A 71,889-nucleotide genomic window follows, 5' to 3' on the forward strand; every position below is an offset into this window, starting at 1 on the left:
CCCATATTGCATCCAGCATCGCCTGGGAGAGGTGATCTCCTGCTGTGGCCTCTGTTCAGAGGAAGGGACTGAAAGGCCAGAGGAAATAATAACTTGTGACTACATTAAGGAGTTGCTTGGTTAAAATATAGATTGTAGCCATATGTTGCTTTGCCTTGACCTGCCGTCAGAGTTAGATTTTCCCAGAGAAATGATCCCGTTCAATTTTAGGCAATTTGTGCTACAGTAGAAGAGATTAAAAAACACAGATCATTGACAGTCACTAAAACATCTCTGGGATGTTTTAGACTCACTACTACCCTCAGCCCCCTTCCCCAGTTGTAAGGCGGAGTGGTTGCAGCTGGTCTCCTGTAAGGGTAACACTTTTCCAGTGCACAGTTTTCCCCTCACTTCTTGTCCCAAATATCCTTCCATGGTGATAGGAACCATGTTTGCCTTGCAAAGAGGTAATACATCAGAAATTAATGGAAAATTCCCTTCAACAGGGCTGGGAAAACTTTTAGGCTCAACTATTCTCCTAGGCATTACCGTGCTTTCAACACCTTGAACAAAACTACTTTGCATTTTGCTGGCATCTCTCATCGGTATTATCTGGCAGTAGTGTCCAAAGACATCCTTTTTTTTTTTTCCCAGAATGGAGGAGGTTGTAATTTGGGTTCTAGAAATACAGCCCCAGGTTTGCCCAAATTTTCCTGATGTCTAAGATGAGCTGAGCATGATGACGTTTAGTAAGAGCTGGGAGCTAAGGTAGCTTGGACCACGTTTCTTGCACTCTTTTGAAGGTCAGTTTGAAGTTTGATTGAATTGAAGGGCAGAGCTTTGGCAGCATTTTTTATGTGTTTCAGAATTTAACTAAGTCTCAAAATGTGTTTGGTTCATTTGCTGAAAGATAAGCATGATAAGTAAATACTAATACTTGACACTTTATATTGTTTCTTCTGTTGGGAGTAATCAAATTGCACAAGAACAGTAGCAAAGTGAAATAGTTCTTCGTGGCCTTCCAGCATGAGAAGGCTTTTCTGCTTACTTGGTCCTTTAGTGTCCCAGTGTGTTTATTGTACAGAGCCAGATATTGTCTGACAAGACTTTATATTGTTCGCACAGTCCAAAGCACAAAAACAGAGCATGAGGCTCGGCCATTGTGTCTAATGTTACAGCACAACGTGTAAATCACCACAAGTAAATAATTCCAAACTGTATCAACAGCGTGTCTGCGTTGTTTACTCTAGTGTAAGACCCCTCTGCTTGCAGCTCATGTCAGGGGTACAAAGTACTGGGGTGAGTCAACAGAAGGTCCTCTGAAGGGTGTCATCAAGGGATGGGTGTACGATGAGAAGGGGAGCAGTCAGCAATGGAGTCCTATCCTGGCCAAGCATAGGAAATCTATTGGCTTTTTCAGCAAGGTGAAAGCTAAACAAAGCTGTAAAGGCTTTCCTGCAGCTGCGAGGAGGTTAGGGAATAGGATTTGGGAATCAGGTTCCTCCCAGATACTGGCTCCATCTCCAAAACAAAACTAAGAAGTGAATTTGGATTCAGCCTTTTTGCCAGCCTCAGTACTTTCAAGGCGGTGCTGATGATACTCTGTAAACCATGCATCTGTAAGGAGGAATACCTACTTAGTTGACCTAATACCATCACTGGTATTAGCTGGTTCCTAACAAGACACAGAGATCAAAAACTGCACATAAAAGTAAGAGAAAACAGATTTTTGGGGCAGGGGTGGGAAGTATTTACCACGTTGACAGTTTGGGGGCACTCTCACCCATCACAGTCAGTGTTAAAGCACAAGGAGAAACAACAAAGTGAGTCTACAGGAGCCCCAGGCTGCTGCTGGCTTCGCAATGAGGGTTGCAACCAATCTGTCAGCTGCACAGTGAGGCTGATGCTACTGAAGCATTTGCTGTAGAGGTGGAGGGAAAGGAGCTGTATTTTTGCCGCACAGGGAGTTGAACACCGGTGGCGCATTTGCCAAGGATAATCCTTCCCGCCTTGGGGATTAGCATGGGGTTACTCAGTAATTCCCAGCCCAGCGTATTGAAAAGCAGCAACAGCCACCACAGAACCATTCTTCTCTTAACCCTGCTGTTCATTGTCACTTCGAATTTATTAGAAGCTTTTATTCCCCCCACTGTATTTAAAAATTAAGATGGGACTGGCCTGTAATCCTCTGTCTACCAGGAGAGTGTGGCACCTAATCCCGCAGCTGTGTTGCAGCCATTACCAGTGCTACCCCTGGAGATTTGCAGCTGGTTCCTCCACTTCCCTGAACTTTTAGTGACCGCTGAACGTGGAATAAACCCAGCAAGGAAGGGGCTCCAAGATGCCCCTGAGAAGACAGCTCAGACTTGAAACCTGCCAGCTACCCAGTTTTCCAGGACAGCTCTCCCAAGCATCATGGGGTGCGGCAGCAGCCCGGAGTGCAGCTCTGCAAACCCATCCCCGCGCCACACATGGCTCCCCGTCCCGGCCCCAGCAGCTCCATGCTGCTCTCCCACCACTGCGTGCCTCTGGAGGCACCACCAGTCTCCCCAGAAATAGGGTGGCTGAACAGCAGCACAGACAGCACACTTATTTTTCCCCTTGGATCAAAACAACTTCAAACAGGGGACTTCAGAGAGCTGAAAAGTCTAGTTAGCACATACACTGTTCTGCAGGAGCCTTTGATTATCCTTCAGATATTTTTAGAGCCCCTTGTAAGTGAGCTGTGGCTCGGTTTGTCTGGCAACAGCTGTGCAAGAAGCAGCCTCTGGTCCCCTGTGCCTACTTCTCCATGCCACCGCAGGGTCGCACCCGGCATCACCCCAACGCCTGCCCCGGCCCCCCAATTTAAACACCTTGGGGGGGCACCTGCTTAAACCCACTGATGTCCTCAGCTGCCCACATTTTCCCTCCTGCCTCAGGAGAGGCAGAGAGGGAAGCCAGCCCCCAGGAAGCACTACACACCTCCTCTGGTTATGCCTGCAAGCCCTCAGCATCGCAGGCACCGCAGTCCTCCTGTCTCCAGGAAGAAACAACACATTGGGGTTTTTTGCTAAATCAGGTTTTAAGTGCCAGCTGCAAACAACAGCCACCTCCGTGGAGCATGTCCAGGACACCAGCAGAGCTGGGGAAAAGCACGCCAGGCTTTAATGCTAAGACAATCATCACGGAGGAATTTTTCAATTTCCTTTTCACTCATATCGACATGAGAATCAGTGGTCCTAAAAATGAAGGGCACCTTTAGCCCTAGATCAGATAGATAAATTTGTGCAAGCTTCCCTTCCTGACACCGGCTCAGATCATGCATTTTGCTTGAAGGGATCTTGCTTTTAAGTCCCTGGTTTGAAGTTATCAGCAAGGAGGCTGATCACTGCCAACAGCGGTGGTTAAGTGTCCACAGCACAAAACCACTTCTAGAAAATTAATTACAAATCAGCAATGCATTTCACATGCCGCTCTTACTCTTTACACATGGTTAAGCTGCTGAAAGTGAAGCATTGTCCTGCTTTATGTGCTGCTAATCGACTAGCAAAGGCAAAACTCCAGAGATGAGGTTTCCACTGCTGGCTGCCAGGGTGCCCAACAAACCCGGAGCCCATTAAGTTGGAGCTAGGCCCTGACAACCACCAGGATTTTGCTGGGCTTGCTTACTGCTCAAAAATAAGCGATTTTAAATCACTACAGTGAAAGTTGCCAGAAAATGGCAAATTGTTTGTAATACTTGGACTGCTCGATGACTTCAAAGAAGTAACTAAAAGCAACCTTTTCTATTGGATCACTAATTTTGGGCTATTTTCACTTCTGAGTCTGGAAACTGCCTCTCACTTCCAGCCCTGGTGGCTACTGTCCCTGGTTAGAATTGTGGGGTATTCGCTCTGAAACCAAAGCTTCTGCACAGCCCATGGGGACTGACCCATCTGCACACACGCCTTCCCCGGGCCCAGAGCCCTCTAAGCCCAAACCTCCCTCAAGGCCAGAATTTCCACCGAAATTTCCTTTCCTTCAGGAGGACCAGCAAGCTGCATAGCACTGCCACCCTGCAACCAGAACAGCCACCAGTGGGACACAGCTGGGCATCAGGTTAAAGTCCAAGGCTATGAGCATCCATATGACAGTGAAGCCTCAAAGAGGCAGCAAAAACCTTTTTATACCATATGCATCCATTGCATTAAACATTTGCTAGAGAGCTAAACTACTTGCCCACTTCCTGTAACACCGGCTTATCCGCTGGTATCCATTCACAGGTATCCATACCCAGGATCAATTGGAAAACTGAGATCCCTTCAGACCCGGCTAAATTACAAAGCCAGCCCTGTTTATGAGAGCTTTCACCTATACATACCGAAGCTCAGCAATACTATCAGCATCAACATTCGCAGTACGCAGTGCCACATATAAGATCCATACAGTCGGCTGCACAGCTTCATCCTGTGTTTTCTGGTTCCCCCAACTGACACACAGGCACATTTACATCTGAGCTAGCAACTGTGTGAGCTGGAAGGGGCTTTATTCTGCCTGTGTTCCTCTCTAGCTGCAGCTGGCACCCTGTAGCAGGGTTGGCCTAAACCTTTGCAACATCTGACCTGCTTGCACTGCTGTGCAAACCTGAACTGCAGCGAAGGAGGGACGGCCCGTAATCCCTGCTGCACCTTTGCTGTGGGACGTTTCTCCAGCAGCAGCGAGGCTGAGCCCGAGGAGGCAATGTTTGCACATTTGAAAGCTGTATGGTCAGAAAACACATCTCACAGCCCAGTGCTAATCCATGGACACTCGTACCTGTTTCAGAGGTTGGCTCTCTCACCCATGCTGATTTAGCAGATGTAAGAATCTCCGCGTACAAAATAATTACTCTTATTTCATTGAACTGTTTTAAAAGTTGCACCTTTAGTTAATCCACCGTGGACCCAGCCTCAACCAAAACTTTCATGTCAAAGAAGAAGAATCCAAAGTTAAACCAGCCCTTTCATTTAAGGGTAGAAAAAGTCCAGCTTCCCCTGGCTTTGGAGCATGTAGAGCTCAGGAAAAGACTCTCCATCCTTCAAACCAAACCAGGCACACACGCAAGGTTTTGTCAACGTGCGTTACAAGCACAGCTCACCGCAGAGAAGCCAATGACACTGCCGCTGTACCCGACTAGAAAGGGAGCGCAGAGGCTGCAAGGGCACCCACCCCGCACCCCTACCCGACCGCAGCACGTGCCGACATTCCTGCGCCGCTGCTGACGCAGGGCAGGCGCGGGCTGCTGGGAGGCGGCAGCTCCTGCTTGGCACCGCTGCAGCGTTGGCGCAGCACCGGTATAACCCAGCCCATGGTGAAATGATGCAGCTCCATCACAGATCATGCCGGATCTGCGCACTGAGGTGAGGACACTGAGAGGCTGCAGTTACACCCAGCACATGAGGGAGCAAGTCACCCAGGAGGGAGAGCTACCAGCACCTCAGGGGGCTGAAACTGACCCTTCCGGATAAATTAGCACTGGACCAGCTCCTTACAGTCATGGGCTGGGGAAGAGGGAGCGCATCAGCTTGATGCCCTTGCTCTGGGAAAATGACATTAACCTCCAAGAACGATGTAAAGAATTAGCAACCCCAACTTGGTAAATTTAAATGTTTTTTTATTAACAATCATTTTACATTACAAGGATAATATGACAAAAGGAAGGTTCTCGTGTACATACTATGATATATCAACATAGCTCTATTCGTATCCAGTGTCCTAGGTCCTTTCACACAGGTACTATAAAGCATAGTCTGTAAAGTAATAACATTTTAATGTTCTCCAAAAGAGTGATATTAACATATTAATACATATGTAGTAATAGACGTCTAGATATTTTTCTCTCATTTTATGTGTGTGTGTGTGGTGGGTGGGTGGGTGAGAGATCGCTTGAAACAGTTCAGCAGGGCTGTGCTTGGATGTGAACACGGAAAGGTTTGAGACAAAACCTCGTTTTCTGGAAGTAGAAATGCATTTTTGCCAACAGTCGGGTGAGTCTATGAGGATGCCATGACTGGCAGAAAACTCTGTAGCCCTCCTATAGCATTCCGGACATTACAGCATATGAGACATGGTTCCCCCGCGTAGCCCAGCGAGCTTATTTGACATGAGGTGCAGTGCATGGGAGCCCCTCGCCGGGCGGCAGCACCGCCGGCACGGGCGGGCGGGCGGCGAGGCCGCGGGCTGAGCCTACGCGAGTGTCAGTGGCATCCGAAGGAGGGGGCTGGGAGCGAGGAAACCGTCTCTGAGGTTTGTGAGAAACATGTGCCGGGGAGCTCCCCGCCGGCGCTGCGCGGCCAAGGGGCTGCAGCGGAGTGGGGAGCCGCCGGCGGCGGGTTGCGGCTGAGGTGGATTACCAGTTGTGTGGAGGAGAGAGGCCTGGGAGAGGGCACTGAGGTGTGTGACAGGGCTTGGGGGAAGCTTGCACAGCATCTGCTCATGCAATACCAGTGTAACGAGTCATTCGGACGTCGGAATTACAACTCACCCTCCTCCCAACCAAAGCCAACAATTAAAAGAAACGGCGAGGAGTGCAGTGGTTGCCAGGCCCGGCATGGAGCTGCAAAGCCAAACCTCCATTCCTCCCCTTCGACCCTTGTGGGGAAGCAGCATGGTGACCCACCACCCACTGCCAGCCCAGCCAGAGGTGCCTCTCGGGTCCCCCCCAGGTGCCAGCCAAGGGCTTCACCCTGCAGCGGGGTCAGTGTCCTACGAGTGGCTGTGTGAAGGGAGGAATGGAGGGATGAGGCAGCTGTCCATCCCGCAGGCATCGGCAGACACTCAGGGAAGGCTGATCCATTGCCCGGATCCACCCCCAGTTCCGGCACAGAAATGCCTGTCAGGCGAAAACAGGTGTCTTCTCCACGGGCAGGGTAAGAGGGTTGCACCCTTCGGTGCTTCAGTCTGGCAAGGTCAGCATGCCATGTGTTGGGGCTCAAAGGCACACATGTGCCACCAACCACATCTTCCATGCAATCACATCATTCCCTTTCCTCCAGAAAAACCACCCGAGCCCCCGGTCAGGCAGGCTGCTCACCAGCTAAGGAGTAGCTGCAAGACCTGACGGAGTGAAGCGTCTCCTGCAGCAGAGCAGCAGCCAGCCTGACCGAACAGAGCTGCACGTGCCTCCCCAATGGGGCTTGCACGCTCCCATCCTTATCACTCCGAATTCGTGGTCCCTTCTCATTCGTGCTGCTCCAGCTCCGTACGCCATCCCTGCCACCTCCGACCGTGTGGCAGCGACCCTCCCTCCATTCAGTAATGCCTTTGCTCTCTTGCTGTCTTTATCCCAGCGCCATGGCTGTGTCACTGACTGATGCCCGCGAGCAAACCCACGCTCTCGCTGGGGGCTGCGCAAGCGCCTGCTGGTGCAGGGTCTCCCTGGCAGCGTGCCGGTGACTGCCAAGGAACACCGGGCGGAACAGCAGAAAGCCATGTTTTCATGGCACCGGTACCCGCAGTTGCTAGCTGCATCCATGCAGAGAGAGAAAAGTACATATGAGGGCGGGATATGTATCTGTCCAAGTGTGAACACACAGGACCTCAGCCAGAGGCTTACTCGGGAGAAGACAAGGACACTCGAGCATTTTTCCCCACCAAGACATTCCCCTATTACACAAACCTTATTTAGCACTTGGTTAACATGCCAGCAAGGAAACCCCTTGCCCTAACCACAGCAAAGCCCCTCTCCATAGAGTGCTATACACGTAAATGTAGGCCTCAGTGTATAGCTAAAACTATCCCAAAGTCTTCAGTGTTACATGCCTTGTGCCAGAACACAGGGCCAGCCTTACACAAGGGTGGTTGAGTCTATCTCTGTATTATATCTTTATATCTATCGAAAACATAGAAATATATAAATATATAGGATTTTATTTATAGATATATAAGCATGTGATTTTAATCTTTTGTACTGTGTGTATATGTACTGGGATGTGCGTATATACAATATATAGACCATATGCATATGTACTGTATACATACACTAGCTTACATGCACACACATCATACGTGTCTCCAAGGGAGACAGGAATTGCATAGGCATTACTGCATTGAATACAATGGCTGGGGGAGCAACGTACCATTTCTCTGCTTTTAAGACCTCTTTCGACAGGGCTGAGAGGGGAATCTGCAAAAGCAGAGGCTGTTGCTGCTTATTTGCAAGCCGGCTGTCTAGGTTGTCTTACCCACTGGTCAAACAAACAGCAATCCTCATGAGATAAGAAAGAAAGGGGACTCCGAAGACCCCACGGGCCACCTGGTTGAGTTTGTGCTGTGAGAAAGAGATGGACCGAGCCTGAATCACGTCTGAGGAGTAGTATCAGCAAAAGCGCAACCAGCACGGGGGACATCGCCGCAGTCAGCTTGAGACCCAAGGCAGATGACACACCGGGACCCTGCCCACCGCATCCCCTCGCAAGCCCCCCGTGGCTCCCGAGTGCTTTTGCTGGTATGGGAAGAGCTTTGGTCTCTTGTGAGGATTATCCCTGCTGAGTTCAGTCTTGTGGCTGGAGGGCCCAGACCCCTGCAGCCACTGGCGAGCCCTGCAGAAGGACATGTCTGCATGTGCTTCACGGATTTCTGCTTCACAGCAGGGTAAAAGAGGCAAGGAGCCTGAGCAAAAAGTGGGGAGGGGAAACTGGCAACCAAAAAGCCCGCAGGCTAGAAATACAAACCCGAGAGTCTGGAGAAGTGTGCATTATTCACAGTCAGGTGCTATAGCTAAGACGCGGGGAGAAGGAGAGAATAAAGAGCTCACTTGAGAAAAACTAAACCCTTCTCTCTTTGCAGCTGAAGCAGTTCAAGATGCTGTGAGCAACACGTTCAAAACAACCTCCTCTCACTCACTCACTGCAGCAGGAAAGGCATCGATTAAGCCCGACGCACGGCGAACTCCGAGCCAAGGAAGCCTCCCTCTGTGCCACGCTGAGCCCTCCCCATGCCTGCCGCTGCCTCGCTGCCGCCCAGCCGGGCCCTGGGGTTTGCAAACTGGGCCCAGAAACGCACTTGCTCCCAGGAAAGGCTGGGCAGGCGGGGCACTGGGAAGCCAGGGCACTTTGCATTGGTATTCTTCCCTCCTCCCTATCTTGCTCATGCCGGCAGTCACGTTTCCATCCACAGACTATCCATGGGAGTAACAGCTACAGATCTGAGATAGGCAGGTAAACCTAGAGGGAAAGCTTGCAAAGCACCTGTGTTTGTCTAGGACAAAGGCTGGGTTTATTTTCTGATGTGGGGGCGATGGGGAATTGTTTGTGTTGGGGGAGCTGGGCTGGGCCAGGCCGGCTGCTCCACCAAGCACTCGTTTCCCCCCATCACCAATGCAAGGGGTCTCTGACATTTCCCATCGCAGGTATCCGCAACATCCCATGGCAGGGAATCACGCTTCCTACCGACACTGCTCACAGGTGCATGTGAAGGTATTTGCAAAAGAAAGAAGCGCTTTCCCTTTGCCAGCTGACTGCCTTGAGAAAAAAACATCACTCGCTGCATGTTTTGCTCTGCCATTGGGAATAAGAGCAGCCGGTGAAAGATGTCACTGAGGAGAGCAGGATTTGCAAAGGAACCAAAGGAAAGGAGTGACAAATTAGAGGAATCATTTCTGAACAAGCCTCTGGCAGCTCTTACCTCGCCGAGAAGGCAAGGCATCATTTTCTCCCCAGTGGCAAAAGTAAAGAAGCTTAGAGCAGGAGTTGTAAACAGGCCTCTCAGGTGGCTCAGCACAAGCCCTGGGGGAGCGCTCCTGTCTGCAAAGATGTCTGGAGACTGCCCGCAAGTGCCCCTTCCCTCCACATAGGCCAGGCACTTTGATGGGCCTCTGTGACATGGAGAGCCATGTGCCGAGGAGCTTTCACTGCTGCAAACAGAAAGGCGGGTGATTTTTTTTCCCCCCCAAAAGAGCTATGGAGTTGAGCAAAGGAAAGAGAAAATGAAAAAAAAGGGGAGGAGGGAAACTGTCTTTACCGCCTCTCCGACAGCCACAGCAGCTTGCACCAAATATATTTGTTACTTTTCCTTCCGCTGCCGCATGCACGCTTGATGAGGAAGACTCTCCCCCAGCTGCCCATTCCCTTTCGGTGTGTCAATTCACTTCTTGTCTCCAACATCTACGTTCACCTTGCCCATCTCCAGGTCAGAGACTAACACAGCAGCAATTCTTCTGTCTTTTTTGTCTTTTTTTTCTCTTTACATCTCCTCAAATTTTAACTAAGGAGGGAGCCTGCCATCTCCCCGGCAGGGAGCAGCTCTGTGAGCTTCGTGGCAGCGCCTTGAGCAGAGCTGACTTGCCAGGCCTGGAGGGCTACAAGCACCTCGTGTGGAGAGATCCCTGTTTTATGGTCAGGCAAATGACTGCCCAAGTCTGCACAGCTGGCGGAGGGTTTCCAGTTTAATTTTTACTCCTCTAGGTAAATGGGTCAATTCGATCACATCACTTATTGGGAAAGACGGGAAAAAATGCAAACAAAGCCATTTTTTTGCTTGCTAGGCATTGCGTATCGATGCCCCTGCGCTGCGACGGCGCAATGCCCTGACCTAGTTCACGCCGTTTCTGTGAGGACCGCAGGGAGAGGCGCCCGGCACAGGTGCCCCCTCCTGCCCAAGCCAGCCCGCGGGCTGCACGTGCCATCTGAGGTAAGGCAGGAGGGGACAGGGAGTAAGTGCTACGGAGGGTACGCCGCCTGCCCAGCCCTCGCCGCTACATTCACGGGGTCCGCTCTACTCCCCTTGGCACGTCTGGCCAAAGAGCCCCGTTCTACAGCGAAGGGGGCAGAGTCAGGACGCAAGGACTGGCCACCACTAGTGCTTCGGGCGGGCTCAGTCCCTCCTCAGTCCCATAGGGACAGAGGGGAAACACTTCCAAAACTCTGACCAACACCAGTCGAGCTGTTCCTGTGGGGTCTGAAAGCTGCGCCAGTACGTAGCGGCTTGGCTGCACGCCTCTGCCCGGCGCTGGCTGCGTAGTTCTGCTGAGGGCAAAGGGATTAGCAGGAGGTGAGCGAGACCTAGGTTGAGGTGCGTGTTTTCCCGGGGAAGACAGTGCGTGAACCCTGGCAGTGAAAGTGACTCTGAGAGAGATCAGTTCCAAACATGCTACATCTCCATTGAAAACAAACAAAAAAGTTTAAAAAATAAAATAATATTATATATATATATATTTATATAAATGAAAAGCTATCAACTAGCAGCAACGGTTCTAGAGATATCTTAGCACCAAGACCAAGGGCAGGGGTGTAACAGGAGAAAGGAAAGGTTCAGTGTTGCTGATACCACCATCATGTTTCCAAACAACACAGCTTGGCACAAAGCTCATCCCTCTGGGAAGTGAGAACATGTTGGCTCGGACACCTTCTGGACAACAGGTTCTCACTCCCACGATGGTCTAGTCAGGTCGGTGCTGTCCATGCCACATCAGCAGGGCAAGGCACTAGCATCTGTGGAGTTTTTGCACCTTTTTTATTTGTGGTTTCTTTTTTTTTTTTTTTTTTTTTTTTTTTTTTTTTTTTCTTTTCTAACCTGAAGTGATATTGTGTGAATGCCTGGAGCTCATTATTTACTTCAAAAGAATAAAACAAAGAAGAACCCCAAGCCCACAGAACAATCTCTTTGTGATGGAAGGTGCAAGTCCCCTATTCACATTTCAGCTGGACTCTGCATCCCTTCAAGAAAGGAAGAAATATTTCGCAGAAAGAAGCAGAGCATCCCTTCTTCCTGCTGTCATAAGTCTGCTGTGCTGTGGAACATGTTACCTTGGTCACAAGAGAATACGTGAACCTTTGTAGGACATCATCACATGAATATAATCCAAGATAATCTTGCATTGATAGCTCCTGCCACCAAACTGCAGCAGGTTTTTCTTTCAGTCATTCCAAACAAAACAAAACAAAACAAAACAAAAAACCCATAACAATCTAGGATTATAAAGACATAGTATAAATAAAGTAAATTAGAATATAATTTTTTAAGCCTTTGAATCTCCGCCCAGAGATGGCTCTTGACTCATTGGCTGTCTAGCTTCCACAGCAGCCCTGGTTTTGAATGAATAGTTGTATATATATATATTTTTATCTCCTACAATATAAAAATATAAATGCAAAAATTTCCCCCTGCCTTCTCTATTTTGCTATTTTATAGTCTGCACATGACATCATGTTATAATATATGTATGATAGACTGGTACTACGGTTATCATAAAAGGAGCTGAAAGCCAAGTATTACTCTACAGCCCAAAAGTAGGGAGAACTGAGAAAGGGGCATCACAGTTTAGTGGAGGCATTTGTTTCTAAATCAGAAGAAAAACCCAAAATCACGCCCCCAGCCTTTCCCTCCTGCCAGTAATCTCTGTGAGTGAAGAAAGCTCCCACTCGAGCGAAGAGAACTGGGTGGAGCTGGAGAGCCAGGGGCAACATAAACGCACGGGATGCTCTGTCGGAAATCAGAAATCTGACGGTCATCAACAAAAGGCTCAAATGGCTCAATAACTGGACTGAACAACGGAAAGAGAGGCAGAGATTAAAACTGTGGGGGATAAAACCAAACAACCAACTCCAAAACAGAACAACACAAAAAACAACCCAACAAACCGACAACACACATACAAAGGAAACCGCCGGGAGGATGAGGCTGACAAAGACCCGTCGTCTAGCTTATAGATCATTAGGTTTGAACATGTAGAGTATGGCCCCAGCACATGCTTCTAAAGAATGAAATGTTGCTACCTACACTGCAGCTGCCATGGTTGGAGACACCAGTAAATGTCTAAACATTGTCTCAATCTTTCTTTAAAATTCTGCTTAGCTTCTATCAGACGCACATCGTCTTAACTTTTAAATTTTCAGTGTGGGTTTTTCCTTAATATATATAATATATATATATTTTATATAATATATCAAAGTTTAGAGTATAGATTAAAAAAATTATTCAACAGCTTTCTGATCTGAGGCATTCCTTCCTAAATATCAGGGTAAAACTCAGAGCCATGGTCCATGCTCTGCAACATCGGCTTCTGATCAAGAGACGACATCCTGCTCAGCATTTCGGCTGACAGTGCATAACTATTGCCCGACTTCTCCTCGAACCAGCTATCTAGTGCCCTTTTGCAATCAAAGTTGGCAATGGGCGGCCCATTAACGGCAATCGTCAAAAGATCACTGAGCTGCTCCAGCGTGAGCCGAGAGCGGTTGTTTTTGCGCACTCTCTGCAGGGCAGTGCGCCCCTTCTCACAGCAGGCCGATGAGGTGGGAAGGACTTTGAGGATCTGAACTATTTTATTTAGGAGGGGGAATCTCTGTTTGTATTTACAGATGTGACTGAGCAAGTCTTTAAAACCATTTTTGGTATAATAATCCACCTTGAGTTCTCGCCACTCCATCAGCAGACTCCCTCGGGTGTCCATCCCCTCTCTGCAAACCTCTCTGGAAAACGATGGGACTGTCTCCAGGTGTTCAAATATTTGTACCATATCCTCCTTCCCATAGCTCATGAGCTCATCAGTGCTTCTGGGCCAAGCTGCAAGGTCAAATACCTGACAGGCCTTCACAAATGTCCGGCTACGGGAATCAAACCTTTGGGCTAGGATCACCTGGGTCTTCTGGCAGATTTTTTCTCTGATCGACTGGAATTTGGCTTCAGCCACCCGTAGGTTTTTCACAGCAATGCCATTAAAGCTTTCACGGAAGTTTTCCTCAAATTCTTGCAAGTACTCCCCAGGTGAGTCTGCTAGCCGGCTGATCTCCTGGATGGCCTCCTCTATTTTATCATCCACCTGCGACACAAGAAGGTACTCCCCTTGGAAGACGTAGGCGAGTCGTGAAAGGACAGCAATCACGTCCAGCAGGAAGTAGATGAGTTTAATCGACTGGTAGTCCATCAGGAACTGCAGGAGGGCCAAGGCAATGGCGGAAGCGTCCGCCCTTTGGGTCTGGCCGCTGACGTCTTTGAGATGGGCCACAACCTCAAGGTAATCCTTGATTAGAGCGTTGAGCACATTCTGCTCTCCAATGATCCACTTCACTGCTCGAATGTCCCCCAAGAACTCGGTCTCCTCACACAAAGTGGCAGCAGTGACCCGCAACTCACACATGAGTCGGGGAGAGTAACGATAGAAACTGAGCAGTTGTTTCAAATTGTTTTCTAGCTCCTCCAGGCATGGTAGTTCCTTCCCACTGATTGCATCCAAAATTTCCAAGTGGGGCCTGTGCACCATAAAGGGCAGGCAGAGAAGCCAGGGCAAGGTCTTTCTGATTGTCATGAACAAGTTGGCTCTCAGGCTGGCGGTAATGTTAGCACCATCGACTCCCAAGCCAATAGTTGGCTTCTCATCCTGCAATCGTATTCCCAGGCTGGAAAAAGCCCTGTCTAATGCTTGGAGGTAACTGTCTGTTGTAGAGAAGCCCAGTTCCTGAAGAGACAGGAATTCGGTTGCTGGAGGTCCATCACTGCTTGTGTACTGTACATAAACTGCAACCGTGTCTGCAAGCAAGTCATCGCTCTGCCCATCCAGAATGATGCTGAGGAAGGGAGACTGTCGGATACGTTCAACCAGGTCCTCTCGAAGAGCCCGGGCAATATGGTGGATTAAGATTTGGCAGTCTCCCTCATTCATGTATTGATCCACCACCTTGAGTTCACACTTTCTCAGTAGTTCTGCCAGAGGCCGAAAGTCGTAGTAGGGCCTGCCCTCTAGGGCCAAGTGGTAGGCTGTATTGAAGAGCAGGGTCATATTTCGGCACATCTCTTCTGTCTTCTCTGGGTGCATCCTGAGCTTGTAAAGCTGCAGGCACTTCTTGTGGAGGTTGCTCTGGCTGTGAAGCTTTATTGTATGTATCTTGAACTGCTTTGAGCCAATGATGAAGGCTGAAGTCCGAGAGGATTGCACTGTGTACTGCCTACAGACGTGGCACCACATTTCATTCAATGTTGGGGAGTACCGCAGAAACCAAAACTTTTTAAGCCACTCTTGCTTGAACCGCCGTATCCTCCGGCCCGTCGCAGAAGACATCTTGGAAGGCTCATCTGTAGCAGCAATCATGTCATTGGAAACCGATTCATCAGCAGAATCCACCTCTTGGTCATCGTCCTCCATGATGGTGGGAACAGAGATGATGCTTTCTGAAGCTGCAAGAAAAAAAAAAAGGAAAAAAATATGGCATTTACAAAGTTGCTGAGCTAGAGAAGAATCCTACTGGTGACAGTAGAGCATTTCCTGAAGAGCTGGCGACAACCTGCCCTCTCCTGCCTACAATGCACTATGGGTAGAATTTGAATCATGGCTTTGAAGGGAAAATAAATCAATGTTTTTGCATATGAACTTTGTCTCCAACATGCCACAATGGACAGCAAGAAAGGACACTACATCCTGGCCACTTGCACAATACATGGTGTGACCCAAATATTCCCTTTGGTGAAGGCTGCTCGACAGCACGTTCCTGCAGAAAATGAAACATATCTTCAGAAAGGGACACATGGTTGTGTTAAGGCAGTGGAGGAAACAGAGTGGGCTTTCCAACAAGGGACACAGTGGGACATCATTTCATACACAAAGAGCACACATTTCAGTGTTACCACAGAGTCATTCAGACTTTCCTGGTAGCATGTGAGGCACTGTGGAGAGGCTTCCGCTGAAAGAGAATGCATCAAAAATACAGCAAACAAACTGTCTGCAATGGAATGTCTTTTTTATTGGCAGTGCATTATCGATTACAAAGGCAACAAATAGAGCAAGTTGTCATACAGAGTCTTTCCCAGACAGTGTTTTCCACTGTGCCCACAGCTGTGTCAGCTCCTGGCCCACCCGGTCACAAAACCTGACAACAAACCTTCCATGCAACTACGTGTTCACCTGAATACTCAGAGCAAAACGCTTTAGATGGGTACACAGCACACAGGCATCTCAATGCTCTCCTTAGGCAGGGTTTGGAGAATGCTGTTACTTGGCAAGGCTTACCTGTGGGGTCTGAGAACTCTTGGAGCTCGGGTACCTGGGGTTGTAGCACGGGTGGCTCAGGCAACTTCCCAGATCTCAGCATGTCTAACTCGGCCTGCAGCTCCCGGATCTTCTTCTTCAGCCGGATGCAGTTGGGGCAGAAGGAGGTGGTGGGGATTTCATGGGAGTTGCCTTGTGCAGAGGCCAGTGACAGCTCAGTTGGGCTGTCTGCTTTGAGTGACAGGGGCTCTTCTTCCTCATCTTCAAGGATGCCCACCTCTTTGGCTGAGCTGAAAGAGGAACTATGGGGGACCTTCCATTCCCCCTCGCTCCGGTTTCTGCTGAGGTTCAGGGAGCCGTGCTGCATGGCACTGCCACACCTCTCGAAGATGTCTTCAGCCTGGTATTTAGATGCTTTTCTGATGGAAAGTGGCGTACTTGTTGCTAACTGGTTCTCTTCAAATTTGGCAGACTCCAAGGAAGCCTCCAGGACGTCTTTGAAGATGAGGTCAATCTTTTTTTTCTTTGTTTGGGGATGGGATTCCCCCTCGTCACAGCTGCGCTTGTAGGGGCTCTTCCCTTGCTTTAAGGTGGTGAGCTGGAGTGGCCCCCTCATGTCCTCTTGATTTTCCACATTCTTTTCTGACTTCTCTCTCTGCAACTTCTTGTCTCCTGGAAAGGAAAACGAGGGGTGGGGATTATCACCGGGAACCGAGCAACATCCCTCAATCTAAAACTCAAACGAAAAAAGAACAAAAAGGCAGGCTGAATCCCTGCAGGTCTGCACATTGCGTTACAAACCAGGGAACTGACACAACTCAGTGGAAACCGAGGCTCGCGAGAGGAGGAGCCCTGCTAATGGGCACATCTGCAAAAACAGAGACAGTCCTAGGTAGCCACAGCAGAGTAGGACCCACACACTTTAAAGAGAAGAGAAACTACAGGCAGCTTGTTTAACCTGAAGGTATAACCAACCTGCGCTGGAAGAGGACTACGAGGTGAATGACTACGAGGTGAATGACTGATCGCAGTGGAACCTAACGCCCAGAGCCCAAGCACCGTTTTGGCTGGCTGGAAGACCTGTGCCTGTTTTGACTTGGTAAAAGGTATCAAGTGTAGAGCAGTGCAGCAAGAGATTCGGACCATTTCACGACAACCCCAGCGTCTGTGCACAACACGGCACAAAGTTTGCAAGCCCCTTTAATCTCGTTCAGTTTCGAGGCTGCTCCAAGTAAAAATAACTTGCACTCTTAAACCCCAAGGTACTCATTGTCAACTGAGCTACAACGGGTGAATGCCCTCCAAGGATGGGACATCTAGCTTGTCCCGGTGGAGTCTAAGAGCGTGGCCATTCAATGATTAAAAAAAAAAATAATAATAAAAGCAACCTCATACAAATTATTAATTGCTTAAAATAAAGGGAATAGCCAGATTTCCTTACCTGGAAATTCAAAAGACGATAGGTTTGGCTCAATTTCCATCATTCTTCTATCTTGTAAATAACTTCAAGCATTGATGGCTTCCCAAACAAGACGCTGCTTTATGCTGATTTTTGGTTTTGTTTGCTTTTAAAGTGTATTCATGCTTTCATAAGAGTTACGGAGCAAAAGCTACCATTCCCTCTCTAAGGAGAGCAATGCTAAGAATGCAGAAAAGATGCAAGACTCGAAACAGTTAGAGTAAGGCACCGTAAAAAGGGCTGGCCCGAATGGCAGGGATTTTGCACTGGGTTTTGATGCTGGCTGGCAAACCCAGCCACTTCTTGAGTGAATCCGTAACAACAGATCTCATTTTCAACACATTGACAAGAGTTTCTACGGCCAAAGCTTTGAGTCTCTGTCTTAGTATTTCCCCTGTTACAGACTATAACGACTACTGGCAGAGGTAGGGATTTAGAGAATGGTTTCTTCTTTTCGGTGATTTTTTCCCCCAACCAACCAAGTGGTTCAGCCCTATCAAAAAGCTAGAAATCACAAGACGATCCCTCATAATATTGGTCTCAACTCCATTGACGAGGCGGGTCAGAAACTACCAACAGAAACAAAACCTGGGAACCATGTTATTTTTCTGTGAGTTAATAAAGCGTGCCACTTCACTTGACAGGCTCGTCTGCAGGGGATTTGAAACCTTTTAAACAGAAAGTGACTCAACAGATTTTGGTGCTGCTCCCTGACCGCCTCCCAGTGCCCTCCCAGCTGAGGCTGTGATGTCTCACAAGTCTAGCAATGGCCCAAGTGATGCTCCGTTTTAACGACGACTCTGCGCTCCTTTTGCGAACGCAGGCTGAGCCCAGCTTGCCGCAGGAGGAACTCACCGAGACGCCAGGGGGTTTCTAGGGTGTTCTCTGCAGCCACATGGGTTTCTACCTGAGTGTGTGGTAGGCTCTGGCAGGTCCTGAGGAGCCCAGAGGCAGATCTTCACCACATTCGTAGCACAGAGCAGGCTGTGAGTTACCATTTCAGCTCACACAAACCATGACACCATGACAAACCATGACTAAAGGCATGTCTGTATGGCAGGGCAGTCGTTCGTAGCCTTGATGCCCCTCCAGAGCAGCTGCTCCAAGGGCATAGTCTTTCTCTTGCCATATTTTCAGAAAGTACTAAGCCATCTGGACAACTAACGTGTGCAGGGGATGCAGCAAAATCACTGCAGCCTGTACCTAATCATTCAGTGATGTTTATTAACATAAAAAAGCACATTCACACCAATGTTAATTCAGAAGTGACAATTGCCCAAGTACAGCCATCAAGAGTAACACTGCAAGTGCATAATAACTCCAAGGTGATGGAGGACAACCAGCTTTTTCAGGACATCTTGTCCACCCCATGATTAAAGAGGAGACACCTTTTACCAAGTCAAGGCAGCAACAGCAGCTGTGTAATAATATACACGGGAATCTTAATTAGAAAGTTATATTTAGTGTGGCTGCCCCTCTGAGGCCCTGCCATTCTGTGGCCAGGCCTGGAAAGAAATGCTCTTAATTAACTTCAGGTCTCAGCATTGTATAGATGAACAGATGCAGTAAGAATTTTTGCCTTCCTCTAAAGCTTCCTGTATTGCTGACACTACACTGACCTAAAGGACTGCTGGGTTTGTTCCAGCATGGCTACTCTTAAGATAAGATAACAATTTTTATCCAGGGAAGAATCAGTCTGACAAGTACAAAGCCTCCTGTATGTTGTACACGCACTCTAAGGTTGTGAGACTAAGGAGTCTCTAGCTGATGTCGCGCTGATCCCAAATTATCTTTCTGAAGAAAGAGGAGATAAATTAAGCGAGGAAAATGGACATACAAACACACCAAGGAAATCTCTCTTTCATATGCACACAAAACCAGCCAGAGCTCCCTCAACCAGGCTGCACACAGGAGCCAGAGAAAGCAGCATGTTCAGAAGAAAAACCTAATGTTTGTCTGTGGGACCACCAGCTTGGCAATCTTCAGGCCAGAGAGTCTTGTGACAGAGGAGTTCTGTGATCCCTGGGCTTTGCATCAGGCCCTTGCAGCACACACACGACATGACACAACACAACACATGACACAACACGACACAGCACAAATCTTTCTTTCATGATCTCCACGACAGTGGTTATATTATTCTTCTTGTACACCCGTCCATCCATGCCATGCAGGGCTCTCACCCAGAGGTGCTCTGCTTCTAGAAATGGCAGCTCTCCTCGCACAGCCTGTGCATCACCTACTTCACCCACTGCGCTCAGTCCAACAAGCGTGGCACCCCAAGGGGACTGGGGGAGAGGGTGGAAAGGGAGGGGACTCACCACTTGTGAGATTTCTGTTGATGGTCTCCTGGGACATATTATGCAACCGCTTCATGTAATCCTCGCTGTACCAGACCCGCAGCTTCTCCCCAGGGCGGATGTCACGGCAGGCACGGAAGTAAATCCTCTCACTGTGCTGGAAGGCCATCAAGTTCTGCTCCCTCTCCTCCCGGGAGATGATCACGTACCTGAGGGTGAGGTGACAAGGCAGACATGAAGCACAAACTTTTCTCCTGTGCCCCTCTCACAGCAGAATGACAACCATGATGAAGCCAGAATGACCTTCAGAGAGAGCCATCAACACAGCCAGACTGGAAAGCATGGAGTTATAAGTAATGGTGTGCAAATTGCCAGAGAAACAGGACAACGAGCATGGCCACCCAGGGAACACTAAGCCAGTGCGTCCATTTCTGCTGTGGAAGGGATGACAGCAACGTACATCCAATCTGAATGAGTATCTCTGCCAGTAACGGTGACACAGACTCTCATGGGCAGAAATTTCTTTGCCTAGTGATGGAAACAAGGACTTCTGGATTCCCCACCATCACTTCACATCCCAGAGCCTCCTCCTTTGTTCTCAGGAGCATCCAGAATATGGCAGGGTACCTCTGCCTGTCTCTTTCCCAAACCCACCATCTTCCTTTTCAGCAGAAACCAGATTTCCTTGCTTCTCTCCCCTCGGACAAGCAGAATTGAGATACCCAGGGCAGAAACAGGGACATCTAATGTGCATGGGGGTATTCACTGGTTGTCTAAACGGAAACCAAGGACATGCCAGTACTGGAAGGTTTTGCACTTGGGCGTTCAGCAGGTTGTGACATAAAAATAAAAACAGCCCTGCAAGTCTCAGGAAAGCCCAGCACCATGTTGTGAGGATCTCCTGACAGTGATGACAGAAAGATCGCCTTCTGGGCATGGGGTTTATTTTCCTGATTTAAAACAGCTAAATTTCAGCTCAACAGAAATGTATTAGTTCACACTCCAAACAACTGGCCCTCTGTGCAACTTGGTAAGACAGAGATCTATAGCTAGGATTGTATTATTTGCTCTCACACTCCCTGTGTTCTTGCTAGAGGACACAGAAAAGACTTGGTAATACCCGTTCCAGCTACCACCAACATGAGCTCGTAACACCCACTCAGGACCAGGAGGAGGCCCTGTCATGATACATACAGACCCGAGAGCAGATCTGAACAGTTCACAGCTAAAAGCTTTTTCTTCTCTTATGCCATTTGTCTCTATTATTCAGCACTCCCTGCCACAGTAACATTAACGAAGGCGAGCAGCATATGGCTCCTCTGACATCTGGTGCTACTAGTCCTTGCCCAAACGTTCCCTTATAGCTCACAGGTATTTCTTCAGCTTAAGAAATCCATCATTTTTTCCTTGAATGCTCTCCCCTTCTCTGGCCATGTGCATGCACAGACAAAGACATAAGCCCACCTGCATGCGATCACACCAACCCACATACATAATGTCACAAACTTGGTAAAACTTCCTTCAAAACACAGAAAACAAGTCTGCAGCGTCTCAGACTGCCCAAGGCTCCAGCAATTCTGGTTTTAATGTTAAGCAACTGTGCATGTGCCTGCAATCAGCTGTATCTTTCCTAGTGTGCTACCCAGGATGCTCTGCAATCTTCAGTAATTGTTTAAACAGCAGGCTCTGGCACTGCCAAAATTAGCCGAACATTTTAAACCTCCTGTTTGTGTATTTGAGAAGGAACGGAGGCCTGGACCAGCATGGTGGGAAGGAGGTCCTGCAACAGCACACAGCTAGCGCTGCCAGGCTGTCACTTCTGGGTGTTAGCGATCACTCCACAAAAGGTGTATCAGGCATTCAGACAGCCATGAGATACACAACCCTTGAGATAAAGCAATCTGCTGTGGTCAGTCTGACGCCCTGCAGCACAGGAGATCCTAGAGGCTGCCCTCCCCAGTCCAAGCAAAATGCCAGGATGCTTCATAGTGCCAGCTACGGAGAGCCCCTGCGGCTGCTCTGCATCCCGTTGCCCAAACATCAGCTGGAGCAATGACAGGATCAGGCTGCCCCTGCAAAGGAGCCCAGTTAACTGCAGAGATTTATCACCTCCAAGTCACTCACAGCTCCTTAATACAACATACAGGACTCGCATCCCCACAGCCAGTGGCACTGAGGAATTCACGGGGCAGTGGCCTGACGGTCCAGTGCATTCCCAGCAAACTGCATTTGACAGCGAGATTTAGAAAATTCTCTAGAACACAACTTTGCATGGAAAGGGAAGAGCCTGGTTAACTATTCCCACCAGGGCTCACTTTTATTACGAAGCATTTTATTAAGCATAAGCATGCTTTTCCTGTTCGCTTTCCTCCTGCCTGCAAACCTCTACAAGTTTCTGCCTGAGAGTGTCCTTCAGCTCTGCTGCCTGCGTCCTGCAGCTCCGTCCGCTTCCCGGCGTGGTGGGGAGCTGGGAGGAGAGCGCAGGCTGGAAGGCATGAGCTGCAGTACTGCCGCAGCCCTGCAGCACGCCACCAAGCTGCCTACTCCCACCCAGCGTCCTGCAGCAACCGGCGCTGCCGATTTCACCAGGAGGTATGAAGAAAGCCCTTAACAGACAGTTGGGGAATAATCCAGTCACAAACATGCTTCTTCACAGCTGCTGGCAGCTAGTAACTGGTTTATGCTCTGAGAGGAAGCTTTACATCTGTGACACTTCCCTGAGGGTAACGTAAATGGGGATGAGATCATCCACATAAATGAACCGCTTTTGAACCAGCACTGCCCAGCCCCGGCTCCAGCTACCCCAGGGGCACAAATGACACAGGTTACAAAGGACTGCATAAAACCCAAATTCCACCTGTCGGTCTAAGAGACCTCATGCCACTGCACACCACGGGTTAGAGGCACGTGCTTTCCCAAGGACAAAGTAAGCCACTCCACAGAACAGCAGCCTGCTTGGTGAGACAGGGGCACAAACTGCCTGCTGAGGAGAGGAGAGACTGTACCAGTCTGCCTTCACTGACGCATCTTCCCAAGGCTGAAGCGCTCACGTCCTGAGCAACCTGTGAAGGCTGGAAAGCAGCCAGTCCCCCTCCTGATGCCAAACTCTCAAGCTGAATCGAGGCAAGAAGGCTACCTTGGTTTAGATGCCCAGGACATGCATGGCTAGGCTGACGCAAGTGCTGTGCACAGACGGGCACAGCCCCACTTGCATAGCAGGTTTCCCAAGGGACCGCAATCCCCAGAGGAAGAGCAGGGTTGGGACTGCTGTTGGGGCAGACCCAGCCACCCAGAGCTGCTCTCGTTCCTGCCGACAGGCATTGCCACCAGCTGCAAATAGGTCATTTCATGTCCTGCTCAGTCCCTGGGACAAGCCAGGTTCAAGAACACCACAGATTCTGCCCAGGCTACTCAGGACTAGCCATTGCACCAATGGAGACCATTTATGACCCATTTGCAGCTATTGGGGCTTGGATCAACCCCATGGCTGTCGGAGGCACAGCTCCTTGCTCCACAGGGCCACCTTTCCCATAGCATTTCTAGCTAGCAGCAAAAAAATATCCTCGTCTCCCTTTTTTCTAAGCCACAGCCCACTCAGGACACCAAATTGCCAAGTTTTGGGATGGCCCAGTGAGCATGCCCAGAAAAACATCAAGGTATTTTTTGGCAGCTGGGACCATTCCTCCCTAGGTGGGGAAGGGAGCAACCAGGAGAGACAGCGAGAAGGAAGGAGAGCCCTGCAGCTGGAGGGAGGCTCAGGCTTCTGCCTCCCGCTTCCCCCGCCCTGGATTTGCCCCACGCCTCTTCCCTGCCTGCTGGCCCCTCTGCTGCTCACCCTCCGGCTGGCCCCGGGCATGCTCCACTGATGCCCTGCCAGGGCAGAGTGCTACATGGAAAAAACCACTGGCCTTTCCCAAATCAACCTAGAGCAGAGCCAAGGCAGGAGATCCCACGCAAGAGAGCTGCCAGCAGCCCAGGCAGACGCCACGGGGCGCCATACCCGCAAACCCTGCCTCAGCTCTGTGCCTCCCGGAGACCCAGCATCTGTGACAGGCTTGTTACCAGTTCAGGCAAAAATTGTAGGAGAGAAACAAATGACTCAACAACAGCTGTGTTAAAAGTGTTATATATTTATTGCATTCTTAACAAAAATACTTTTAAAGAGAGAATTTTTTCAGCATGTACAAGACATGGAGATACTGGGGTTGAGCACAGCAGTTTGCTTTGACACGGGCACTTACTTCAACAGCCAGTTAACATGATGGGTGCAGGAGGAAGTATCCTTTGCGAGCCAGTACAGAAAAGCCACTCCACCGAGGGGTCTACACAGGGCAGGAGATACGTCCCCAGATCTGGGCCAATCTGTAATAGTCCACAGAGGAAACTGGGGGAGACATCAGGCAGTTTATAGTACAAGGTCCTTTCTCCTGACCAGAGGGGGTTTGCATTGAAGGCTACGCGTCCTGCACCAGGACAACAGGGTTCTCTCTCTAAACGTGTCTGCGTGGGCAAACTGGTGGCAGCGACGATGCCAACTCCCCCCAGTGCCCCCAGCACCTGCGAGAGTCTCCTCTGCAGACCTAAGGGTTCCCAGAAGGGATCCCCCTGGACAACATCAGAGGAGCTAATCCTATCAGTATACCCATGGGAGAACATCAGCAGGGACCAAATATTATAAAAATATAAAATACTACTTCTCATATATAGCAGCAGCACTGTATTGACTCAGAAAGCCTTTAAAACATGTCACCATTTTTTTCAGTTCTCTGTGATTCATAAATTAGATCCACTTCCACCAGATTTCCCAATCTTCCCTTCAACTGAAGAGAGACTGCGACTTTTGCAGAATACAAATGTCACCACAGAAGTAAAACGACATTCTCGGAGGCAGGTGAGCGAGTACTGCTCTGGTCTGGCACCAGCACTACGAGGAACATTTTCTGCATGAAACCAGCATCAGTTATTCCTCGGAAAGGAGGTTTTTCTCCTCGCCAGACCTCTACTTCCTTGAGCAAGGGCCTTTTACAGCACCACTAAAAATAAATTACTTAAATTAGAATTACAGAACAATGAAAAAGAAGAAAGGAACGGCATGTCAGGAATGCCTGACACACCAGACATACAGTGAGCTTTCCAGAAGAGAAACTAGTGCACTATACTTTCAAAGGACAGGCCAGACAGATTAAAGAAGATCCTTCAAGATCACATAAAACAAGCCATCCTTCTGCCATACTGCGCTGTCTATGTTCAATTCCCACTGAAGTTTATACAACTTTTCAGCCAGGTCTGTAGCCCAGACATGGCATGATGATGGGCATTCATATTAACTTGAAGAGTTTCCTGCAACCCACCTCCACATACACCAGGACAGCCCAGAGAGCAGCAGCATGCTAACTGTGCGTGGGTACCACCTTGGCCCTTTTCCCTGATGAAGCATGACATGATAATGGTCCATATTTTTCCAGAGATGAGAGCAGAATGGTAGGTACAGATGTGCAAATCAAGCAGAAGACAGACATGTTGTAAAATAGCTGCCGCATATATGTTATCACCACCTGAGGTGACATTATTAAAGCCTAGTTTCAGAATCAGGGTTGTACATGGAAACCTCATGCAGCACTGAAGCAATTCAAATGTTATAACACAGTTCTTTCTTGTGTCTGTACGGGGAAAGAAAGCAGTACAAAACCAACATCTCTAAGATTTTAACCTATACAGATGCGAATTTAGATTGTAAACTCTTCACGACAGGAGAACAGAGTACAGATCCCACCCTAAATAACACTAAGTAAGTGCAAAGTAACTGTACTGAAATGGACAGAATTACAGTGATACAAAACCAAACTGATCCTGAGGTCAGAAGCAGGCCCTGTATCTTTCCTTATTTCTGTGCAGTCTCTCACATTTTGAAGAGGGTGAGGTGGTTCAAAACTGAAGATTATAACATGCAAGAAAATAATATGATACAATTCTCTTTAAATGTTGTCACATTATGAAATAATTGTATTTTAACCGCAATTGTGAAGGGTAGATAGGGGTTTCAGACTGGAGCAGACAAAGATTACACTCTTTGATGTAAGTGCATGTGGTACTGCAGGATCCAGGCACGTGCCATAGCAGCCCTTCTCAGCAGTCTAAAACCACACAGTGCTCAGACCTTTCCTCTTGTCCTCAGCATTGTGCCTTTTTCCCTTCCCTGCATAAGCTCTGCTTTTACACCCCTCTCCCCAAACCTGTGTGTAAGTCACAGTAAGCCCTGGATTGCCCATTATTGCTGAATGCAAGATAAAAATAATGAGCAATAAGAGTCTTTAGAGCCATAAGGATGTATCTCTGCACAGTGCATATACTAATTTGCAGGAAGATGATGGGAAGGCAGCAGTAGGGTAAATTTGTGGGCTGACTGCAAAGGGAGATCTGTAGTACGCTGTCTCAGTAAATAACATTTCACAGGCACAAGAAGAGATCCAGATAATGATTCCTATTGCATCTCTTAGCTTATAGAGCGTGCAAAGCACGGGGAAGCCAGTGAAAACTCCTAATCTCCATGAACAGAAAGATGTCCTACATCCCAGGCTCTGTAAGATTTGAGATTCCCCTTTGCCATTGCAGAGGGCCAGCCCTACTATTCAGCTGCCATAATTCATACTGCTCTGTTAGCTAGCAGGGGGATGGATGGGTTAGGGTGGCTGTTGACCTTCCCCACAGAGTACTGATACACATGGAGAGGCCACGTGAGCATGCAGCAGCTCAGGAAGGGGCACCCTTCTTTACTTTTTATGAAGCAGACTAAAAATGGTGTTTTCTCTTTCGTGACCTGGTAGTCCGTGCAGGAGGAGTCTGTTTTGGGGGGTTTTGGTTAGACTCTGCACTGGGCTCAGGGGGCTGTTTTGAGCAAGCTGCTTGCAGAAGAGACCCCTGCATGACACTAGGATCCTGTATCCTACGGAAAGCCTGGACCCCGTCACGGATTTCCGACAGGGTCTGGCACATCTGGCCAACCTGGCTGGTGAGGTCAGCCATCCTCTGACTGATGACATGCATGCTGTCTGCCATGTCTCTGTGAATAGCCACCAGCTCCTGGCAGAACTGCCTGAACAGGTCTGTTTGCTGCGTGTGGGAATGGAGAAGCTGGCGATCGAAGCTGGAGAGGGGCGGGCTCCTTGTGCGGGGGTGCGGGGGTCTGCAGGACGAGCTGGTGCGCGGGGATGGACGGTGCAGTTCCTGCCTTTGGCTGGTAGCTTCTGAGTGCTCTGATGAGGAAGAAGTGTGGAGGAAGGAGGGCCCGGAGAGCTGGCTGACTCCTGCACTGGCCCTCTGCAGTGATGAGAAGCGGTGTTCCCGAGAAGTGCCTGGCATCTCTTCATCTTCATCAGCTTAAACAGAAGAGGAAGCATGAATTATTAATGTGAAATCCCTCACAACTCTGACTTCTGTTTCATGGTATCTCAAAGCACATGGAAAAAGGGTTTCCCCTCCCCCCAGTCTGCCAGTTGAGACAAGCCTGTAGCTCCTGATGCATAACTCAACATGCACGTGCTGCAACATTAGCATCTGGGTGACAAGCCTAGCCATAAGACGCCTGAAGAGCAGGAGAACCCAGTCAACGAAGGAGGAATCCAAGCTGCTATGGTATCCTGTACACAGTATTGTTCATTACTAGAAGATCAATCCATTTCAGAAAGTAACAATGACTCCCCTTCCCCAAAACCATAACTAGCTAACACTCCAATGTTTTGGAGGGACAAAGGCTCCTGGCCTTTGGTCCAGTCTCAGAATACCCTGACACATTTGGTTCCTCGTGCCAAAACCCTGCTCCCATGTCGTTTCTTACATCCTCAGCACTGAGAAAAGCATAGACATAGTATTTGCTGCTCACAAAGTCTGTACTGCAAGGCCACTGCGTGGCTTGGCATCACTAAGAGAACCAGGCAGTCAGGCGTAGCAGCAGCAGGACCTTATATTAATCGGGCAAGTATACTTAATGCAAAACCAAAGCAAAACACCACGGGAAAGTTCTCATTAGTCTGATAAATATCTAGTGATATGCCAGTTCACAGGTACAGGCACATCAAGTGTACAGAGAGACGATACTTCACTTGTTGCAACTGCCTATCTCCTTGCATGAGCTGTATTCATTTTACCTCTGCAATAGCGCAGCTGGCTTCCAAGATAGATGCAAAGAGTGATCAAGTCCCACTTTGTCAGTTCTTGAAGATTTTTGTCCTTGCTTTCCCACTAACAACATGACTTCAGATATGAGATAAGACCTAATGTGCTAGGACAGTGCCACCCATGAAATGTTAGTTGGCTCGCTTCCCAAGAAGTTATCCCCTCTTTCTCTCCTTTGTATCCCTAAAAGCTCACAGACCAAGAAGTTGCACCTCCACACAAGAAAACTGTATGTACGCAACTGGGGAAAGAAGAACCTGCAAAAAGCAGCCTGTGGTTCAGCACTGGAAGTTGTCTGAGAGTTGTGGTGTAAGAAGATTAACTTAGAAAGCAGGTCCAGTAGCTTCTTAAGAAACAGTGAAGAAGGGAGTCGTTATCATCTACCTTTTTCACAGCACTTATGCTGAGCCTTCAGACCACTAGTGAGAAACCATTAGTGGCCTGGCCTCAGAGCATAAATACTAGTGATCACAGAGCCCCCTCACAGCCCTCTTGGAAGATGGTTACCACGCAGTGATCCATTAGTGACTGGCACATGGTTCTCAGCTTGACAGCATTGCTCTTTTATTGGGGTGCATGCAAGATGAAGAACTCCTAATCCTTTACAAACACTTTTTCACAGACTGGAAGTAGTTGCACTTCAACTACAGACGTTCCCTCACTTGTAGGATTAGTTCAGACTTACGACCCATTAAGAAAGTGGAATCTGAACAATGTCTACCCTTAGAAGACAGTATGGAAAAGGACTAGATAAACAGATAAAGATGATGATCTTAACTTAGAAACAGCTTTCCCTCAATCCATCTCAACACCCCATGATCACCAGAGTAGGCTGCCTTGGAACCAAACACGGCAGTAGGACCTGGCTTGACAGGCAACCCAGCATCTCACAAAACACACAACGCTCTTCTGGTGTCAGAGATATGCAAGCATAAGACAAAGAGGTGTTAAGGCAGTGATACTTACAGCTTGTTGACGGGCTGTCAACCACGTCCAGATCCGCTCTCCGGAAGCCGTGCATCTGGCGTGACGAATGCAGCGTCGACTCGATGGCTCTCTCGTGGGCGGTCAGGACGATGGCCGAGGGCCGCCCCGTGCTGCCGGGGCTGGAGAGGGACCTCTGCATGAATGCCAGTTTGTCCTTGGTCCTTCTCTTCATGTCGTCCCATCTGTGTTTAATGTCTTTTACAGACCTGGGGACCTGGCTGACTGATGTGATCTGCCTGGCTATGCCTTCCCAGATCTTGTCCCTGTCAGCATGGGATAGACGCATTGTCTCCCTCCCAAACAGCATGGCTTCATTTCGGGTCACCTCAGTGACCAGAATGTCCAGTTCTTCCTTGGAAAACTTGGGCTTCCTCTTTCGTTCAGCCATGTTCCTTGGGTTGAACATCCCACAAAGCACAATTGGGTAAAAGGAAATCAGCGCAAAGCATCCCCCTGCATCCAACCACTTGGCCAGTGCGGCACTGGGGCAGAGGAGTTCGGTGGGATCCAGCTCCCCCCACCCGCAACAACCTCTCAGTTTTCCTCAATCGCACCAGGAAAAGGCAGCCGCTTTGTTTTTAAGAGGCAATTTTCAAGCTTAAGAAAAAAAACACCAAGCAACACTAGCGTGAAGGAGCCTTCTCAGCTTTACAGTTGAAACGAGATTTTACACTTCGTCTGATACCCTGACTTACGTATGAGAATTTCAGTACAGCCTTGCATCACTTGCCGCAGTTTGTGCACAGAAAAAAGTGTGAGAACTCGCCATCACGTTGATGAACTAGCTTCTACGGTGACATTGCTCGAAAACGGGTTCTTGAGGAAATTTAGAGGCCTGAAACGTATCTTATTGTTCTGCCTGGCACAACATGCAATGGAAACTTTTACACCACCCTTTCTGTTAAAACTTGCAGGATGTCATACAGAGGCTACACCAGATTGGGTTTTTTTCAGGGGAGGGAGATTTCGATTAGACTCACAGGCAATTTCTGCAACTCACTTTTCCTAAGGAAAAGTCTTTTCTTCAGCACCAGGGGTACTGCATATCCAGTGTTTGTCTGCTTCACAGCAAGCTCTTGTTTCACCCAGAAATAGTTGCCGTTTTCTATTGTTCTCAAAAGGAATGAGGCCACCCACTTGCTTTTCCTGGCTAGGCTTTGCTGTCCCTGCCACTGACAGGAGCCTGCTCCCAGTTTCTGGTGCTTCAAATGAAAAACTCATAGCCTCAGCCCATTGAGAAGAAGAGGCAGCCATCCTGAGAACAAGCAGTTTTGTCCAAAGAGGTGTGTGTGCGTATGTGTTAATTTTTCCAGCCACAGTCAAAGGAAACTTTAAAAATAAACAAAACATTAGTCCTAAATAGGGCTTTGGGGGGGCAGGGGGAAGAAGACAGCAGATCTATTCAATAGGGAAGGAGAAAACAAACTGTGTGAACATGCAGTTCTGCACATAAACAAGGTGGGATTGCAGACAGGGGAATAATCCGCAGCCTGGGCAATGGACACCTGTGTATAAGCACACAGAACAGCATGGATGAGACTAGAAGCCACGGAGGAGCAGAACTGCTGGGAAAACGTAGTGTATGCCTTGATTTGAATTATAGCAGAGTGAAGTAAAATGCCAGAATGGTTATTCTAGTGCTACACATTACAGAAGACTGCTTTTACACATCTTCAAACAATTAAAAGCAGGGATGTCGGGAACTTTTCTGCAAGAGGGCAACCTTTTTGGTGCTCATCATACAGTTCTTCATATTTTAAAAGGAAGTTCTCAGATAGAAATCTACATCAGCATGGAGTTATAGTGGAGAGCACAATGCTCATCTGAGGTAAAAGACTTCAGTGTTAACATAAACCACCCCAAAAATCTGTCACTACAAGCCTAGAAAATTAATGTTTAAAAAGGATACTAAGATGTAACATACAAGAAATAAAACATCTTAATGGTTAGGACACCTAACAACTGTAACTCTGAAGTGACACCATGGGAGGGAAAATCTACTGGCTTCCCCATGTGTTAGTTTTCTTTCTGCTTATGGTCCCAAATTTGATGAAACCAAAGATGTTATCTAACAGTAATAGCTAGTATTACTATTAGATAGCATCTTTGGTTTAATTTAATTTAGTACCTACTGTTAGCATCTTTGCAATGTTAGGGGGATAAACTGGCTGGGATAGCTCAGACCCTCCTTTTTCAAAAAACTACATTTAATCCTAAAATCTTGGCTGAATGCCTTGTCTCTCGCAGGCAGACTTTAGCCACCCCAAAATACTTTCTGAAAAGTCAGTATAAGCAAAGGCCTCAGCATTTTTCCCACTTGCCCCACGTTTGTGATGGCCCTGCTGGCACCTCCTCAGAGGTGGGTGCCTTTCAGCGCTGCCATGGCCCAGCAGAAGAGAGGTGGTTTGGGGTGCGCTCTCATGTGAAAGGTGCTTGTGGGCTGCAGGCTAAGAAAAACCTACAGAAAGGCAGAGCGACCCTTGTCAGATGTCATTCTAGGTCTCCTTAGTGCTGTTACAGTGCTGTTTAATGAATCTCACTGACACTGCTGCCCTCCATTGGGGTAAGTGTCAGAAGCTGTTAACCTTGGTTAAAGCTGGAAAGCCAGCAGGAAATGCTGCTCAAATCCAGGCCACGTACAGGGAGAGCTGGGAGCTAAGCGCACAGATGCATTTCACTGGGACAAATGTAAATGCATCCTTGAGATACTCTTTTGGTGGAGCTTCATTTATGGAGGGATAGAAGGAGCGTTAGGGAAGACGGTAATGAAATGATGGAGAGCCAGCAAAGCACTTGCTACACTGACCTCAAGGGGGGAAAAAAAAACCCAAAACCAAACTTAAAAGGAAAAAGGAGCTCTCCTAGCTGAACACTGGAAGGAAGGAAAAGGCTACGTGGAACACTGAGCAAGGAACATTTATGGTTTGATTTTTATCACATTCAGCAAAACTGGGCTTCATGTATATTCTTCACAGGTACCCACGACTGCACAGTATCATCAGTGCCTCCATGTGGTAGAAACAAACCTCCACTGCTAAGCTGCTCTGGTGAAAAGGAGTAACAGTATTTTGCAAAGTGCCCCTGGGTAGAGGTGAGCTTGCAGAACAGAAGTCTCTCCGGAGCTGGTCAGAGCTGCTGGCAGTGTCAGGAAACCTGTGCCCCTTCTTCTCTGCTGAACCCATGGCTGCTGTCACTAGCAAAGCTGCACCAATGGGGAACTGGAGCCCTTTTTGCTTTTCCCAGACAGTGTATCCCATCAAGTGCACTTAGGAGAACCTGTGGTAGACCTGGATATTCAGATTTCAGGGTTTCCCCTCATTTGCTCCAGCATGACTTGGGTCAAAACTATTTAAGATAACTTAAGTATTCCAACAGCAAACTCACCACACAGAGAGTCATGAGTTCTGGCCAGTTTTAATCACGAATTCAATTAACGTCAGGCTCCCAGCAGGCCCATTAACTTCCTCCTTATAAAAATGCAGACAGTATTACTGTCAGAGAGGTCTTCTTCCCCTCATGCATTTCCTCCAGCATGCAGGATGCCTCTAGGAGCAGTCACTGATATTTGGAAGTACCTCTCTGGGGATGCTGTGTGGGTTTTAGCAAGCTCCAGAGGAGCCCCAGCTGTGTGTCTGCAAATTCACACCTCAGCCCAGGTCAATTTGAAAGCGCAAGACTGTACCACTATTTCTAAAAATGTGACATTGTAAACTATGTGAACAGTGGGCACTTAATGATCACCCCACAAATGTATCAGCTGACTCCACTTTTCTTGGCCTCTAAGAAGCAACCACTTCAGAGCCCTGGGGAAATTTTTTTTACAGGTATCACAGTCCTGCAGGACTTTAGGATCCCTTCGCTCTGCGTAAATTTCAGTCTGTAATGCATAAAAACTTTTGCTCCACTTGCTACAAGGTAACAGAGACCAGTTTGTGAAGTTCAACAAAATGACTTGTGCATAGGCTGGTGGCTTTTCCTCCCCCTAAACACACGGGCAGCCATGGTAACCCTGAATTTTTAAAAATTTTTATTTTTAAAAGGTCCTGTGAAGTCAAAACAGCATCTCAGTACTTAAAAGATCTGCTTTGAGCAGGCCATTGGAGTGCCGGACCAGAGCTCCCTTCCAAGCTCTATTATTGTATGAAGATCAAATCGCAGACATCTCCATTATAAGGAGACACACACAGACACACAAAACAGTCTCGCTCCCCCTGACTTCTTTGTTACTATGTTTGGAGGGGAAAGCGGGGAGAGAGGAAGGGAAAGGAGAATGAAGTGAGGAAGTCTCACACCAGCCTTTTCACACGGGCTGAGGGAAAGGATGGATTTGAACTGTGCCAAAAGCCTGAGAACTCGGGTACTCACATGTAAGAAGGGATACAGACTATAAATGCCAAAACTAGCCTGGAAACCCCACACATGAAGCCCTTCAACAATTCGGTTAGGCACCACCAGTTTGCTGGTGCTTCCTATCCTGCATCTCAGTCTGGGCCAAATGGTATACCTATAGAGAGATGTTTCCTGGACTTTCTGAATTATTTTCATTTTTTGGTCAGATCCATTTTTCTTAAAGGTCCCCAACAACTGAATAAGACAATTTCCTCAGAAGTAACCAGGAAAAACAGCTGGTTCTGTGCAGTCCTTCAGAAGCCCCAAGAACTCCCATCAGCAGCAGTTTATGGCCTGTGTCTGAGAAAGCACCAATTTTCCTTGAGGTTTGTTGCAATCCATGGTAATCGATCACCCTGAGCCCCCAAAAAATAAAAGCAGAGGAAGAGGTTTGCACACATCCCTGCAGGTCAAAGCCATGGAGTTTCATAAAGTACTGGAAACAACCGTGCTTTACACTGGACAGAGATGATGTGCCAGCGGCCAGCTCAGGAGCACATGCTCCTAGCATCAGGAGTTTGTCTCGACTGACTGACTGAAGAGGGAAAGGGCAAGGGGATGTTACCATTGCCATGCCATCTGCTACTCTTCGTACTCGCTCCTCCCTGTCATCCACTGCCCTGGGTAAACAGCCACTTGAAATTAAACCAGCAAGTGCTGCAGTGTACACATTGTCCTCAGTGGGAACATGAAAATGGACTCAGATGTGGTAGTCAAACAACAAAAACAATAGCCAGATCTACAAGAAGAGAGAGGAGTCAGACCAAGCTGCCCTCCCCGTGCCATACCCACCTACCCAGAGGGTGAGTAGATCTGCTTTGCAAAGCACTCCATCTGTGAGTGATGGCAAAGAGCACCATCTGAAAAACAAAAAGAGCGCTGTCTACAGCGTCCTGGAAGTACGGTTTCTGTGGGTAATCTCCGTGACAGGTAATGTCCTAGCACAGGATGTGTCCCCAATGTCCAAGTGCACCTCTGTTTGAAAGCTGCTAACAAACAAAACCAAGGCTTTTTGAGGACTACTATCTCCACTTGAACTGTCAGTCGGACTCTACATAATACTGCTATTAAAAGCAATTTTCAAGAGTAAAACCAGAAAGATCAGTAAGACTGATATAGCCTGCACAGATCCTTTGATACGTCCTTCCCCAGAAGAGTTGCAACCATCACCTTTCCACAAAATTGTAACCTCCTCGCCTTTCATGGCTGCACAGAATAGCCCAGACCACACTCATCTTGATACTTAACCACTGCAAATACAAGTTTAGGCAAGAACATTCTGTTCTTTGGTGCTGGGACCATGAGTAGTGCCCATTTAAATCCAGACATCAAGCTTACGCTCATGGCACTAGGAAGAAGAGTTCATCATAGGATTTTTTGCTTTCCAAAACTGTGTTTTTCCGGAGTTTCGCTGTCGTCCAGATCACATAAAGATCCAGCTCTAAGCAGAAAAATCTCACTCTGATTTTTGAACTTTGCAGTCTTTACTTCAAGATATATGTGCCCCTACCTATCTGTCCACTGTACCACTGCTTCTTTTTGGAGTGACAACTCCAGCCTCAGCCCAGCTCTAGCATTTTCTCTCAACCAGTGGTGAATAAGTGTAACAGCTGAAATTCTTACATAAAAATTAGATCCTTTGCTGAACTTTACGAGCATGTCAGAACAGCTGCTATCCGTGTGAAGACTCAAATGGCGCAAAAGTGGTGCAACCAGCTTTGACCAGCTAGGTCAGTCTTGCATCTACCTGTACTTCACGCTCTCTCTTTCCCTTAGTGAGTAACAACTGAAAATCCTGGGCATCCAGGCCAACGAACCAGTTAATGCCCACACTGCTTTACTCTTGTATGAAATGCCTTCTTGACAACAACCGCTTCCAAAATTCACCCTTGAAAGCAGGATTGGTCCTAACATGGGATGGGCCACAGTATGCAGAGATGTCCTGTTCTGGTGACTCACCAAACTCACGAGGCACTTCAATGCTTTGCCTCTGCCACAGGAGGCTGCAAGAGTGACCTATGTTTTGCTGATATATGCCAATACTTGAAGCACTGTGTCATGGTTAAACATGTTCCTTTACTGCTGCAGTTAGCAAACCAGAGCCAGCCCCACTCCTGCTTCAGTACTGACTGGTATTTGGGTTCTGCTCTGTTGAGACCCAGGGCCGGCAGAGGGAGCGCAAGCACATGCGTGGTTTCTGCATTCAGAGCTGCAGCAACTCACTCCATGTTTCTCCTAACACAGTAAAAGCTGACACTACCAATGACAGCCACCACAGACAACTGTTTCAAATGAAGCCCAGAAAGAAAAAACAAGAAGTACCTCTTTCAATGTCCGTCAAACGGGAAAGGACAAAAAAAACCCCAAACAGAATGTTACCTCGGGGATAATGCAAAGCATTTTGCAAATATTTGAAGTAAAAAAAAAAAAAAAAAAAAAAAAAGGAGTGAGACCTGTCAGCGTTTCTAAGAGTGGATAAATAGGATCATCTTTATCATTTGTCCTCATTCCAGAAAATAGCCATCCTCCATACACACATCCTTGTTTTAGTCCCTTTAATTGAATCTGACTCCAAAGGATTCTCATAATAATAAATACTGAAAGAGCACGAGCACACCCTTTACAGAAGGTGTTGTGGCATTTTGGTTTGCTGTCACAGAAAATAGCAAGGAGTGTTTGATGGCCTCTCTCTGGAAGACAGAGCCCCACAAGGGAAGGCAGAAGAGAACTGGACTCACCTCATCCAGTTTGCTTTGGTTTCATCCGTCCCATCGATAGATTTGTAGCGGTTGTTCTTATCAACAATCTGTGGAACAAGAGAACAGATGCAGCATGTCAACTAGCTGGTCCAGACGGGAGAAAATCTATGACTTTCAAATCACTGCTTCAGTTCCAGCCTTAAGTCAGGACACGAAACTCTACGCCATGAATCTTGGCTCTCCTAGTACTACAGGCTGCTGCCCTGGATATGTGTGTGGAGGCTACTCTGAACTGACTAAGAGGCATTTTTCCTATGTACAAATATTCGTAACACGGAACTATGGATGCAGTTGACAAAATTGTTAACAGTCCTGAGATATAGAAGATTAACTTCCCTTTCAGGACAGGGCTGAAACACACATTTATTTTACAGACAGAAAAGCATGAGCAGCATTTCATATCAGCAGCTTTCAATTTCTTTCCCCACCTATAACTCAAGTCCCACATCTCATTTCTCATAATAATATCCGTCGATCTAGTGACATCTCTCTCGCATAGGCTAACCAAGGCCTGTAGTACTACGTTAAAAAAATATGGGGTTTGGTACTGGAGTCTGCATGTACATCAGTTCCTGATGGACTGGATCTCCTCCTTCCTGGCCTCTTGGGCCGCCTGCTCTGCTCAAGCGGGCTGGGAGGGAGTGCTGCAGGCCCAGGAGAGAGTTCTGCAATCTCCAGAGACAATCATTGCTCTGTCCTCAAAATGATGACCAGAGCAGAGAAAGGTACTGGAGGAGCCCTCAAGGTTGAGTGGGGATGGAAGAACATGGCAAGGGGGAGAGGAGAAGCAAGCTCTGCTTCCTACAGCTGTGAACTGAACTCGGGTGCCATGGCACCTGGTCCCCTTTCACTTATCTATACCCTTAAGCTGCTAATAATTATGGCAGGTCAATGTTTGCCTACTGCCCGTGTGGGTCAGCAGAAGATCTTCAGAGAAGGGGGAAGATGGCTAAGGTCTGGCTCCACAGGCCTGCGAGTCCCCCAGCTCTGAGCTGTACAGCTGGGACATCACTTCATCGGGGAGACACATCACTCACCAGCCACGAGAAGAATCCTGCAGACTTGTCCTGGCTAGAGATCTGCCCCTCATACGGCCCGAAGATGTGACCTTTGGGGATCACCTCGTTCATACAGCGCACGTCGTTCTCCCCATTGGGCTCTTTCACCACCTCCATTCCAGGTGGGATGGTCAGCGCTGCCCGGTCAGGGATGCCAACGGGCACTGGGGTGTCAGACACGAACACCGGGGGGCCGTGGTTCGGGCACTCATCCACGAAGTACTCCTGGCAGGACTCACAGACTGCGGGTGCGAGGGGAGCAGGGGTTAGGTCGGGCAGACGTGATGCCTGTACAGGCTCATGCAGCTCATAGGACACACAGCACTCAGGACAGCATGCCCCAGCTCCCCATCCTCTCCCCACCCGGCCCAGCCCCTTCCCCAAAGCTTCCACGCACGCAGATGCTTCACCAGCTGTGCACTTGTTTCGCCACACATCTCTCAACAAGGGCTCTGCCCCAACCCACGCCTGCCTGACCAACGCCTGTGCTTGCATGAGCCCTGGTGCCCTACAGATTTGCCACGGACAGCTATATGCACAGGGAAAGGCCCTGTCACCATTTGCAGAGACAGAGGCTGGGGGCTCCTTGCACATCACCAGTTAGCAGAGATGTCCTCTAGCCAAAGGTTTGATTCCCCACACGCCAGAGGGGAACTAACATATCCCTGAAAATAAATACCCTTGTCATACAGCTTTAATTCTGTACTTGGGAGAGAGACAGCATGGCCAGGCACTTGCCCTGCGGCCAGACAGGGACTCAGGACTACAATTTGATATTTTGTAGGTATGCCAACATAACTGGCACCAGTTTTCTTTCCCAGAATATTAGGGAAGGGAAAGAGTTGTCGTCCGCGCAATACTCCCTTCGCAGTTTCTGAATTCAAGCCTTTGACTCTTGTGGTTTTCCCATGTGCACGTTCATGTTTCCAGCATGCCTTCCATCCATCTCCCTACCGCTGCATAGCCCCATGACAGACAAGCCGCTTTTGTGCAACAGCTTCCCTATCAAATGTGTTGGGCTTTGCAGGAGAGCACACAATTTTGTCCCTGGCTTTTTTCTTCCCTGCTTCCCGCCCCAAACCAGCAGGGTGCTGACTAGGAAAGACCAAAGTCTATACAAGCAGTGGCATTGCTTTTCCCTCACTCACAAGACACTTACACCAGAAATCCACTTGCTGAAAGCTCTTGGTCATGATCAAATCCCGTTTCCCTTTCAGTTTCTTGGGCTCCACCTCCATGGACTGCGGGTCAGGCCTTCCAGAGCTGGGGAGGGAACAACAGACAGACAACATTAACCTACCAAGATGTTGGGACTGCACACAGAGAGGAGCAGAGGCAACAGGGTCTGAACAACTCTCTTAGTCCCCACTGCAGCAGAGAAATGGTTCAACCTGCCATCCAACCTGCCAAAAGCTGGTACCTGAGATGGCTTAAGGCTAAAGCCTACAGCAGGTAGTGGCTTCAGCTAGAGCACCTCCACGCACGGCACACACCTGGCACGTCCCACACCGGGCAGAAGAGTGGCAGAGGGGACTCCCACCAGCAGAGAGGCAGCGCTGCTCTGCTACAGCCCGGGAAATGCGCTGCTCAAAAGCAAGGCACGACCCTCAATGCATGCCAGTGCCGCAAGGCCTGATGTAAACTAGCACGTGTAGCAGACATGTGCCTAGCAGATGAGTAGGTGACCACCCCTGTCATACACTGCAAGGCAGACCTTGCAAGGGAGGGTTTTAATAACTTTGAGAGGTTCAAGTGTATCCCTCAAAACCACTTTAAGCTGTGGGGGGAAGTGGAGAGAAGGGGGTTAGAGTACATCGAACCAAAGCTCAGCCACATACCAAGGCCGTCCATACTCCTGGTCCCGGCGTGGAGAGCAGGCCTCTGTTTTTATTGTCACCATCTCCCCTAAGGAAGCCTGGGTCTGGATCAAACAGTCCTTCAAGTTTTCACTCATGTTCTGAAAAAAAAAGAAGGGATGGAGCAGAAGAATGAGCGGCCAGGAAATCACAGCCTTCCTCACCCAGGAACCACAGCCTTCCTCCCCCAGGCCACGACGCAGCCAGCAGAGCAGGCTCCCTCCCGGCACCAAGAGCCGCCATCCTGCGCCGGGGCACCTACGTGCACAGGTAGGTGGAAACCCCTTTCCGCGCCGGGGAGGAAAGAACAGTTCAGTCGCAGGTCAGATGAAGAGCGTGAGACACCACGGAGAAACCTGAGGCATGGGGAATCTGAAGTATGCTCCACAGCGCCCATTAAAAATGTTGTGCATGGAATTTAACACTGATGGGTGGGATGTGTTATGGAAACACGGAGCACCACTACCTCAGAGCAGGTCTTTGGGGACAGAATGACAAGAAAAAGGAACGCAGGTCGTGGCATGAACCAGGATCCATCTGCAAACATAACATATGCCAGTCCCTACCTGGGAACAGAGCGTGGTGTACTACACCCCAGCAGACGGAGCTTTCCGTGTGCTCCTGACACCTCTGACAAACAGATAAGTGCCTACAGTGCCCTGCAGGACTCCACCAAAATTGCACAACTCATGCTCTCCATCTTCCTGTCCCTTGCGATGACTAGAGCTGACCTACCACCACCCTTCTTGGCACGCAAGCCACTGTAGTGAAAATGCTTCTCCCTCAGCTCAACACAAGTGCCAGGAACCACTTAATGATGTCTAAGGACAGCAAGCTCCAAAACGCTAACACTTCCCTCCTCCCCCCACCGTGGGACGGTGCCGAAGAGAAAATACTGATAAGGCAAGTGATGATAATTTGGAACTGAATTTAATTAATATTAAGATTTTTGGAAGGGCCACTAAGCTTCAGAGCATTCCAGCTTGAGACAAGGAATAAAGCAGAGTGCCGCTCATCTCTTCATTGCATGTGTCTTAAGAGACTTCCTCCAAGGCACACAAACTGGCTGCTCTCAGGCAGATCGGACAGACTTCACAGATGCTCCCCAAAAAGTCACCTGTGATCCCACTTCCCATGTCCGCTGCCCAATGGCACACTGCACACTCGCAGCGCCCGACGGAGGGGCCTCAGCAGCTGAGCAGACCCCTTCTGTCAGGAGAACTGATGGAAGAGCCCATCCCCATTGCAACTCAGCTCTGGGCATCCCGAAATTCATGTTCTGAGGTCACAAACCCCTAAAGACAGGAATTTTCTTACTTTGCACGTGCTTGCACAGGACTGAGCACCATGGAAGTCTGGTCTGCATTTGTGCCCTGTTTACAGCAAGAAGGAATGCTATTCCCAGCCTCTGTGGCTCCTCTTTGTGCCAGGGGACAAATGATTAATTTTTCCAGCCCAGCTTCTCATATGCCAATGTGCAGCCTGAAAGACTTTTATCAAGCCTGTATCAAGGAAGCACTAGTTAATATTCATATAGTGCTCTGAAAGCAAAGCCTCAGCGTAAGTCCAACTAGATACATGCAAACACATGCACTATTAAGCCTTTATGCCCAAAACAAGACACATTTTCTTTCAAAATTACCACAGGCAGTCAGAAGGAAAGCGATATTAAGGGCTAGGAGGGGCTCATTATTTTGGCAGGCTGAGCCCCTGGTCTGCGCTCTCCAGTGAGAGAGAAGCTCTCCCCATGCACTGGCTGGTGCTGCAGGCCCGGGCTACCTGCCCTTCCCAGAGGAGAAGGAAAGGTCTTTCCCGAAGTCTGCAGTAAAGCAGCTCAGGAGGGAAAAAGCAGCAGCCGGGGTAGCAGGGGGAATATTAAAAAACAAGAAGAGACGGGTGCTGCCCCAGAGCTGTGGGGCCTGCGCTGGCGCAGGAGAGGTGGATGCTGGCTGTGGGGCAGACACTCTTGGTCAGAAAACCCGCTTGTTTGGGAAGCCTGGCGTACAAGGCACCTGGAGTTTTAACACCCACAACCCCCGAGGCTTCAGTAGGAAGAGATGCAGACATCTGTCTCTGAAGAGACAATGGCTTTTCCTTTCCCACTCTTCCCTCATGGAGACTTCTCCATTACGGAGCGAGAGAGACCCTGTGACGGCGCAGTCTGACCTCCCGCGCAAGGCAGGCCACTGCACTTCCTTCAGTAAACTCCTGGTTGAACTACAGCGTACCTCCAACAGGAGAGAAAAAAAAAAAAAAAAAAAGAAGAAGAAATCCAGTGTTTATTTTACACACAGATTTCCTCATTTTACTGTACGGCACATTTTGTAGCCCTTCCCTCTCATGGTCCTCCCTGAACTCCTTCCAACTTATCAGCAACATTCCTACGCAGCACCGGCTGCAGCACTCCTGCGCTGATGGGAGCAGTACCTTGCACCGACATAACACCCTCCCTGCCCCTGCTCAGGATTTCCATGTTTCCGTCCAAGTACCGCATTTAATTTCTGGCCACTGTGCTCAACTGGGGTTTTGCGTTTGGTGAACCGCCGTGCTGCCTTAAGAGCCATAGCTCCTGCAACAGCTCCCAGGCCACCGCGCACCCCCTGCCTGCCCTCCTACCTGCTCTGTGACTAGACGCCCGCTTTTAAGACATTCACACAACTCCTTGCTGTCTCGCCCAGCATACATGCAAGCACAACTCCACCACTAACTTGCCTCTTTTCATCACTTGCGACTCTCCCAGACTTTTTGTTGCCCACAAACATAATGCAAATTAACTTGGTGTTTTCTTCCAGAACACCAACAAACTTAGAATTATAGAATCATTTAGGCTGGAAAAGATGTTTAAGATCATAGAGTCCAACCGTAAATCTAACGCTGCCAAGTCCACCACTAAACCATGTCCCTACCCATCTTTTAAATACCTCCAGGGATGGAGACTCAACCACTTCCCTGGGCAGCCTGTTCCAATGGCTGACCACCCTCTCGGTGAAGAAATTTTTCCTAATATCCAACCTAAACTTCCCCTGGTGCAACTTGAGGCTGTTTCCTCTCGTCCTATCACTTTGTTACTTGGGAGAAGAGACTGACACCCACCTTTTGATTAGGATCAAGCCAAAAAAAAAACAAACCCCAATTCCCAGCTGACACTACTAGAAACACACTACCAGCAATGGCTCTCCTTTTGTTGTCACACTGTGACCTTTCTTTCATTTAGTTAGGTTTTTGTTTATTCATAGATTCACAGAATAGTTTGGGTTGGAAGGGACCTTTAAAGGTCATCTAGTCCAACACCCCTGCAATAAGCAGGGACATCTTCAACTAGATCAGGTTGCTCAGAGCCCCATCCAACCTGACCTTGAATGTTTCCAGGGATGGGGCATCTACCACCTCTCTGGGCAACCTGTTCCAGTGTTTCACCACCCTCATCATAAAAAAATTCCTTCCTTATATCTAGTCTGAATCTACCCTCTTTCAGTTCAAAACCACTACCCGTTGTCCTATCACAACAGGACCTATTACAAAGTCTGTCCCCATCTTTCTTATAAGCCCCCTTGAAGTACTGAAAGGCTGCTATAAGGTCTCCCAGAGCCTTCTCTTCTCCAGGCTGAACAACCCCAACTCTCTCAGCCTTTCTTCATAGGAGAGGTGTTCCATCCCTCTGATCATTTTTGTGGCCCTCCTCTGGACCTGCTCTAACAGTGCGTGACACATTGAATCGTTCTCGCTGCTTATGTCGATGAGCTGTGGCAAAACTACAGTGCATTAAACATGCAAGAATACTAACACTTTTACCTTTATTAGGCAAAATTACAGCAACATCAGAAAATCATGCCATGTTAGAAAAGACCTATTTCAAAAAAATCTGTACAGACTGGTTATTACAATTAACACCCCCTTAAATCATGACCAATCCAATCCCTATCAGCTATTACATTATTTTACTGGAAGCCAACATCAGACTGCAGGTAGCCTAGTATTCTAGTTTGCCCAGATTAGACTTGATATTTTCAAAAAATTAGCATTTATGGCCCAGAGAACGTTGCTCAGCCAGCCCTTTTAAAATTCCTGGATGCAAGTTAGCCAGAACAGCAAACTTAAAAATGTACTGCTGTAGTAGCTGCTGTTTGGTCACTTCCCAAGCTACTGCTACAACAGAGAGCATTACGCTGCTGCTGTAACTGGTACCATTATCTAGCTTTTCCGTCAGCTAGAAGAAAGAAACATTAGACATTTCTCCAGTTCCAGGCATCAGTAGATGACTGTGCTTTTAAGACTCCTTTAGCTTCTGATGTATTTAAAGCTGCTTTTAATTTTTCCTAATTTCACTGCCCATTAGTTTGTCTTTCTTGCCCTTTCTCCTCCTCCTTTAGTTTTCACAACTACAAGAGTCTAGTTCACACTCTGCACCTTTCGCTCCCTCCACTTCATTATGGGTTTTTTTTGGCAATTTTTCTAGTTGTCTTTGTTCTAACACCTAAATACGAAGATCCTCTGAAGATTTCAGATGTGGAGAAGCACCATGTAAGCATAAGCAGAGCAGGCTCCTTGGTTACTGCTGAAGGTATTCCCAGGGGGTACTCAGCCTCCCATGTGCATGTCCCTCTGGCCATCAGGACAGCCAGTCTTCCCAATGTCAGTCTGCACACAGCCTACTGCAAAGTCCTAGCAGCATGTCAGAGAGGACAATCCCTAGGTGAGAGGGATGCTGTGAAGATCCAGGTGCTGTTTGCACACAACATCAAGTCCTTTGTACAGCAAAGGCAGTTGTGGTATGAGGCATGATGCCCCTCAGCAGGCCCAGGACACCAGCGTGACTGCTACAAATCCCAAGAGGCATCTCCAGGTTCACAGGCAGTGCCACATAACATATCCCGAAAGTAGGCAAGGATCTGTCATGTTTCTGCATGACACATGTTAAGATCTCCAGTGACTTTACCATGTTGCTCACAATCAGGGAAGTAGAAAACACAAGAACATCTGAGCTGTTAATCTCTAATGCAGGAATAAAACATCTAAATGGGGTCAAGCATGAACAAACCTGTGAATTCCTGTCCTCAAGTATGCCACCTTTATCACTGCCCCTCTTGTAGTTAGTAGTTAACAGCCACAGACTCTTATCTGCGTGGATCAGCCTCCAAAACAGAGCTTTAATTTTACATTTTACTGGCACGTTTCCCAGATTGGGACATTCTTGCATGTGAAACAGCCATATAGGAATCCATCCCCTCCTCAGCACACAGCTCCTTCACTCAGTTGCTCACTGCCAGCCTTCTGGAGGTCATCCCCTCTTCTTTTAAGAAAGATCTTGCGTAGCTTGTACCCCATTTTAGTTTTGAAGTGCAGACCCATGGTGAAAGATGGACTTGAATTCATATGCTTTTTCTACAGTTGCATATTATTACCAGAAATAGTAATCCAGAACAGTCAGCTACTGACGAGCCGAGTAGGGGGAATAAAGCACAGCATTCAAGGCTCCGAGCTCCCCCCTAAACAGCCACGAAAAGACCCAGGCTGACTGTTTTCCCTGAGGTGAATTCCCTTACCAAGGTCCTCGGCCATGCCAACCATTTCAGGCCACTTTATGAAGTACCAGCTGGCTACACAGCTCATGCTCGCAGCCAATGCAAACACCGAGAGATCCCACAAAATAAGAGGGAGAACCAGTTTGCTCAGAGGAGGACCACTGTTCACAGACACTAACCCCATGCTCCGGTGGGAAAATGGCTTTTGCCTTGACAGTTGCCACAGCACTGGCTTGACTTTCCCCCCTGAAGTAAGACGTTCGTGTAGGCGAAGCTGTCCTCCACCCAGCGGTGCAGCAGAGTAGCATGCCGGCATGGTGAAGGCTGGTGGCAGAGCAAGACTTGATGACCTGCCTCCCAGTCTGCTGCAAGGCCAGGGCTCTTCCCCGACAGCCGCAGAGCAGGGCTGAATGCAGCCTGCGCAGCTTGAGACAAGCTGGGGCAGTCACAAGTTCAAACTTAATCAGTGAAAATTATAGGGCATAGACGATGTAGGATTTGAGCAGCATGGGCTGCGACTAGGACTTGTTTAAATCATTGCCAATTACTCCACTAGAGCCAGTAGCCATAAATTCACCAGAAGAGAAGTATGAAACATTTCATTTGAGTTTTGAATTCTCAAAACACTGAAGAAGGTCAGGACTACAAGAAAGATACCTGGAAGCACCACCGGTTTTGCTGCAGCTTTCTGAAGAAGCCTGGAGAGCAAGCTTCAAAACCACGAGACTTAAACCTGTTTTACAGCAGGGAGGGCTGAGAGTTCCCAGTGTCTTCAACGACTTGCTCAAGACCAGCAACTGACACGACAAACAGTACTGGGGTGCCACGACACCAAGTCCTCAGTGTCATCCTGACTGCAGACAGGCTGGGGACACAGAAATTCTCATTTGCCAACCTGGAATTCCTCCTGTCATTTCAAGTGGATGCGAGATGCTTTCACGCTGTCACTCTTACATGGTTCATTGGCAAAACATGTCATCAAAACCTGCCATGATCTACTTTATGACGGATGCGTTTCAGAGGGGGAAGAAGGAAAAGAAAGCTAGTCTTAAGTTTGTCTTATGGTGGCTTCTAGAGAAGGTCGAAAATGCTGCTGCCTTTACAGGATCGGAGACAAAATTCTGTATTATGGTCAGCTGGTAGCATTTGCCCTTTGTTGATCTCAGAGTAGGAAGCTGGTGTCATGGATCAGCACAAGCCTCTGCAAATTGGGTATTATTGGGTGCAATTTCTCTACATTAAGTGTTGAGGAAGGACTCAACACAGCGGGATGCTGACAACGTAAAGCTCCAGTGCAGCCTAAGCCTCTGAAACAGCACGGCATGCCATGGAGCCATGGCAGCTACTCACTACAGCTGCAAGAATAAGCAAGTGACTTGCGTTTTTAAAATACATTAAAAACAATTCCCTTGAACCGGAAATGTCTCATTTTTGCTGTATTCGGCTCTCTGCATTGATCTCACAGATTCATAGCTTAAGGGTGGAAAGGAGAATTAGGTCAACCTGATCCCCTGTACATCACATGCCCTTACCTTTAGCCTACGAACAGGACAAAATCGCCATCTGAGTCTAGCCAGGGTAAGAGAAGCCAACACTTCATCAGAAGTTCATTTCAACTGTTAATCCCCATCACGGACAAGCTATATGTGAATCTCGCTAGTCCTGGGCACCAGTCAGCAGTTCTTTCAAAGGGCCCTGCAACCCGGTGGGAAATGCTGAAATAGCCAGCACGTTGGGATGCTGCTTTGAGCAAATGGAAAGAATTGCTTCCCAGGTTAATGGCTGTAACAAACCTCACCATCTTTGGTCAGGACTGCCAGTTGCACTTCTTTGCCTTTGGCTTCTTCAACATAAATATATATCTACATTTATAAAGTTAAAACAGACAGGCGCAAAACCCCAGTACTAAAACAAGATGCTATTTCACCAATATTTTTCTCCCCAAGGACAAAGTAAGAGTACAACCAAGTGGGAGATGTAAGCCTTGTTCCTTAAGGCACTACTGAGAGGTGTTTGGATAGCAATAGTGATAAGCACTGAATAAAAACACATACATAGCAGAGCCCTGGGTATGTATCCATGCAGTATCTTCTCAGCTTTCCAACAGTTTTCATCATTCTGTGTAACTCTTCCAATTTTCTCTACATTATTTTAAGATGCTGGCACCAGAAAGCCATGCTGATACAAGACTGACTCCGAAGTAAACATAAGGGTTACAGACATAAAACTACCTCATCACCCTGATTTATTACCTCCTCGTTTGCGTGTCCAAAATCACAGTCGTCTTTTCCAGCGAGGACCTGGCACAGAAAGCTCCCTGGAGCCGCCTGCTCATTCCAGCCCCCACGTTCTTACACGGGACTGCTCGGGACACAGCCCCCCCCCATTGCAGATCACGTTCAGGACATGCTTTTCCAGGTTCATAACTCTCCACTTGTCTGCATGAAAATGATTTTGTTTCAATGGGTCCATTTACCAAACAAACTGCATTACTCCATCCTGCCCCTATCAATAGCTATAATTCACCAAATTTGTTTCATTTACACATTTCACCAGTGGTGAGTCATGCTTTCTTCCGCATCACTGAGTGTCAGGCAGAATCGGCTTCTCCTTTCCCCTCATTTGAAGGGAAGGGTCATCGCGTCTACTTCTTTGAAAATGTAGTCTCCACATATCATGTTGCAGAGACTCTTCTGTAAAATGATCAAGCTCTAGCTTAAAATAGCTGGATTATAGCTCCCCTCGTCTAAGGTGGCAATGCCAGGAGCCTTGATCTTTTGACGCTGAAAAACCATTTTCTACGTTAATCTTAAAGTTAATCCACAAACGGTTGATTTATTAATGTGCTAATACTGTCCTTTAGCTTAGAGTATCCTTCATCCTCCTTACTGTTTATACTGCCACTTCAGTTTATTTATTGGATGCTGACTCTCTATCAATCATGACCTTCACTTCCTAAGCCACTCATATTCTATTGATATTCTTTGGCGTTAGCTATTAATTGGGTTCTCCTGCACTGAGTTAACTGCCTTATATACCTAAGTATATCACATCTACAGATCTTTCTTTAAACCAATGGTAAGCTTCTCAAAGAACAAAATCAGACCTGTCTGAGAAGTACAAGACACTTTCCATAACATCAAGTTTCAAGCATGAATTACTTTATATTTACTCAGGATTGGTGTCATGCTACACAATCTGTATTTTCTGGGGACATCCACCTGGCTGTTTTCAGAACTACCCCAACGCAATCACCCTTCCAGTCTCCTGGATTTGCTGTGATCCACCAAGACTGATTAAAAATGAACATCGGCAAGCTAGAGACCTCCTCTCATTTATCTAGTGCTCATTTTGTTTCAAGGGAACGTGTTTTTTCCTAAGCGCAGCGGCCAGCAAAGCTTTGCTTACCCACACGACCCATGCTATGCAACTCCTGTGCAAGTCCCTGGATCCCCACATACAGGGCTCAACTTTTGGATAATCAACTTATCCTTTCCTTGCTGCTGGCCCAGATGGCAGCCTCAATGGCAATAAAGAGCACACAACTCAAAGGGAAGTTATGGTCTGGAAAAGTTAAGTTTTTCATCACACAGATGCTTTCATAGAAAGCAGAGATGCGAATTTACCGCCTACATGACCTTCTACTCCCATCCGTGGACAGACAGAAAGGCTGGAGTGAGGAATCGCTTGGTAGGCATGCAGCAGGCTGGGCCACCGAGGTGCTCCTGCTCTTCTGCTGTGCCAGGAGAGGGAAAAGATACTGGAGTGCCTTTAACATTTTATAAGGCACGCGCAGAAAATTCAAGACGCCCTGGCCAGGTCCTGCCAGCCTCACTGCGCGCCTGGGACCTGGCCACATAGCACTCAGCACCCGCCTGCTGCCCACCGCCAGCGTTGCCCGGCCGCCCACCGCGAGCTCGTGTGCATCCAGAGGACCCCTGCATTGCGCAGGCTGGCTGGCCTAAGAATTTCTGTGGGTGAGCGACACCAGTGATTCACGTATTTGAACATCGACAGAGGTAAAAAGGGAAAGGGAAGGGAAGGCGTGGGGGTGGGCAGGAAGCAAACCCCAGACACTACTTTCTAAATAGCAGATGTGGCTATTCTGGCTAGCAAACTTCCACTTTAATTTCTAACCCACAGAGATGGGAAATGATTCATGAAAAATCAACAGGATAAAATTAGCTGGAAGGCAGAGAGATAATTCATGCAACCCAACCGTCATGGGCTGAAGTGCCAGCACTACCAGCGCTGCCTGGCATTTCAGCCTCCGGTGCCCTTCAGTGACTGGCACCCGGCCAGCAATCAGCTCCACATATATTTCCTTAGTGTCTAAATTAGCCCCTCTGGAGAGCACATCCATCATTTAACAAGACGGCCTTTCACTCAACACTTTTCTAGAAGTTCCAGCTTTTTCTTTCTTTAAAAAAAAAAAAAAAAAAAAAGATTACCTGCAGCACTCTGTCTTTTTCTTCCACTGGTGAATGTTTAGCAGTGTTAGAGGGGATGGACTGACAGGACGGACAGGCTTGCACACACATCTGTAAGCCATGGCCAAGCTATGCATGAAATTCAAACTGCCCCACCGAGTCAGAAAGCTCAGTGCATTTCACCAGAGCTCCCTTTTCCTGCACAAAGCCAACAATGCACGCAACAGTGACAACCGAGCGCTGGTCTGCCTTTATACACACTGGTGATTTTTGTAAGACTGCCCTTAAATTCTGTCATGTAAAAAGCATGAACCACAAAACACAGTTTCACCCTTGATACAGCCACATGACAGCAAGTTTCTTGAGCAGATGGTATTACTTACAAATTGCAACCCAAACCTCTTTACCCCAAAGTCAAATGAGAAACCCCCACCCCTCCTAGAGACCTCTGGACTTCCAGTAGGCACTTGGTTATTGAGCAATGCCCCTTCCCACCACCCAACTCAAAAGTTTCAGTAATCAACCATCACATTGCAAAGCCTCTGCAGCACCAATACCTCTAGGCAGGCAGTCTCAGCCGCAGGGGGATCCCCATTCTATCAGAACCTATGGGTACAGGCACAAAATAAAGACGAAATCCTGCTTTTTTACCGTTTGTCCAGTTCGTGCCTGTTCATTGCTGTTGAAGGATGTTACGTGACAGTTCCTCTGGGTTTGTTACAGTGGTTTGACTCTAACTTGGGCTTCAGGACACGGCAAGCGGCTCCTTTCTTTTAACTTGTCCAGCAAAAAGGGAAAGAATATTTGGGGGGCGGGAAATGAGAAGGTAGGAGCAAATCATATTTTCATTTGTTCCTAAAATTCTACCAAAGTAGCTCAGTCCTTTAAAAGCACTAATGAACAGCAGGCAGAATGAAAACAAATCAACTGTTCCCCAAAATGCAGAGGAATCAAAAGCAAGAGCCATATTTATTTCTCCTCATTTGTACCCTCTTGCAGGCCATTAGGGAGATAAGATCTCACAGTACAACAGACATTATTCAGGGCTGGTAAATCTGTCTACAGGTTAGGGGCTCATGTTACACCGCTTGGATGAGTACTGGCTGAGCATGGGTCACACCGACCCCCTTTTCCTTGGGGTAGGCAGCAGTCCAGATACTCCCAGTGTCAGATCTGCCAAGAAATCAGATATCCGTGTGCTGAATTCACCACCACCACCATTTGATCTGCACATTCCCTTCCATACAGAGAGAGGGATGTTCAGACCCTGTATATCCTAATGCAACTAACTACAAAAAAATTTCCAGCAGGGGCCAAGCACTTCTGGTCCATTCCTTTAATCCCCTGCTCCTCAAGTGCGTCTTCTACATCAAGGTATTGGGCTGCACAGAAATACCTGGTCCTCTACACTATGGACATTTTTAAAATGCTGATTAGCAGAAGCATGGAAAGAACCCAAGAACTCCTTCAATTCCACTCCAAAAAAAAGAGGGAGCATGTCACAGTGACTTCATGTATGCAAGTCACTGAGGGACTACAAAAGTACACCGACTACCCCAAGAGAATTCAAAAGCAACATTTCAACACCTGACTACAAAACGAGGCCTAGGTAAAAAAAACCCAACCAACCACCAGTTAAGTTCATCAGACCTAAAGAGGATATGTTAGCATTTGATTTAGCTGGTGCTAGCTCTCAACACGTCCAGGAGACACGGTAAGTCGATCCGTCTTTCTGGAGGTACTGCCTTTGCAACAGCAATGCAGCGTTAGCTGGTGGGATTCTGCACTGAGGGTCAGGTACTGCTGCACCCATCCAGTGGTCCCTCGCTACATGACTTAGGAAAAATTTCTCAAGGAACAAAGCAACTTGCACACATACCACACACAAGAAAGTTCTCTTTCCAATCACGAAGGGAAGAGAAATTCAGTAATTAAAAAGCTTCTGTTCTTCAAAAGCTGATTGATCTCATTTGAGCTCAAAAAAGATAATCTGCATGCCTAGGTGTGTACACATGACAGCTCTAGAATGTATTTTATTGTTCACAGAAGTATGTTGATGTGTCATCAGTATTGATTTTTACTTCAGTCAGTTTCCAAGTGTTTTCATTAATTTCCTCCAAAGGGATAAAAGGACTGGACTCTGCAAACTGTGGCGTATTTAACACTTGCCTTAGCCTTTCCAAGCAAAAGGTCTCCAGTTTAAAGAAAGCAGCAGACCACACAAAGTACTCCAGCAGCCTCAGAACAAAAGAAATTAAAAAAAAAAAACAACAGCAAAATCCCCCGATATACACAGACATGAGGAAGTCAACGTTTATCCAAATGAAAAGTGTAAAGAGGAACATGCTAGGAGTGGAAAGGTCATCCCAGCCAAACTTACGATGTCTTTCAAGGAAGATGCTACGTACACTTAGTCTGCTCAGCTGTTTGAGTCTACAGTTGAAGGACCACATTTAACTCCATTCAGCATATTATGATACAGTTTATATGATACATTTTCAAAATAAAGCTTCATTGTACTGAAAAGGAATGTGCTGGACAATATTTCACATTGGTTATCAGCCTGGAAACAGATGATGTCCCTGACCAACACCAGCTCCAATTACCGGCCTTCAACACTCTGAAAGGGTGTTGGTGGGGAGCCATGGGAGCTGAATGCCCACAGCGCCCTGATCCGCACTCAGGAACCTGGAGCCAGCACTCCCCAGCGCACCGGGATGACCTGGCTTGGGGACCGGCAAAGGATGCTCAGTGCATCAGCTCCCTGCTGCGCGGCTCTGTGCAAGGCGGGAGCACCGCTGGCTCTCAGGGGTAGCTAATTAAAGCAATTCTAAAGCTGCCACAGGAGATAATCCCCCACATCACCTCCCATGCACTTTCACCACTCTGTCCTTATGCATCACCCCCAGTACCCACGGTCAAGCTTCCACCAGCAAAACCCAGCCCCCAGCTGAAAGCAGCACAGGCTGAGCCGCCGGGACTGCCGGCCCCAGCAGGGCTCGACGCTGACACTTATTTCGGAACAGCACTCCCTCTTCCGGGACAAGTCACAACAGTCAAAGTAAAACTAGCCTCGCTGAAAAGCCAAAGCCTAAGGAGGAGAGAAAAAAGGGGACAGAGAAACGAAGCCATTCAAATTGGACGACTTCGCTTACGATACCCTTCTGATGGGCCCCTTATTGGTGGCTGTCCGTGACCGAGGGACTGCACTGAAACGGTCTTCTGCAGTACGCATTACTGATCTCTCTCTGGAGGCTGCCAGTTTCTGCAGCTTAAACCTTAAATTATATGTATAATGTCTTTACCTTCTGACTGCAGAGAAACTGTTCTGAGTCTGAAATGTTGGAGTGCTGCCTCCCTGCCTTGCAGAGAGAGGAGGCCTTTGAAGAACAGCTATCAAGGATGCAAGTTACCCTGCTCTCACAAACAGACCAATGACCAGGAAGCACAATAGCAAAGCTTTAAGTGTCAATATTTTTAATTACTTGACTGTCTCGCAGCAGAAACATAGGTTCTTGCAATTATGTGCAGAGTTTGGGATGGAAGGAGGAAAAACGCCAATGCTAGTACCACCTTCACTGACTCTAGCAGAAGTCCGAAGCCTACATGGTGAGGACAGTGACTAGACCCCTAAAAACCCACACTGTAAACGTGATTCTAGATGCCAAGTCAAAATTTACACCCTTCACCTCTGCTTTTTTCCCTCCTTGCTCTCAATCCTCCCCGTCTTTTCTATTAGTAATGTAGTGCCTATCACACGACGGGCGTTTTAAAGAAAAACTTCTCTAACATGGGATGCTTGTGTTGCCCTCCTTGCCAGGTTTGTTCTCCATCCACCTTCGCTGCTCCCACCTTCCAAAGAAGCCACAGGACTGCTCTGTGCTTTCCATCGCTCTTTGCTTGGCCTCTTTTGCCTGCAAACTTCCTTCCTTTCTGAAGCACTTTTCCCTCACCTTCTTTCTGAAGATGCCACGCAGGGCGACACAAACCTCTCTCTCACCTTGTCCTCTCTGCTTTTTCTTTAGGAGGCTGGACTTGCTACTGGAATCTGCTTGCATGGGCAAGTTTAACTAGCAGGGATTCCTGAAAAGCAACATTTCACTATGCAGCTTTAGAAGGACCATTGCTCTAGAGGCTTTGTTTAAAAACACCTCCAGCAGCAGAGAAGAGGTCACAGGGAGAACAGAAGAGCCTGTGAAATTAAAGCCCTCTTTACTCCACTACTGTAGAGAGGTCAGTGCAAGAGGAGGCACTAAAACTGTCTGCAGCTGCACAGGAGCTCTGGTCCAAGAAACCTCACCCTGTACGACAGAGCTTCAGGCAGGAGCGCTGTACAGAAGCGCGTGCAATGAAATACACCACAAGCATGACAACAAGGGGCGAGACGCGGAGCAGGAAAGCTAGCACCCCACGGCAGGGCTGCTCAGCAGCAGGCTGGGAGGAATTCTGCTACTTGCTCAATGCCAGCGGACGTTGCACGTGCCGACCCCCCTTCGCTGTCACTGAAGCACTGCCTGTGCCTCAAGTAGCTCTCAGCCCTGGGGGGCAAAGGACCTGTGCTCAGGTGAGAGCTCAGATGAGAGCACTCAACGCTGACACAAGAAGACGTGTGAAGCCTAACCAGATGCACGTCCGACTGACTCCAGATTTCTTAAAATGTCAAAAAGCTGCAATCCAAACTGAGGAAAAAAAAGCAGTGTTTGCTGTTTTGGCTTTCTTAGGAAAACTGGTTGTTCATAGGTCTCAGCTACGCATTCCCAACACAAAGTAGGCATCAAAAGTTGCCACCTGAGCTCACGCCAGTGTGAACAAGAGTCATCACTTCTTACAGCTACCCAGCCTCATATCTTCAGAGCAAGTGTTGGCAGCTCGTTTCTTCCTTCTGGAGGTCCCCCAGTTAATCTACGGTATTATTCTTTCATCGTCAAATAAAACAAAGCGTTTTGTCTTTCAGACCATGTATAGCTTCTCCATGCAAATCTTCACATACATGCCAACAACACTGGATTGGCAATAACAATGTTAAATATGCTACTCTGAAATGTCATGAATCTTAGGCTTTTTGTGATGGTCAAGGCAGTATTTTAAGAGTTTTGGAAATGGGTAGTAGGACTTATAGCAAGAGAGAAGCCCTGCTAATAGCAACCTTAAAAATAAATAAATAGGTAAAAGCATGTGCTTCTCTTGCATAAATGGACATGGGGGGAAAAAAACTCCAAAAACCACAAGCTTTGCTTGTGAATTAACCAGCACAAGACAGAAGTTACAAAACGAAAAAAGAATACTTAAAAAAAAAAAAAACAAAACAGAAGGATAAAGCATACATGGTACTCTTTATAAAAAGACCAAAGACCTCTCTTGCCTGGACTTGTCATTTTTCTCTTCAATATACATACTTTACTCTGATTCCTGACTCAGGGCGGCAACTTCGACTCACCGCAATGCTTGCAGTCCCCCGATCACAACACCAGCCTGCTGCAGCGGAGGAGCCCTCCTGCTTCAGGCTCCTCTTGCAGTGTTCATGGACACAACCTTACCTCCCTCCTACCCATTTTGAGCAGGTCCATTACTTTCCGGCAAGCCCTACAAGCAAACAACGGGCCCCCACTCCATCCCAGTAAGACCGACCTTGCCTTAGTACGTCAGAAATAAGATTTCAGACAAGTCCTTGCTTTTGTCCTTATTATTTAAAACCAGATATGACCCTCACAATAATCCTCCCCCTTAGCCTGTCAAAAAAGTGTAAGTAATTGCTACCAGCGACCAGAAAGGCTGACAATGAGAGAATCCCCCATAAACTGGCCCATAAAGCATTGTGCTTCATGCATGGTCCACAAAGATGCTAGAGGAGCAACAGGCTGCTCTCCCAAAACCAGCAAGCTCTGCACCAAAGCCGGCACTGAGGCGGGAGTACAGGACCTCCCTCACACCCCACGGACAGCCAGAAGGAGCAGCAGCTTTTGACGTGACCCCCAGGCAGGAGGGAACAGCAGCTTCGCCTGGTCCTGCTACTTCACTTCGGTCAACTCAGCATCCAGCCAAGAGCCAGGGCAACCTTCAGCGTCTCCCGCTGCTACCTCAAATCCTCCCCCGTGAGCAGTTCCAGCTAACCAGCCTTTGCTTTGCTAACACAGTCTTTCCACCGGCTACACCAACAGCTCTGATGCTTGAACTCTTCGCAAGCTGCATGTGATTCAAGAGCCCTATGTCGCTCAGCCCTGGGGTAAGATACTATTTTTGGAGCAAGAGCACCTTTGGTCAAAGCACCCTTTGCAAGAAGGAAATACTCATCATCCAAATACTTTCATTTCCGATTGCAGCTTGCACTTGAAAACAAAAATGCACCATCCTCATCTGGGATGCGCGTCTGTTGTGGGGTTTATACACAATACATTATAAAGTTGAAAGAGTCATTTCCCTTTCCACTTGCATTGCTTTTAATCTTGGTGATCGCACAAACGGAAATTTAGGGGACACGAAGCCCAACCCAAGCAGCAGGCTTGTGCTCTGCCGGTCTCACTGGGAGTCAAACCTCGTGGGCAGGAGCGGATCCAGGGGGCTGCTGGATATCTGGGGCAAGGGCTCCTTCGCTGCTCAACAAAACACCGTGCACACCTGCAGTGCTGGAAAACAACCTTTTCTTACGGTCAGGTCGGTATTTTTTTTTTAAGCTGGTTCTGCCAGTTCTCCTCCCATTAAGGAGAAGCATTAATCACTGGAAAGAGAGGAAGCAACACCGAGCCAACAGTTTTGCCCATGGGCCAGCTTTTTTTTTTTTTCCCCAGGGATATGCAATGGGACACTGAAGGCATCTTCCTTTTCCCTTTGGAATACGCCGAAGGATAAAGGAATTTGGTTATAATGAAATGTATATATGTTATGTTCTTCTGGAGCATTTGCAAAGAAGCCGCAAACATTCAATAACTTAACAGAAAAAATAGTAAGAGAGGGAAAAAGGCCAGAAGATATGCATTTGGTGAAGTTTTGCCACGCGAGTCAACAAAGTATCCTGGCTAAGGGGTGCGAGGGCCATTCTTCCGCTGCCCTCTGCAATGGCCCCGGGAGGCGTTGCGGGCACGATGCCTGCAAGCGGGGTGCAGCTACCGCGGGGTTGCCGCCGCCACGGGCTTCGCCGCGACCCGCTCCGCCGCTGCAGCGGCGGAGCGGGTCGCGGCGAAGCCCGTGGCGGCGGCAACCCCGCCGTGAAGTCGCCCACCCCGGCCGAACAAGCGCCCGGCTGCAGCACCGCGTCCCGCCGGCTCCCGCCGCCCCCGGGGAGCGCCCCGCGCCGCCCCGCCCCCGCGTTCCAATGTGGCGCGCGCCCGCCCGCCCCCGCCGCCGATTGGCCGCCGGCCGCGTCACTCGCCGGCCCCACTAACGGCCGCGGGGAGAGGAGGGAGGGAGCGGCGGGGGGGGGGAGACGACGGGGACGACGAGGGGAAGGGCGGGAGCGGCGCGGCGGGGAGCGGCGGGGACGGGCCGGGCCCAGCGCCGCCCGCCCCGTAGGGGAACGCCGCGGGCGGGGGGGGGGGGGGGCGCTACCTGTGCCCGCGGGTCGCTGCCCCGCCCGCTGCGGGCACCCCTCAGCCGGGCACCCCTCAGCCGGATCCCCCCCGCCCCCGTCCGGGCTGGGCCGGGTTCTCCCCCCCCGCCCCCGCGCTCCGCAGCCATTTTCGTGGCCACCTTGGCTACCAGCGGGGCTGACTCACCTCGGCGCTGCGGGCGCGGGGGGCCCGCCTCGGCGTCGGGGGGCCCGCTCCGCCCGGGGAGGGCAGGGGGGGGAGAGCCCAGCTGGCTGCGCCCTCCCTCCCCGCCGGCCCCGCCGGCTAGTCCCAGGCGAGGACGGGTCCCGGGGCCGGGCCGGGCTCGGCGGAGGCGGCGGCGGCGGCTCCCTCCCTCCCGGCCGTGACCACCATCTTATTAGCACAGGAAATGACATGGAGAACGGAAGAGAGGGGCGTTCGGGGGCCGAGCCCGGGGACCCCCCGAACCGGGGGGAGGCGCCGCCGGCCCGCCCGGCCCGGCCCGGCCCGACCCGCCAGGGCTCTCCCGGGGCCGCGGCGCTCCCGCCTTCCCTCCAAATACCCGGGGTGGAAGGCGAGGAGGGGAAAAAACACAAAAAACAAACCCAAAAAGCCGCACAAAGCCGGGGGGGGAAAAAAAAAAAAAAACAAACAAACAGAAAAAGCCGAGCGAGCCCAAACCGCCCCCGGTTCCCACCTCCTGCTCCGGAGCCTGCGAGTTCCGCGCCGAGCCGGCGGCGATCTGCGCCCGCGGCCGGCCAGGGGCTCGGGGGGGCTCTTAAGGACAAAAACCGCCCGGGCGGCCCGCGGGCAGGGCGCGGGGGGAGCCGCCGGCCCAGGGGGCCCGGCCCGGCGGAGCCGCTGGGCTCCCCCCCCCCGGCGCTGCCGCGGCCACCACCTGCCGCCGCCCGGCAGCCGCCGCGGCGCCCCGCGGAGCGGGACCGAGCCGCCCGCCCGCGCCCTCGGGGCCGCCCGCCGCGGGGGCACGGCGGAGAGACCTGCCCCCCGCCGGGGGACGTGCCCCGGGGCCCCTCCGCCGGCCGGGGAAGGGTCTGAGCGGCGGCGGGGCCGGCCCCCCTCCCAGCGGCGGGACCCCGCCGGTGCGCGCCGCTTGTCGCCCGGTTGGAGCCTCACGCCCTTCTGCGAGCGAGAAGGGGATGCGAAGACACGGTGTTTCCCCGGCGCGCAGGGCTCGATCGTGTTTCAAATTACCCCCCGAAAAAGCAACCCACCCCGCAGCAGCAGCGACAACAACAACAAACCCTACCCTCGAGCTCCGTGCAGAAATTACAGGCAACATGACGGATGACAAAAAGTAGGCATAATTTAATAAACAGAGGAAGCATGTCTCACCAATAAAACAAATTCTAAATAAAACCATCTGCAAGCATTAAATTTGAAACAATGCAAACTGTTTAGCTGCTTTGCCAAAAGAGGCACAGCGGGGGGTAAAGAGAGGGATGGATAAATAGCCATAATTTTCCAGTTCCTTTGGTTGACAATGGGCTTGTATGCAAACAGGGCTGTGGTGACAATGTGCATGCTTGGATACTTGGAACTACTTCCCTTTTTCCGCAGCCCCGAGAAACACCCTTTTCTGCAGCCCCAAGAAATAAAATGCTTTCCGAGTACCCTCCACCCTGAGGTGCCTACTATAGAAGGATGGTGTGGAGCGGAGAAAAATCAGAGAGGGCACAAAGTAAACAAGGATGTAGCCCAAGCAAAACAGAGGCCCACTTCTGCCATCCTTGAGCCGCTTCCGCTGCCGTCACTGAGAGCTGGGAGGGTGGCAGGACTTCGGGATCAAGTCTTGATGGATCACTTAAGTCAGCAATAGATAATTTGTCTGGTAAAACAGGGAGGAAGGTAATCAACTCGGGTTCAAAACAAGCTCGCTTTGCAAAGGCAGCCAGCGTGGCACAGATGATTATTTGGAAGTTCAAATGAGTATCATTCGTCAGCTCTCTAGCTGTGGTATACTTTTTGCTCCCCACTTCTAACCTCGGGGGAGAAGATGCCTACTCAGAGGGTAAGCGTGCTGTGTAATTTTAGCCCCTCCAGTAATTGCAGATAGATGGACTTTGAGGCACTTGCACTTGCCTGGGAAAGACATACCATAAGCTGTCAGCACCTTCAGACTCCCCAGAAATATTGGAGATCTCATAGAGCTGCCCTAGTTTGCAGTTTCTGTCTGTGTGCTGAAATGTGTGAGAACACTAAACTGGCGGCAAGTACGACAATGGGCTTCTAAATATGATTGATGAATGAACCGAGAGAAAAAATAATAATTAAAAAACCCAATAAAAATCATGGAAGTAATACAAATGCACGCTGAATGCCATGCTAATTTGGAGTAATAGTTTTGTTGTAGCTGTTGTAGTCTAAGGCTGTAAGAGCAGGCTCAAAGGGAGGCATAAAGCTTTTATTTATAAAGAAAATTAAATATGTAAGTACAATATAAATAACAGCTATTATGTCTCCTTGCAAACACAGGCATGCTAATTTATTGGGAGGGAGTTGCCTTGTCTTTATGTGTGCCTGTTGTCTCTATACGTTTAATAGCCAGGCAATAAAATCCCCATGAAGAAGATTTTGCGTCTTTTCTGGTTAGAAAGTAATTACAGAAGGAACACAGTGCAAACCTGTACTCTCTCTGCAAAAATCTTACCTTTGGGGCTTGCAAAGGCTCCCCCTTCCTCAGCAAACTGCCCCCTCACTTATTAAGACATAGGATTAATTTTTTTTAATGAGTGCTTCAGCACTTTTTCCTTGCGTTCAGCCCCCACTCCATCACCCACAGCAATTCCCTTCTGTCTGCCAGGCTCTCAGGAAAAACTTTACAAACGGTAACATCAGTTAGGAATGAGGTAATTAGGTGTCAACTTTCCAGTATTAGAGTCAGATCTGTTCCTCCATGAAATGCTGGATAGTCTCCCGGGAGGCAAAAGGGTTCTTCTACTGACGCTGAGCTTTTAGCCAATGGTATAAAAAATTATGTGTGCAAAAGTGGATAAAACAGAATCCAGCTTGTCAACAACTACGCTTAAATGATCTTCAGAGCTCAAGATGCTGGGAGTTGCCAGGTACCTCTGTCAGCTGCAAAGCCCGACCCCTCCAGCAGAAGCGACTGGACATATTTTACGCAATGAGCACATCATTCCCTAAAAATACCCGGTGGCTCAGGCGCAACACTGCAAAGGTGGGGGGAAGTCAGGACCCATGCTGGAGGTGGGGTGGCGGGGGGCTGCCTCCCCTGGGGATGCCTGGCTGTCTTCAACAGGGTGCCCAAGGAAAGGTAGAAAAGCATTCAGGTTCTTCTGCAAGCCGACGTGCGCAGCAGCCGTCACGTTACCGAATAGTCTCTCCTTTAATATTGTCAAAATCCTACATAACCACGTCAATATCAAGAGGCTGGTGTCTGCGTCCCAGGCTTCGAGGAACAAGTTGCTTGTGGCTGGACTGCCTCTTCCTCCAGGAAAGGTCGCTCGGTTGCAAGCAGAAAGGAAAATCCTACTGCCATTACCCAGACAACACCTTTCCTGCACACAGAAAAGATTCAAATCAGCAGGACCATTGCGCCGATGCTCTCAATGAGTGTGAAGTTAGCTGGCTGTTAAGTCTGTTAACTGGCTTTTAGGTTAAAAACACTGGTAAGAAGCCACGGCAAAATTAGGGACATTTCTCTTCCACATTGATGGATTGTTGGATGGTGAACTGGAATACAGATTTTTCCCTTTGAAAATCTGAAAATGTCCCACAAAAGAAAAGAAAAAGGAAATTACATGATTGAGAAAGAAACTCGGCCAGAAACCCATAGTTACAAATCACTGCAGCAGGGTGGGACAGGCCCCGAAAGAGGCGCGGGGGAAGAGCTCTTTGAAGAGCGTGTAACTGCGCAGAGCTGCAGCTTGTGTTTATTTCTGCCGTACAATAGAAGCGATGATGACCTTTACCCAGCAGTGCTGCGTCTTTTTCCTCATTGTGCTATATGAGTCTTTCACTGTTAACAGCAGAAGACTATGCATGCTTTAGCAATGCAGTGCTCTCTATGAATTTTATGGATGTCACTGGATGAAGCCTGATGAACCATCCCCCAAGGAGACAGATAAACATTGCTGAGTTCAACTGGAAAGCAAGAAACTTCTGGATGTGACGTTCTCCCCTTTTCTTTCTTCTCTGGGCCCTGGCAGTTGTGCCACCATCTGCTGAGCCCATCTTGAGAGCTAAACCGAGCCTGCTCACCCCCTGGCCGCAGCAGCTCTGGTGCTAACAAGAAAGGAGGAAAAGGCAGCGTTAGGGACAGTGGGGAGGGTGGGATGATCCTGCCTGGGGTTTCGATCAGCGTATGGAGCCAGGGAGCCCTCCCTGGGAACGCTGTAGAGCTATATGGCAATTTGAGGGTACGGTTTGATGATAAAGATGCTGTGATGCAGCAGGTAGGTAGAGCCACTCCAGCAGGCATGGTGCCTTAGGCTGGTACCGCTGCCCTCTCTGAGCTGGCTGGCTAACCCAGCAGACAATTAGCCAGTCAATTGCCAACACCAGCAAAAGGAGGTGGTGGGACCGTGCTGTCCGGGAGGAAAGGGGGAAAGCCAGACCTCTCCCACGGCAGCAACAAGCCACTGGATCAGCCTTGGCATCCGTGCCTCCGAGGCAGTGCTGGCTTTAGGATTTCCTGCTCTGTGGCGGGTGAGTGCTGCCATGGCTGCCCAGCCCCGGCTGTGCTGAGAAGGCTGTTTGCAGACCATGAACAGGAGCAGAGAGCTGAACTGGGTTAAAAATAATCCACCAAAAAAAGAAGAAAGCTGCTTAGTTATTGTAGTATTGGTGCATGCATGTGGATTGCCTTTTACCCAGATCGGCGCCTGTGTCCCAGGCTGCGGGGACGGCAGCAGGAATGAGCACTCAAACCGTAGCCAGAAACCCAGGGATGAGATCACCTGCCCAAGACCAGTCCTGAAATCTTGTGGACTAGATGAGGCACATATAAATAGTGCCTTTTTCAAATAGTGGGGTTTGAGAATTTGCACTGGTGTGTTTTTAATGAATAATCAGAACTGCTTTTCCATATGAAATGGTCTCTCTGTAGCTGGCCCAAAGACTGGAGAGCGAGGAATGTTTCCGCTCACAAGCACTTCAAAACTCGGTGGTTTGTTTCTAGGCATCCGTCACATGTTTTGGCAGTCCATAGGAATGCGCACTTCTGTATATCACAAGCAGCTACCCTGTCTTGAGCCAAATAACTTGTGTTTAACTATAAAGCTGTCTTTAAGAAAGACACCGAGTTCTGATCTGAAGAAATCAAGAGGTAAATAATTTCTCTTTCCCTTTGTCCTTGCCCTCCTCATTCTGAACGTCAGCTTGAATTCTCTGTATGAATTTGGCTGCATCCACCTTCTAGCCACTGGTTCTTTTTATGCTTTTCTTTGTACTTTGATACATTCTTGATATTTTCTTCTTGGGAAGATGTATCTATGCTGTAGTCTAGTTAATGTTTCTTTCTGGGTAAGTCAATAAATTGATCTCTTTAAACCTCTCAACAAAAGACATTTTTGCTAGTTCTTATATTGTTTTCCTGTGAATCCTGCTCAGTTTTTCAACATCCCTTTTAAAATATGGTTGCCTGAACTGCCCCTGGCAGTGTGGGGTCCACCTAACCAAAAATACACACATAGACGCACATCTCTTCCTTACTGCTACACTTTCAGGATCACCCTAGTATTTTGTCATGTCATGACACTGCAAGTTCCTCGTGAACTGTTTGTCCTTTTACCCTTTCCAGAGCTGCTGTTACCCAGGGGATGTTCCATCACTCCGTGGGAATGGCCTGTGCCTGCATCGCCGTGCATGGCACTGCCCGCAAAACCCCTTTCTGGGAACAGGCCCATGCTTCTGACATCAAGCGCTCTCAGATCAGATAGCGTAACACCTCCTCTTCCCTAGCTTGCTAATCTTGATGTCACCTGTGAGTTTTATCAGCAGTAACTTTATATTTAACTTTCTGGACACTGATTGACATACTGAATAGGTTAGGTGTAAATACCCTTTCTTAGAAAGTCCCACCACATCACCGTCTCTGCTGGGGCTTCTCCACTGACAATTTAGAGATCCAAAAGGAACCAGTTCTTAATCTAGTTAATGGGTGCATTATTAATATAAATCATGCTATTCTGGATTGATTAAAATGTCATCAGTACTAAGTTACCAAGTTTCTGTAATGCTGATAATATGCAGTTTATTCCTACCCTGGGGGATTTCTTGGTACAAACTTCTTGCATTGGCTTCTGAGCTGGAGAGAAAATAGTTCTTCTCTTATACACGGCTATGTGGGTTTTGTCTGTTCAGGACACGCCAAATTTGAGTGCGTATCCCAGCTGCTCCGAAGCCGGCTGCTTCCATGCAGCTGGCATAGCGGTGCCTTGCCTGACCCGCTCGGCCGCCGACTGCCCGGGCTCAGCCCCTGTGCGTGGCTGCAGGTCCAGCTTGGTGCTGGGTGCCGTTCGACAGCCCACTGAGCCGACGTGTGCTTCCCTCCAACTGCACCCCAAGTAGTAGGACCCCAGTACCCTCTGCTCCGCTGTCGCATGGGACCAGCACATCACTGAGAAGAGAGCTGGGAACGCTTTCAGCTCCCTCCTGAGATCCTCGGCATCTTCTGTGGCATGAGGGAGCTCCAGATGCTGCTGCATCGTTTGCTCAGCTGCATATCCTCTCCCAGGGATATTTATCAGTTCGTTACTAGTTGTTTATCTATCACAGTACCTTTGAGACTGAGCTCCTGAGCAGGGGACACAATTTGCGAGCAGCGGTTGTCGCTCCAGCCCACGTCTTGGAGTACACGTGGTAGTTTTGTGCCGCATCAGCCTTTGCTGAACCCTCTACCCGCTCTTCTTACCAGGGAGTCGCAGCTACTCCCTGCTGCTTTTGGGAAGGCTGGGGAACCCCCTTTGCTGCTTGCTTCATCGTGAGAGCATGGCCCTTGTCAGGCAGCTCTTACAGTTTGACTTTAAGACAGCCAGACTGAATGCCTCCTGCACACATAATTTATTAATATTTCATTTTACTGGGGGGGCGGGAGGGTTGCACTTCCACAAATGCTAACACAGTACATGGCAGACAGTCTGTGCTACGGTTATCTATTAGCTGTATGTTATCTTTAACAGGCTATTTTATTAAAATAAGTTAATTCAACTGCATAACCAGAGCAGAGAGCTCCAAAGCAAATAGCTCCAGCAGATTTTCATAGGCGGAGCCTCCGCCATTCACTGCTGAACCAGCGTATTATGTTACGGGCACTACATCATGAGAACATGATCTATAAATCTCAGGATTCTCTTCCAAATTAGAGATGTGTAGATCAAATTTAGCTCTGAATTGAAGTTTTATTTAAAGTAACCAAATTAATCTACATCAAATAAATACTTCCGTGTGGTTTTGAAGTCCTAGAGAAAAAAAGTATTTTTGAAGTAAGCAATTTATCGCCTGTTTTTTTGCAGTCCAAACCATTTCATGTTGTTCTAATGCATCAGAGTCTGAAAATGATTGTGACTGGAAGCTAATAATAAACAAAAAGCAAAATGACTGTCCAGACCTTATTGCCTGTAATGAGAAGAAAATTGGATATAATTATCAAACTTTGATTTTTTTACTAATCTCAGCTGTTGATAATAGCATAATTGAAGATAATCAAATTGTCTTGTAAAAAGAGCATTCACTTAAAGGGCAACACATTGCACTTAACTATAGTATTGAAGAATGTAAAGGGAAAACAGCCTTTAATTTTGCATTAAAAACAGGATCTGAAGAAAAACAGTGGTAGGGAACTACATTGTTGCCAACTCTCATGACACTTGGTATTTTCCTTAAAGCTTCTGATTACATGGGTTTCTCAGCTTTCATTTTTAAAAATAGGGCTTTCTTGTCCTCTGGCTAAGAGGTTGCAGAAAGCCTGAGCTTATGTACAAAATATTTAAAGATCCCTAAGCTAGAAGTAAATAAAAGGTATCCACCTTTTTATTATTAGTTTAAATGTCATGATTTTAAAGCTAGTTCTGGCTGCTCAGTGCCTGGTTTTTTTTTTCCTTAACTCTCCAGCCCACCAGCGCTCCTGCCTAATCACAGTGTCAACCTTTTTGTGTTCTGCATTTGAGTAGCACCTGGGTCATCCTACAGTCTCTACATCTTCCATTAATGCAAGTAATAATAATGACTAACACAAGTAATAACAATGAGTATGATGCAGGGTGTTTTTAAAGCAAAACAAAGTACTTACTTACTTTATCAAAAGCATGAACTCTAAAAGTACAGAACCTGTTCAAGGTGAAGAACTCCATCAAAAACATCCCACTGACCTGAAAACAGTGTTTCCATGGGTAAGACTTGCATGGATAAGATATTTCAAAAAATATCTTTAAAATGGATTCAACACTTTAAAAAATTTTCTGCCAAGTGCATTTTCATGTTTTGATCAGTTCTACGAACATGTGGGCAAAGAAATGCCTTAAAAGTATGGAGAAGATTCAGTGGATTTTCCTACTAAGAATGTTTTTATTTTATTTTAAATTTCCACTATCAGTTTCATCCAGACTTGTCTGAAAATCCTTTGTTTCATGTTTTTATAACTAGCCCTTCAAGTGGGAGGAAAAAATAAGCTGGGGTTTTGTGTTTTGTTGGGTTTTTTTTCCCAATTTACTTTGTGAATGTGGTAGTACATTATGTACATTTCCTTTCATCGTTTCCCCAGTATGGGCATTTAGGCAATTTCCCCTGTTTGTGTGGGTCTTTCATACTTTAAAGAAGAATTCAGAAAACGCCCAAATCAGGGCTTATACCTTGCAGGTATAAGCTTCTACTGGCTTCAAACTACTTTTCCAAACTGGCCGGCGCCAAAGGTTTTGATCGCCCTTCTGGTGGACCTGCAGTGCTTGCCGTGTTGGCTCCCCAATGCCGCCGAAGTGAAGACTGCCCACGGGGGCCAGACATCCAGCCCCCTCCCCGCTGCGGAGCCAGGGCCCACGGGAAGATCCCGACACGGCAGCCGGTTTCACCGACCGCGGCTCTGGCGGAGGCAGGGCCAGCGGGCCGCCCCGGAGGATGCTCCAGCCCAGCCTCCCGCTCCTTCCCGCTCTGCCGGCGGGGCTGCGGGATGGCTCCTTCCTAGCAGCACCCGCGCCGCCGCCGGGGCCGGACCGCGAGTGCCCGTGGCTCGCCCTCCCTCCAGACGGGGCGGCCGCCTCTCCCGTCCCCGGCACCCGCAGGGGTGCGGGGGGGCCCAGCTTTCCCGCAGCCAGCCCCGACCCTTTCAAGTCCTTACCCCCAGGGCTACGTTGCTTATTTTCCATATTTTCCTAACTTTCCTTACCGGCGGGATTTTCCTCTCGCCTACTCAGCTGCCCGCCGCCCGCTGCCGCTCGCCCCGCTGCCCTCCAGCCGCCGCGGCCGCGGGCGAGGCTGGGGCTGCGCCCCCGCGCGTCCGCGGAGCCGGGCGCTGCCGCGGGCAGCGGGACCCCTCCCTCCGCGGGGCGGCCCCGGGCTCGCAGCCTGCCCCGCCGGGGGGGCGCGTTCCGGGCGGCGTCCGGCGGGGGCGAAGCCCTGAGCTGGCGGGCAGCCGGCGCCCCAAAACCATCAGCCCTCGGGGGTGCCCCCGCGGCCGCGCAGGGCCGGGCAGCCTCAGCGCCCTGCCTTGTGCCAGCGACGGGCAGCGTCGGGGGGCTCGGCAGTGCTGCACTGTGAGCGGCGACAACCGGCCTGGTTTGGGGTTTATTTTACAGAAAGCAGGTGTAATCATCTTGTAACTTCCGTTGCTCCGTGCCCATTCATCCGGAGACTTTATTGCGGCCTTTCAATACTTAGAGGGGGCTTGGAAGGATGGAGAGAGACTTTTTACCAGGGCCTGTAGCGGTAGGGCAAGGGGTAACTGTTTTAAACATAAAGAGGGTAAATATAGATTAGATGATACAGGTAAAAAATTCTTTACTATGAGGGTGATGAAACACTGGAACAGGTTGCCCAAAGAAGTTGTGGATGCCCCATCCCTGGAAGTGTCCCTCTCTCATGGTCAACACGTACTGATTTAAAACAACTTACGCAGGAGACATCTCTGGCGGTTTCTAAGCATTTCCTTTTTGTTTATTTCCTTTGCATCTAGCTGGTTTTGAGTGCCATTTTGAAACATGTTTTCTTCTTTCCAATTTCTTACTTGACATACTTATTCCAGAGACAAGTTTTTATTACTTATTTCATTATTTAAGTTTTTTATTATTTGATAAAAATAGAAAATTTGTCAATTTCTTATAGAATGCAGAAATTTCTTTTGAGAGTAAAAATCTTTTTTCGCCTTTGCAGTTGTCAGAAATGTGTGGCTGCTGCTGCTTTTAGCTTTGGAAAATTAAGAATTAAAACAAAGGCTGTCAGAAAATTAACCATTGGTTTATGCAGGACCTAGATTAAAAACAATTTTGTTTTGGGCTGCTACAGAAATTTCATTACCAATTCCCTCTGGGCCACTTGGTTGCCATCACTACCAATAGACAAAGCATAAAGGAGGAAATGAAATGTTAAAAGATGAGTCCACTCACTTTATGCTCCATTAGGAACACATTAAGTAACAAACAGAAATGATCGTGTTTGCCAAATAATTTTTAAAAATATTTTAACCCGTTTAACCCCTTTAGCCCTGAAGACTATGCAGGCAGAACAGCAGGTTTAGTGCGGGATCTTGCAAGGCTTTCCCCAAAGCGCCTCCTTCACCTGAAGCCAGCAAGTGAAGTGTAGTATTCCTCCCACAAAGGATGGCGTTGCTTCTCCTACCTTTGGTCCACCAGCAGTGCAAATGGATTTGTGAACAAGGTTGTGTCTCTAAATATGGGGGTTTCCCTATTTTTTCCTACTCAAGCTCATTTCCAAGGAAGATATCTCCCTGAGGACAGAAACCAAGCCAGAGCGAGAGGGAATTGTCAGGAAGGTATTTTGGGACTGGGACAGCCCGTACCAGAGAGAGAACAATGTGGAGCGGAGGAGAGGGGAAAGAAAAGCACTGACAGGAGAGGGCGGGGTGTGGAAATACAAGTATCACATCTCAATGTAATGCTGAACCCTGCACGCCTGATCCCTCAAGCAACGGCAAAGCCTTCCGGCTGGCAGAGCTGCAACTGCCCACGTGGGCAGCTGGCTCGTGTTAAGGTAGCGTTAACTTTTTCCACATAATAGCAGCAAATCAAAATCTCTTCTCTTTTCAAGTTCTCTACCCTTCTTCTGCCATTAATCAGCTCTGTGCAAGAGCTGCTTGGAAAATTTGGGAATCTCTGTGCTGCAGTCACAGCGCTACACATGGTGCCAAGTAGAGGCTGCAGAGCTGGCCTGGAGCTTGCTAACTCGAGCAATGGAAAAGCCTGTGGCAATGCAGAGCCCAGCACGGGCTAATAAGATACCTGACAGCTAAATAGCTACCAGGACACCAGGTACTTATTTTGAAGCTAATTTTGATACCTTTATACTACAACATGGTCATTTCTATGCCATCTTCCTTAGGAGCATCTAATATGATTGCCCATGTACCACAGGCTCCTTCTGGTTTTAAAAACAGGAAGAGTATGCACCATATTTCATCAGACATGCAGTGCCAAAATATGGCAGGCCTGAACTATTTTATGTTTTAAGTTGTATGGTTTTGTTTGTTAATTTTTACTACTGGAGATGAGTTTGGGCAAGCCTTTTATCTATGGGTATATAGATCCGTGATGTACTTGGCCTTTCTTTGCCATCTGTGTTTCTGCGCGTTACTGTTTTCACAGTTTGTGCTGTCTGGAGCTCTGTTATTGCACTATTTCTCCAGCAAGGGGCATGGGAGATCTTCAGCTGAAGCCTGAAGCCACTTCACCGTGGCTTGCTGGGTTCTTGGCAAAGCTATTTCTTGAGGTCCAGAGAGTGCATGTTTCTGTGCGTCTCTGAGCCACCTAGAAGGACTGAATCAAATGAATACTCAAGATACGTTGGCAGGCTGCTCTCTGATGCTACCCCCATGCTATCGTTTACACCAGTTTGGGTCAAAGACTGGTGGATTTGAAGTAGATGTGAAAATAAAGTATTCCTCTTTCATTACTGTTTATGCATTTACAGGCTTCCTGGGTACTTGCAGTGGCATAACACATCCCATTTTGTAAGCATGTATCTTTAAAGCACAATTTCACAGACACTGGTACTGAAGGATGATATCTTTCCTCTCACTTTCTGAGCAGCAAGCTGACCTCTGTAGCCTCAAAGCAGCTGCAGTCCCTCTCAAAGCAGAGTCAGCGAATACTGCAAAAGCCTTGGACATTCCTGCTCTGAGCAACATTTCATGGGAGGTTTGTTTCAGTTTTTCCTTTCGTCGTGTCCTTCCAGCTCCCCAGTGACACACTTGCCCTGGAAAACATCATCACCAAATCCGAGGACACAGGCATGGGTTACCTGCTTGCTGGTTGCCTTCACAAGCACCATCAACAGAGTATAGTGTGTATAGTTCAAGCCTGGATGATTTTGCAGGGCTGATGGGTGACAGGGAAACTGCAAAAGGGTCAAGCATCTTGCCACCGTGCAGTTAGAAGCACCAGGCTGGGTGGCAGCGGAAGGCACAGCCTCAGCTGCCGTAGCAAGTTTGTTGGTGTGGGGTGGGCGTTGCTGACTGAGGGCTCACCCAGGACCTGCAGAGTAAACTGGAGCCAGGCTGCCAAACTTCTGCATTTCTGCTGCCAGCTGTGGTATCCAAGACATGGTGTAATCACGCAAATGCAGATCCACAGTACCGTGTAAGAGCCTGTGCAGTGGAAAGCAGAAGGATTTGGCCAACAGCAGAGCTGGCAGGTCTGTAGTTGTGACTGGTGCTATCACTTCACAGGTCCCAGGGTAAATCTCACCAGCCCTTTTCCAGGATGGAGGGAGATTTCCTGTTAAGATGCTTTTTCATTTATCCTATTTGAACTTGTTTTCACCTGTCACTGGTTGGGGAAGCTGAACCTGCTCTTTGCAATGCCTTGATCCTCTCTGACTTTATACTACTCTTTTCTCTCCCATCGCAGCCACATGGTGAGATAGCTTGGACCAACCGGCTGCTCCTTCGTAGTCCCAGAAAGGGCAACTTTCTGAGTGACTGCTGAGAGAGGAAAGACCATGCAAACAATACTTATGGCAAGAGAATAAGGAGTATTGTGGCTGACTGATCTTCGGCTCCCTGGGAGTCAGACCGATTGCCACAGTTAAGTGGGACATATTTCTCACTCTAGTGGAGCCTCTGAAACAGAGGGATTTGTGTTGTTTACTGAGATTCACAGTGCTGGGCACCAGCGCTGCCTGAGGTACAGTAGCTGCTTGCATTTAATCTTCCCATCAAAAGCTGACAAAGCTTTTTCCCTAGGCCTGTGTTTATCTCTCCACCTGGAGAAGCTGATGTAACTGGTAGATAAGTCAGCCCTCATACCCAGGAGGGAGCAGGGAAACTGCATTCAAAGGGAAAAAACTGTATTGTGAGCTTGACAAGAGCAAGTATCAAAAGAAATAGGAAGTGCTCACATACATGAAAGAGAGCAATGCATCTTCTCAGGCAGTGCCACACGCGCGCGCATGCACACACACACACACACACAGAGATTATTTCCTTGCACCCCTCCCAGTGCTTAGGAAACATGAGGTTTTCTCTTTTCTGTGCAAGTGCATTAGACTATCTCTACATGCAGCCTTTTCAAGTGTCCAGGTCTTCCTCCATTAGCAACAGCTACTCCTGGCATCATGGAAAAATGAGGAGAGGGCCATTTTCTTTCTCATGTCGGAGTGCACAACCTCTGCCTCTTCTGTGGCCATATGCTACCTGAGACACTTTGAGCAAGGAAAGGGGATGGTCACTATGGATTCAACCCAAACAGTGGGATAGAGGCAGGCAAGGGTTAATCTCACCTGTTTGGAGTTTCAGGCTAGGCAGTGAAACTGAGGATGATCTGTTTACCTGTATTTATCTTTGGTTTAACCAGTGGGCCCAGGTCCAAACATTCTGGTTTACGAGGGAATGTGCAAGGTCAGATACCTGTGAGAAGGGTGGCTGGGAGAAGAAAATGGTCACGCGGAAGGGTAAGGACCCCCGAGTGGCTTGAGAAGCAGCCAGTCTCAATAACCAGAGGAAGTCTTAATAACGAAAGAAGATGTGACACAAAATTTCTGGCAGTCTCCAGAGGTGCTCGTGCATGGGCTCCTCTCCAGCCAGCAGAGACTGTTGCACATTGACAGGGGCTGCTTAAGCTTTGCTTGGTAATAGGGAGCAAAACCTCAACTTGTCACCATGTCCATGTCCTTCCCAGGACACAGACTGCTTCTCCCGCTGGCTCAGATCATGCAATGCTTAAAAAGATCTGCCTTCTTCAAATTCACATCAGGAACGTCTTGGAACAAGGAGAGCTTTTTTGAAGAGCTACTCTGGCAGAAGAATTGCCGGTGTTTCAGCTGCCCGTGTTTCCCAATAATTGTGGGTCTTGCCAGTATCTTGCACAGACACATGCAGGATTACCCAGCAAGGGCACCTGCTTGGCAGGATCATGCCTGTGCATCAAAGACCACACTTTCCCTCTGGTGCTAGCAGCGCTCTGGCAGCCCATCATTGTTGCACTGTGTGTGTTCATGCTCCCATCATGCTGATCAAAAATATTGTTTTCCAGAGTGCAGTCTTTTCTCTGTCAGTGTAACCAAAATTTACCTGTGTAAATATGCCAACTTCTTCATTATTTACCAGCCTACCAGGCAGTGGGAGCTGAGAAGTTTGCAGGCACTGAATTTAGGTTCCCTTCTGGGTCGCTGCTGGAGTATGGGAGGGCAGCAGGTCAGGAATACACCTCTATGAAACCTCTTGAGGTAGTAGACATAGTGTTGACCATTCCTGGTTGGTGAAAGTGCTTTGAGGTCTATCAGTTTGCAATGCAAGACATATCAACCCCAGTGATCAGGTATAATTTAGCCTGTTTAGTCATGGGCACTGTCCCAGGACAAAAGCGCATTTGGGATTCTCCCTCCTCCAAGTGACTTCAGACACAAAGACAACATCATAGTATCTGTAATCTCTCTTCTGCACTGTGCTCTGTGCAATAATAACCCAGCCCCATGCGCCTCTGCCCCCTCCTCTCATCCCTCTCCCCAGAGCTGGACTAGTGGCCTAGGGGAAGGGGTTGGGGACAGCCTCCCTCTCCCTCTCCTCCTCCCTCTCCCCTTTCTGTGCCATCTATACTTTAAAAGTGCTAAGAGAAAGACACCTCCCTTACAGTTTGCAGGCAACTCTCAGTTTTCCCTGATTTTATTAAAAATTGACACTAACTATCTAGAGGGGTCTTCAGAGAGCTTTTAGAAACCTTTTGAGCATTATCTAGATGTCCTGATTTAGAAATATTTATCTCTAGCAAAGAATATTCAACAACTTTTGTTGTTAATGTAGAATAGAGTAGAATAATCCATTAATCTCATGGGATACTGATATGCCATCTAGTTTCTTTCAGAATACAGAAGATCTAAATATTTATTGGATA

General features: G+C 48.4%; 1 protein-coding gene across 2 annotated transcripts; it reads right to left on the reverse strand.

Moving 5' to 3' along the window:
- Positions 1–12,925: 12,925 nt before the first annotated feature.
- On the reverse strand, positions 12,926–56,672 carry PRDM11 (PR/SET domain 11; the record flags this gene model as incomplete). Of its 2 annotated transcripts, XM_082316743.1 has the most annotated exons (8): positions 56,540–56,672; positions 38,861–38,979; positions 38,182–38,285; positions 37,002–37,264; positions 35,944–36,011; positions 19,679–19,866; positions 15,920–16,570; positions 12,926–15,090 (listed from the first exon to the last, which is right to left on the reverse strand). In XM_082316743.1, the coding sequence occupies exons 2-8, from the start codon at positions 38,974–38,976 to the stop codon at positions 12,926–12,928; spliced, it is 3,555 nt and encodes a 1,184-aa protein (XP_082172869.1). In that variant the 5' UTR covers positions 38,977–38,979; positions 56,540–56,672. The 2 variants fall into 2 exon arrangements, with proteins under 2 accessions (XP_082172869.1, XP_082172870.1); XM_082316744.1 differs by lacking the exons at positions 12,926–15,090; positions 15,920–16,570; positions 19,679–19,866 and adding exons at positions 23,828–27,033; positions 28,796–29,208.
- Positions 56,673–71,889: the final 15,217 nt, after the last annotated feature.

Source organism: Platalea leucorodia, assembly GCF_965183815.1.
Source record: "Platalea leucorodia genome assembly, chromosome: 7".
NCBI lineage: Eukaryota > Metazoa > Chordata > Aves > Pelecaniformes > Threskiornithidae > Platalea > Platalea leucorodia.